Raw genomic sequence first — 57,577 nt, 5'->3', positions numbered from 1 at the left:
TACAAACTGTACTCGTGATCACGCTGACTGGACTGGATTAATCAAAACAAACTGGGACTCTTTTGGGAGGGCGCTCAACAGGGGTGGAAGAAGTACTCAGATCATTTGGCTACTTAAGGAAAGGTAGCAGTACTACAGCGTAAAAATACTCTGTCACAAGTAAACGTCCTGAATTTATAAAAGTCACTTACTTATGTAAAAGCACGAAAGTATTGGCATTAAAAAATATACTTATATTTTGAAGAGCCCAATTCTGAATAATGTATATTACTGTACATTATTGATTTGTGATTATTGTTGAATGCAATGTAGGGATAATATTAATTTATTCATATATATATATATATATATATATATATATATATATATATATATATATATATATATATAACTTTATACCCTGTGGGATAATCTGTGGTTTGCCCCCTGGGGATCAGCTAAGTCCTACTGATATATCACAATTTATGATTATTATATTATATTATATTATATGATTATATTCTGTATTTATCTGAATCTAAAAAAGAACTAAATTTATGAAATAAAAGTGCAATATTTCCCTCTGAACTGAATTGGAGTACAACTACGAAGTAAGAGAAAATAGAAAAGTGTAAGTAAATACAAGTACCTCAAAACCATACTTAGTGCTTAGTTGATTTCCATCGCTGGTGCTCAGTCCGGTTTCTGTGCTCTTTTGTTAACACAGCCAGTGAGCATCATTTCAGACTGTCATTTTGAACAATAACTGATGAAGAAAATCTTTCCATACAGATATGTGACTGAATGTATGAATGAGTGTTGTTCTTATTGTTGTGCTTGCATATTAAAGGTATCACAGGATCTTAAAAACCAGATCCAGAATACTGCTTACATGTCTCAGATTTTCAGACCCTCGCAATCTGCACATCACAACCTACGTCTCGACAAGTTGTTTATAAAACATGTACTGTATAATCCTGGAGAAATTAGGATAAATACTAATGAAATAATCTCTAAGTCTTCTTCTCTCAAACCACAAACACATCAGAATCAAACAGTTACAGCGATCTGTACACCTGATTATTTCAGGGTAATTTCATGAAAAATATAAGTAATACTTTAGCACATGCTCCAGTTGTGCTTGCAGAATGATGCACTCTTTACCCTAAATTCACCAGATGCCCGTAACAGCCAGTACCAATACGTAATTTCTACTTCTAATCCACAGTGATGACCTCCTTCCTCACACTCCTGCAGACCGCAATGTTGCTTTACTGTTAGCAAAGGCAGATGATATTTTGCTGCGAGACATCAATATTTAATGAATGTATCACAGATCAATAATCATGTCCTGTTATTTGATTATACTGCAGTAGAATTGTGAAAAACATTGTGTGCGGTGTATACAAAGACTGCACTGTGTATTCAGAATGAGCTGGCTGCTCCACTGTAATGGGTTTGTGCAAAAAAGCGCGTGAGAAGCCTGCTAGCGTTGTGTAATCAAATCAGTGTGAACTGCCAGGGCAGATATGTACACAGAGGTACAGTGTGCGCATAAGAGTGTGACGCTCTCATGTTCATTCAAGTGCCTCTCTCACTTTTTACAACATATTTAAAAAAAAAAACAAAGTAAACAAACCTTTACATAAACACCTTTTTTGAAATGCTCTTTTGGATTTGCAACAGTGAGAGGTTGATGTCGTCATGCTGAGCTCCAACCTCTGTGGTATTTTGGGTGAAATAAATATCAGGACTTTGCAGTGGACTTATCTGAAATCCCACTCAGTGTCCAGTTGTGTAAATGAGCTACTCCTTAAAGAATACCAGGATCACACGCTGACCAGAGACTCTCAAAATCTATGCAGGAAAAAAAAAAAACAGAAAACAAGTCACAGTGTCGTATTATCTAACTGGCCCATTGATCCGTGCCTTGGAAAGCTCCTCGTCAGCACTCTGATGGGACGCTATGATAACAGCTAGAGTTTCCTCCGGTGGTATAAAAAGACTGTGCTGTTGGTGTAAGATGTGTCAAGCCTTTGGGCTGAAACAGAAGCCTCAAGGCCAAATGACGTTCAGCATCATGCCTGTGGATCCAGATCCAACATAAGGGAGCCAAACATCACAGTTTCTTGTATCATTCACTCTTTCTAGCCACGCTGTAGTTGCAGTAAGATAAATGAGTGCCATACACAAATGAGAACTTCTCCTTTCAGACACCACACTTCCTGTCACATGACCGAGGCCTTGCTGTCCTGTTGCGGACACAGACCGAGTCCCGGCTGGCGTCGGTTCCCGGCAAATCAATGAGGGGACCTGAAAGAGGACACCTCTGCTGGGGGGGAAAAATGCACCGCATTGATTAGAAAGGAACCTATAGTCCTCTACAGATTCAGCGGGAGATGAATGTGCGTGTTTGTGTGAGGGTCATGTTGTTACATAGCAGGGCTGCAGCACTGTACAGCGAAATCAACAAAAATCCAAATCACAAACCTCTTTTTACCTGTGTTAACTTCTGCGGCCATTTAAATATTTAAGACTCTCCCCCTTTTTCCTCTCATGCCTCTTTCTGTTCCTCTCTTTGGCTTCCCCACCTCCATTCGTCCTGTGTTCACTCCTACTGGCATCCCTCCCTTCTCTTCTCTGCTCCCTGTATCCCTCCTCCTCCTCCTCTGCCACATCCCCCTGTCCTCCCCTGCCCCAGGCCTGCACCCACAGGATATCATCTAACTTGGCAGTGTGTCCTTGGGTCCATACAGTGGCAAAGGCATATTGCTCTCCTTTCTTTGTACACTGTATCTTTGTCCTGAAACCTCCACACCCTCATTTTTCTGTAAAATGATATTTTATTTCCTTGCAGAAGCATGCGATTGTATTATAATGTCCCCATGGGATGCATTGCTATTGCAAGATTAATTACGTAGCTACTCCAAAACTTCTTTCATTCTTGTCTAGCTCTATTACAGCATTTCCTTTGTGCAATATTGTCTATAGCTAAAGTAGCCCAGTAAGTCAAGTGCAGATATTGCATTGGAGGAGAGCCCTAGTTACACTGCAGACACTGCAGTGCAGCCTTCTCACTGTAATTTCTACCTTCTTCACCTATTTCTGGAGTCACTGGCAAGCTTGTGAGAAGTTTGTGGAACTTGTCCAGATGCCAATAGCAACACCTAGTGCCATCAATACTGTCCAGCTCCTGTCCAAGGCTTCCACTACTTTCTCTATGGTTTTAATGAAAACAAACTTTGGTGTGCTAACCAAATGTTTTTAATAATTAAGGGAGTCATCAATTTTGATTTTACTAATATTTTGACTTGTGTTTTCTATTAACACCGTTAGTAAGTGCTCTCACTTTCTGGTATTTTTATTCTCTCCTGTGTGCAAAGCTTTCACATTAATTTTTTTTTTCTATTTTCTGTCATTTTGGAAATCAATCCGTATTGAATGAGTATAGGCCTCTTTGGTTCTTTAACTTACATAATAGTAGCAGTACATCAGTGGCAAAACACAAATAAAAGTCATGCATTAAAATTTGACTAAAGTACAAAACATATTAAAAGCAAAGTGTACACAAGGTATTCATTCTGCAGGACCCTTTCTGTCATATACTAATAACATTACCGATGGCTCTGTTGTATTTAAGTGTCACAGTAAGTCATGACAGGCTCAATGGAAACAAATGGAACTCAGCTTTGATTCATTTTATTATTTATGCCTGTGCTTTGTGTCAAAAGGTGTACTGTCTTCCACTGAGATTTATTTTAAAAGAAATATAAAATGGTACAAAACTGGGAGGCCAAAACTTCAATTAATACCATCACTTGAGTAAATGTTGTTTATTTAGTTACTTGCCACTACTGTGACTTAATTTGCTAAACCTCCCGCACCTGACAAATCTGTACTTTAACACGCCACTAGAGGGAAGTGAAGTGCTGCCAATGGGGAAACATTAAGACGTTGGTATCTGGACGCCTACACCTTCTGCTGCATTCAGGTTTTCCCAGCTATTTTTTTCAAAATGAGAATCATCTTTATGTTTTGGCATACAGGAAATTCGGCGCTTTGGTTTCCAATTGTTCTGAGTGTAGCCTGCTTGCACCCAGCAGACAATCCATTTTCTGGGCTGTGTTACACGGACAGTAATGTATAGACGTAGATAGTCTACACATTACATTTTTACCGTTTACTGAGTACATATTACTACTACACTGAACTACACTGAAGGTCTGTATATATAGACCTATGATGTATAGTAGCGTATGTACCACCTGCTTAGACAATAAATGGATAATGTAATGTTACAGTTACAGTCAGTTATTTCTGTTTGCTGTTCTTTGGCTTTACACCAACTTTATAAAGAAAGTTGTAAAGAAAGAGCTGAAAACTGAAAATAAAATAAAATAGCTTACCAGAGAACACAACATCGAGACAGTAATCCGCTTCCCCAACTTTCGATCTTTTATGAAAATGTGATGTCATTTCATTTATTTAAAAAAAAGAATAATTTGATAACAATATAATTCAGTTCAATTCAGAGTTCAAAATACAAACAACCCCGTGCCTGTTCACAGCTTCAAAAAACGGAATATTTGTTACATCAAGATCTCTTGAGTGTAGGTCAAATGTCGGAGCTATTAGACGAGTCAGTGAACGCAGCGGTAGCTCCGGTCTGGCAGTGGGACGAGCCTCGCTAAGAGGTCATAACAAACATGGCGTGGAGAGGATGTGTAATGAAATGGACCAAAACAGAGTTCATGAGATCCTCCACTCGTACCTCACGAAGCTCTAGGTGAGCAAACACGAGACAGCCGAGGTCGCAGGGTCTGTTTAGGCAAGGAAAACCGTCACACGACCCGTGTGTGTGTGATTAGCTAACTGTTCCGACTGTCATTGTCAAACGATCCACGGGGCTTATGACAAAAACTGTAACCGTTTGTGACATGTGCGTGTTAAGGTTTTAATGACCCGGAGTCGATCAAACAGTATATTTAATGTCTCGCTTATCCTACTTGCCTATTATTCGTTACCAAATCAACTGTATCTTAAGGGATAGCCGTTGTCTTAACTAGTAACGTAGCCGTCAATGTAACGTTAGGTCATGAGGCCTAATTTCCTGTAAACTATTCACCTAGGACAGCTACAATAGAGTAATCGGTTAGTCAGTTGGTAGAAGAGTAATGGACAGGTATTTTGGTAATCGTTTGGTCATTTTTGTCCTTACAAAATAGTGGTTGGTCAGTGGTTCCAGCCTCTCATGTGTAATAGTTTGATGCTTTTCTCTGTCAACACGTGATATTTAGCTGAATGTTTTTAGGTTTTAGGCTACAAGTCAGCCCTACAAACAACGGTACACAACAGCAAGTTAATCATCATGGCGTTGAATCAACACCTAAAGAAAATAGATCAACATGAGCTCCACAGTTTTCACTGCAGGGCTGTTATAAGTAACATAAGTCATCCATGTTATTCTGTATAATGTAACTAAAGGATCAATACTTTCTCTTTTGTTTACACATTTTTTAACAGACTTAACCCCTGCAACCAACAGAGGTGTGGTTTCCGTCGGGAAGCCAAAAGGCCGGATACAAAGAAACAAAATGTCACCCAAGAAACCAACTCTTCACCCTCTGAGGCTGGCACACCAGGTCTCCCGCCTCCTCCCAAAGCCCCCACGCCAACACTTTTCAGACCACTCATGTTCACAGTAGGGGTATGTCTTCCTGTTTTTCTAATGCAAAAGGTTTGGATCGGAATGATGGCATTGGTTGTTGTCTGACTCCATGTCAGTTTACAGGCTGCTCCTTCGGTGCGGCGGCCATTATGCAGTATGAGACCCTGAAGTCGAGAGTTCAGTCTGCAAAAGATAAAGAGGATGCAGAAAAAATCTTACAGGTGTGCTTTTAATGATCTGTGGTGCCGCTTCTCTCCTCTGCTGCTGTCAAACAATGTAACTACTAGCTTGCTTAGTCTTTCATATATTCAATCGTATATTACCAGGGTTCCCAGGACATGGTGTACTGGCATGACTGGTGGAGGCAGCTGTCTGCCTTCCAGCGACAGCTCATCATTGTGATGTCCATGGTGGATGACTTCTGGAGTAGCCTCACAGAAGGACAGAGGACTGTCACTGGTAGCTTATGTTGCAGACACGCACTCATTTTGTCCCTGTGCTTCTTCAGCTTTATCGGCTAGCATCAACATCTCTACATGTGTTTAATACGAGCCCACGTTTCTTCATAGTCAGGGGCTGTTCATCTTACTGTTTTCCAGGTATCATTGCAGTAAATGCCGCAGTCTTGTGTTGCTGGCGGATCCCTTCAATGCAAAGACGTATGATTAAGTACTTCACATCCAATCCAGCCTCCAGTGAGTATTAAAGTGCTTATACAAGGACAGAAAAGGCATTCGTTTTGTGTGTGTTTCAAGCATGTGTTTGACGCCATCTTTCTATCCCCTCCACCAGAAACACGGTGCCTTCCCATGGTCCTGTCCTCCTTTAGCCATTACTCCATTATCCACATGATGGCCAACATGTATGTCCTGTGGACATTTTCTTCAGGAATAGTCTCTCTCTTAGGGAAGGAGCAGTTTCTTGCAGTCTACCTGTCTGCTGGTGAGTCAAAAAAAAGAATAGGACTGAGGTCTGATAACATTTAACTTAGCATATTAAATCTGTCAAGCCAAAATCTTTTTAAGAATTTATTTAGGTCTCTATCTTTTAAGTGACACTAGTTATAAAATAACTTGATCTTTAAGATATAAAAATCAAATGACTGGCATTTACAAAACCAAAATGACATCCTATACATATTCAGCTATTCAGAAAAATGGCTCTCTGAAATTCCAATTCATTAGAGCTGGACAGATTGGGGTATTTTAACATTTGGAACCAGCTGGTAAAATATACGCTCATTATGACTGAGAAAATGGGGAAAAGGGATGAATTGAGTTTTTTGGTAGAAGAGTGATATCTCTAACATAATATATATTTTCAGGAGTGATATCCAATATGGTTAGCTACTTGTGTAAAACAGCCACTGGACGTTTCTATCCATCACTAGGAGCGGTAAGATATTTGCTAAAAATCATCATACAGTTAAACACCAAAGCAACACAGTAGTTTTGACTGTCTTTTGTTTGCTCCATAGTCAGGTGCCGTCATGGCAGTGCTGGCTGCAGTCTGTGTAAAAGTGCCAGAGGCCAAACTAGGCATAATTTTCCTCCCCATGGTCACTTTGACAGCAGGAAATGTAAGTTACACAGGGCGTGCGTGTGTGTGTGTGAGAGAGAGAGTACATCGGGCTGTATTTGTGTGTTGTCTGTGTACTGCAGTGGCTGTACTCTCATGTAAGGTGTGTAAAAACTTTTGCCATTCATTTCCCTTTTAAAGGGGGTTATTGACATTCACATGTTGTGTTTTTGCTGCAGGCAAGAGATGTAAATCTGTGCATGAATGAAACCGACAAAGTCTAGTATGTGTGAGAAAATGTGTAAGTATGCATGTCTGAATGCCTGGAAGGGAGATGGATGTTGTTGATTTAGTGAAGTACATTGTGTGTTCGTATCACTTGTCTGTCTTTAGGCTCTGAAAGCACTCATCGCCATAGATACAGCAGGGCTTTTTCTAGGATGGAGACTGTTTGACCATGCAGCTCATCTGGGTGGAGCCCTCTTTGGAATGTGAGTGGCCAGTGTTCCTCTGGCAGTGAAAAGGATAATTGAGTGTATTTTTTGTGTGTGTGTGTGTGTGTGTGTATTTATAGGTGTTGTTTTGAATTTGTTCATAAGCTCTACGGATGATGTAGAAATGATGGGCCAAGGCCAACAACACAAAAATGTTTTACACTGGAGAAGAATGTCCTGAAGTCTTAATTTTATTCTTAAAATACATTCTGTGTTTGGCCCAAATTGTAAGAAATGTAGAGCAACCTTGTAGCTCAGGTCAGGAGTTCATCATCTCCATCGATCTTGTCTTACAGATGGTATGTGGCTTATGGTCACAAGCTGATTTGGAGGAAGAGGGAGCCTCTTGTGAAGCTGTGGCACAACATGCGGTCTCCAGGTGACGGGGGATCCAGGCCAACAGGTGGGCCTGGCGTCAGTGGTAGTGGTGGTGGACGACCTGGCTCACAATGAGACTCTCGGACCCTTACTGAAAGAACTGAAGTCCAGAGTTACCTCTGAATATGCAAAGACACGTTAATCCACTAGGAAGGAGTCGGATGTTACTGTTAAATAGTTTTTTCATTCAAGGTTAGTAATGAGCAGAAACTGTTTTAATGGTATGCATAGACCTGAAATTTGAAAAACAGGTCGGACCTCACACCCGGTGTTGCAATCCAAATGTTTTCCTGTGTAGACTGATGACAGCTACAGGTGACACCTTCATCACTCTCCTACCTCTTAATAATATAAAGGTGTTTAGCCTTCAGCCTCCTTGTCAACTTTTTCCTGTACATGTTATTGAAAGAAATTGTATAAACTTGGACACAAAAACCAGAGTGCTGATATAATTCAATGAGTATATCATTTACTGAAATCAGTGTCATATACAGTCCTGTGGACTGATCTCATGGCGCTAGTAAAACAAGTTTCACCAATCATTGGCACAATTTTACCGTTACCATTACTACAGATGGGTTAGTCCTGAATCAAATAAAAATGAACTAGATAATATTTACTCCTTATGTCAGAATTAAGATGTTTAAATATCTCAGATATTGTGCTTGGAAGCCCTGAAAACAAAATTTATGTTAACCTACTTCAAGAATTAACTTTGATTAACTAATATCATAATTATGAATTCATCCCCAAGTTGTGTTCAGAGAAAAAGCATTGGCTTTGGTAACCTAAAATTACACGATATGGTCCTGCAAAACTGACACAGATGCACACATTAAAAAACATGATGCTGAACATTTATATAGTACTTGCATAAATTCTGTTTTATTCTCTGATGCTGACTTTGGTGTCTTTTTTTTAACAAACCTGAAGGGACCGTTAACAAGGTCACTGGAATTCACATTCCATATACAATTATAAATATGGCAAATGAAAAATTGAATGGGACAACATTAGTGCTGTAAATCATGGTTACAAACAAAGCAAAATGTCAAAGCAGATCTAAGACTGACACCTGCTGGCTATAAAATAACTGCACTACAATCCACTGCTGGGGTAAAGGCAGCTTTGGCTACAATACACATTATTATAATAATAATTATTATTGTTAATATTATTATTATTGACATATCATCAGACTGGTCCATGTGTAGAAAATCCTTTATCAATCCTTGCTGTTGTCCAAAGGATGAAAGTCCATGATTCTGCTGAAGACACAATGAAACTGCTCAGTATCATGGCATAAAAACAAAAGAGTGAAACACTGAGCAGGTAAGCAACAACCTATTTTATCCTGTACTACACGTTGCTGAAATGCTGCCATATCATAACTGTTTTTCTACAACTATTTTTGTAAGTGTCTGAATATTAAATACTAATTTTACACATCTTAAGCTGTAAAACGTTTGCTTGCATTGATGTTTCTGAATACGCATAGTCAGTAAATGTTTGTTTCCAGCCACAGGTCATGTGAACATGAGATTATCATCTGCAGAACAGGTTAATAACCAAATTGTGGACTTGCGGCGTGTTATTAAACAAACATAGCTTACCAGACTGCTTCTTGAGTCTGTCTTCTTTCCGTCCAAAACAGTCAGCCATGTGGCAGGTCCTCAGCCTCTACTCTTGTGGTTGGCATAGCTGGGGAAACCAAACTGGGACACCATCAGGTTGGAGAAGCAGAGTGGCATAAAGCCATAGATCTGTGTTAGCCTGTTCAGACAGTAGGATCTCTGAAGAAGGTGCTCAGGACGATGCCACATGCCCTGGTACCCACTTCTGGCATCCTTTTCCAGGTTGCGGAGATCCACGGGTTTGACAAAGACCCCAGAGGGTTTGTTAATGCCGCCTATAGACTTTGAGTGCTTCCTTAAATACAGCGCTACAGCAAAGTTCATGGCAATGTCATCACAGTTCTGCGTTTCATCCACCAGCGCGTGCACTACTTGAGGTTGGTCCTGGAAGAGCTGCAGGTATCGGCAGTGGAAGAAGGCAGCGCCAATTAACACCATGGAGTATCTGCAGGGAGTGGATCAGGATTTAAGAATAAAAAAAACAACATAACCAACCAACATAAGTGGACAGTAAGATGCAGTATATGTGCTTCATGAAACTATGAGAAAAGAGAAGCACGACTTACTTGTCGCCTCCAGCTGTTTCTGGGTCCTGCAGTTCAAAACTACCATAACTGTACACTCCTCCTGGTGCTGCGACATGTTTCCGTGGGACAAACCCAACAATCTGGTCAGGAAATTGCTGTGGGACGAAAAGATGAAACAACTTCAATCAATCACATTGATTACAATGTAGATAAAAGTACCATTTAAGCATTTTTAAGCATTTTCCTTCTTCACATAATAATGCAATCTCATTTACATTTTCGTTAAAGTTATTACCTTCCAGACAGAGAAAGCAAAACTGATGTCAGGAACGCTGAGCAGGGTATCATCATCCAGCATCAGCACAGCTAAGGGTCAAAGTAAAAATCAAACAAATGCCACTGAGGAAATCAGACATATGCAATATGAAAGCTTTTAGGTAAACTGACCGTCAGTATCAATCTCAGGGAATAGTTGCAGCCTGTTGCGCATTCTATTGCTGGTCTGCTCCTTGAAGACCACAGGAACTGGATGAGGTCCCAAAGAGTTCCATAACTTGAGGGGTGTCTGCTCCCCAATGTTATTCCAGACAATGATAATCTGCCGAAGATGAGGCACTGCCTGGTAATGGTTTAGGAGTTTGAGCAAAATGTCTGTGCGGTTGTAACTTTGGATGATTATGGTAAACCTCTGCTCCTCCTCTGTGCTGTCACCGTGTAGTCCCTGTGCAGGATTCTCCTTTTGCGGTTCTGACCGGCGTGGGACTTCCAGGACACCAAGGCCTCCTTGGTTCTCAGCAGGGGGCAACAGGGTAGTTAAGGCAGCACCAACCAGGAGTAGCAGCAGGATTGGACAAACCAAATAGGTTCGCCTGAGCCCCTTGCAGCAACGAGGCATCCTGCATCACAGGAGGTGTGCAGACATTGCAGGGCACAATATTAAAACACCCAGAAAATTCATTTTTTGTAGAAACTCTTTCACTAGATTCATCGAGGCTTGCATGACAACATGAGGATTTCAGAACACACTTGGTCTAACAGAAATGAAGTAGCCTGTTGCACAGAAAGAATGCCTGTGAGGGGAAAAGCGGTTTTTAATAACACAGTAATGCCAGGTTTATTGTCTTAACAAAACAGAGCAGAACAGTTTTCCTTGAGGTGTCTAGAATGATTACACTGTCACATGCAACTTGGGGAACTTGTTCTGTGACTAATTCAAATTAAATATTAACATGAATACATCCTTGATGTGAACAAATTCTGTTATGCTTAACTCCAGTACTGTTTCCTTAAATATAAATGTTGCAACACGACAGAGCTACATCTTTGTATTTAGAACAGTAGAAGAGATGTGTTTTGTTTTTTTTGTTTCTTACTCAACCTCATAATTACGTGTTTATTATTACTCAGTGTCAGTGGGGGAAGAAGTATTCAGACGATTCGCGTAAAGGAACAGCTCAACATTTAGGGAAATATCTGTTTCCTGTTTTTGCTGAGATTTAGATGAAAAAAGAGATGCCGCTCTCTTATTTGTACAATACATATATTAGCTTAGCTTAGCATAAACAGTGGAAGCTGCAGGAAACAGCTGACCTGGCTTTACAGTGCAGACCTGAGAGCAGTGTGACTCTTCTCATCTAACTTTTCCCAAATACTGAACAATTCTTTTAAGTAAAAGTAGTAATAGTGCAGTCATTATAAATAAAATAAAAGTGCAGTAAAGAAGCAGAGTTTCTAACTTGGCTGCTCCAACTGACCTGGAAGCATTTGAGACCAAGAGGAAGTTGGTTCCATCTCTGTGTAGCATAGTAACTAAAAGCAGTTCTAGTCTGTTTGGTAATGGCTCAATGTATTACCAGCTGATCCCTAAAGATCTGAGGGCCTTGCTTGGTTTATATTCCTCTGGGAGATCAGACATGTCTGAGATTATTGAATTACAAGTTTGACAGCAGCTCTCTGAGTTACATAACCGTCTTTTTCACAAGACCAGACAAGAGACCATTACAGGCGTCCACGTCGCTGGAAGATGAGAGCATGAATGAATTCCGATACGTCTTGCCTGGAGACACAACTCTTGTCCATTTATTTGAGATAATAAATTACTGATTAGCTTTTAATGTGGCTGCTGAATATCAGCTCTGAGTAATAGCAAGATTTCTACTCTCCTCCCAGGTAAGACGTGTCACAACACCAGCCTTTAAAACAGACAACTTAAATTAAATACAACACATGCTATGAGAGAAAAGCACGACTTTACACCCAGATAACCATTATTCGGGGTTTTTTTTTTGGTACACATTCTTCCACTACATTCACCAGGGCTTGCATGGCGACGTTATGATTTCTGAACACGCCTGGTCTATCGGAAAGTAAGTAGCTTAAACGATACTTGTGAGGTGAAAAGTGGTCTTTGTAAGAGGTTCAGTAGAAATTCAGAAACACCAGGTTTGTTTTCTTAACAAAACAGGGTCCTGAATAGTTTTCCTTGACGTGTCTGTAACCGCTATACCGCCGCACTGTGAGCAAATCACATTAAATAACAACCTGCACGAAAACATCTTTATGCACGCTATGAAGCAGTTGTTATGCTTAATCCCAGTACTTTTTCCTAACTATATAATATGCCGCGACGCGACAGAGCTACTTCTTTGCATCAAGAACAGTGGAAGATATTTTCATTACCTCATTTTGTTGGCAAAGTAAACAAACCATTTGCTCTACAAGGGCGCCATGTTGACTGACTCTAACCAAAGAGCATAAAAGCAAAGAGATCAGGCTATGTGGTATGACTGGATGTCACAACTAAAGAAAAATATAGGGATATATTGATGGAAACTGACCAAACTCCTTCAACTGCAGAATCTTATGTAAGTCTTTAAACTTAAAACTATTTTTTTTTTTTTACGTGCCAGTGACGTACGTCGGTTTTCACCCTCTTGGACGTATTTTTCGCCGTATTCCACAGCTACGCGTGCTTACAAGTCACGTCAGTTGATTTTCTGTTGGAGGCACATCTCCCCCCGCCTCAGAGAACCTAATCCGGTCCGACTGGGAAAAATCTGCAACACGCTGCCGTGGTAACTATCAGTGGCGTTCAAATCTGAAACTTAGAAGTTCACACTGCATAAAGCGTAGCTCAGTTTCGTGTCGTTAGTGGACTGAACTCTTTGTATCGTGGATGTACGGTGGTGGTCCTATAACGTGTAGCAGATGTGTAATGATGTTCGATGTTTGAAATGTGAACCAAGCAAAAAGACAATGAAAACTAAGTATAACACTTTTTTTTGTAATTCAGATCGCACAGCGCTGCCATGTCTTCCACACCGGTGTCGACTTGTCCTACAGTCCCACTTTCCAATGGTCTGCAGATGCCAATATTTGGATTAGGTGGGGTTTTTTTTTAATTTACTTGGGTAAATCAACAATGTGTCTCATGCCACTTACCCAAATACAAAACTTAACAGACTGCACGACTTTAACAGTTATAACTAGTTCAATGAGTGCAAATTAATTTGTCTTTAATGTGATGTGTCCCTTGGGTGGTCTTCAAGATGAACAAACAATCCTACAGTTATTTTTAATTTGCTGTGATTCTTCAGTTTACATCAATTGTTTTCCAATTATATGTTATCTACAAAGTAAAGTCTGTCTTTCCGTTTCTGAACATGTTGCTCACGTTTACAAAGTACAAGTAAGAAGTAAAATCTGCTTTGACTGTCCTTTCCTCACTTTTGTTACAGAAGTGTTGAACATCAGGTTACACACCTTCTTTTCTTTCTCAACAACAGCACAAAAAAACCCCCAAAACATTTTAAATTTAGATGACCTGTATGTTTTGTCTAATATTTTCTCTCTGTTCCAGGCACGTCACATTATGGCGGATACTGTCACGATGCCATTGTGTATGCGCTCACTGAGTGTGGTGTCCGCCACATTGACACAGCAACGCGGTACGGCTGTGAGGAGAAACTGGGTCAAGCCATCAGAGAAAGTGGGATACCGCGAAGTGATCTGTGGCTCACCAATAAACTGTGGCCTGTGGACTATGGATACAAAGCTGCAAAGAAGGCCTGCCTTGAATCATGCTCAAAGATGGGGGTGGAATATTTCGGTATGGGTTGCGACTGATAAAGCCACAGTTAGACTACAGTTTTGTGTGTTATCATTGCAGTACCACCAATCTTCTTTTGTACACAGCAAATTTTGTAGTGTTAAATCAACTCTGAGAGAGTCAGTTCAAACACCATGCTGGTGTTCATTTTGTCACAGTCTTTGCAGAGTTAATTAACACTTCCTGAAACGTTAAGAATTACACCCCAAATCCAGTGTTAAAATAACTGTCCAGAATTTACAATGAACCCTGTGTAACACTAGAGATAGAAATCTATGAGGAAGTGTTAGGAGAGGCTCTGGTTTCATAACTCTGTGGGAGATAAGTCTCAAACACCACCCTGTGCCATGTTAAATTAACGTTTAACAGCGTCATTTCAACTATATTTTAACACTTTTGCTTAACACCAGAAAATTAACTCTGACAATTTTTCTGGTTGTCATGTGCTTCTTTATTGTCATCTTCATTCCACGACTGTGTACATTGTTTGTTACCTTCTTGACTTCTGTAGTCTTTCATCAAATCATTTTGCAGATCTGTACTTGATGCACTGGCCCGGGTCATTACGCCAGGGTTGCTCCAACAGGGAGCTCAGAGCTGAGACCTGGAGAGCTTTGGAGGAACTTTATAAAGAAGGTACAGAACATGGGAGATCATGTCACAAAACAGAGAGAAAGTATGCAAAATTGACTACATCAAGTATCACTGTGATATAGCAGTGGCAGAGTGAGCTGTATCACAGAGCTTGAGTATCCCTGTTTGTCTCTTTAGGGGTGTGTCGGGCTATTGGAGTGAGCAACTTTCTGGTCCACCACCTGGAACAGTTAAAGGAAGATTGTAGTATTGTTCCTCATGTTAACCAGGTATTTTTTTTCATGAAAACCCCCATTAGGTTAAATGTGTTTGTTTTGCTAGGTTTATTAAAGAATTAGCTTGTCTCAGAGATGAGCCTTCATAAGTATACACACCTGAAGTATTTTTAAGTAATTTTTATCCTGCTTATATACTGCTTCTCTAGCATTAGTTTGCCTTTTGAGTGCTGCCTTGCCACATAAACCACCAATAAAACTGTATGAAAATTATCTGGGTTGGGGGTCACAAAAGAAGGGTAGTATAAGGTGAATGTTGAGCTGCCTACATGTAGCAACTTGCCTATAATGCCTGTGAAAAATGTTACAACCCTTCAGGTGGAGTACCATCCTTTCCAGCAGCCCAATAGTCTGATAGAGTACTGTCGTCAGGAGGGAATTGTGTTTGAAGGGTTCAGTCCTTTGGCCAAGGGTCAAGCCCTCAGCAACCCCGCTGTTCTCCAGATAGCAGAAAATTACAACCGCACGCCTGCTCAGATCTGCATCCGCTGGAGTATTCAGGTTGTAATATTGTTCAGAAATAGCCTGCCTTAAGTTGAATTGGCCTAACACACATGTCTGTATGTGGTGTGCGTGTGTGTATGTTTTATCTGTAATGCTGTGTTTTCCCCATTTTTCCTTAGAACGGAGTTGTCACGATACCAAAATCCACCAAAAAGCAGAGGATACAAGAAAACTGTCAAGTGAGTTGGAAATACATTGCAGTCTTTTTCGTCATTGCACTGTGACCATAATAATAACAGTTAGGAATCAAAAAAGGTTGAGAAACATTCATTATGTTCTGATGGACCAATCAAGTGTGCATGGTGACATGACAACATTAAAAAGACAACAGGAGTATGTCATCAAGTCAAAAGAAAAGTCGCTAAGAAAAGATGCTTTAATTTCCACTGCAATTTTATTGTAAAATAGTTAGTAATAATCCAATAAGTTGTTCAGATAGGTTATTAGAGAAGTGAAATGGTCTGTGATATGATCATTTGTATAAAAGTATAAAATGATTTAAATAGTTTTTTTTGTGAACTTTAGTTGCGATAACCAATTCTCAGTCACTAATCGCTGATGATGCCGCCATACATTTTTCTGCTTACACCATCTTCCTCTGATTCTACCTGTGCTCTCTCTCTCACACACACACACACACACACACACACATAGGTGTTTGAGTTCCAGCTGGAGGAGTCGGACATGGCCACTTTGGGAGGACTGCACGATGAAAGACATGTAACTTGGGATCCAAAAGATGTGGAGTAGTGATATGTGAAAAAATACAGAGCGTGTTTGTCTTAGAACCGGTTTTACCATTAACTGTTATCTAAAGAATGTTGAGATTGTATTATCACTTCACCTGGCAGAAACCTGGAAGAAGATGTGGTGCGACGTTGTGAAGCCCATTCATCTCTGCTCTGACACACAGATGACACACAGACATTTTTTCTAATGCAAGAACAGCTAAACATTAGAATAGAATATAGAATAAAATTAAGACCAAAATGAAGTCTGTACAAATATTTCAAATAAATGATTACCTGTGCTGAAATAAAGCTGTCACACTGATGAGCTAAGTTTGTGTTGACAAAGTCGTTGATTTTTTTGCAGATTTTCAAGATTTCCTAAATCTTCCAAGCTTTATCAGAGACTTGCATTAGGTAAGATAAAATGGAGGGAGGACTTTAAACATACACATTCTTCCTTTCATGTATTGATATTCTAAGAGAAATTAGCAGGCCCAAGCAGATTTTCTGGTTTTAGCAGGCTCTGGACGGTCACAGTTTCTCAGAGGAACACAATTTGCCAAAGGCAGAACTACAGTTTCTCAGTCTGATTCTGGTTCACTGATACCGCTGAAAAACATTTCGCACCTTTAATGAACGTGTCTTCATAAAGTAGAAAAACGTTAATATTAAATGTTAAGATGCTTGTTCTAAATACATTGCGCTAATGGTTTTGAGTTTGAGTCACTGAATCAAATGAAGACAATGCTAAATTTGACCCACGTACGATAACATCTTGACAATTTAAAGTCACCGCAAAATGTTAAAAACTGATTTTCTACCAAATATTTATATAAAATAGTTCTTTGACAATAAATCAGCTCTGTAGTGTGAGAGTGTCGTGTGAGATTTTTGTTTTTGCAAGATCTTAATTAAAGAAAAGAAGATGTGTAGGTTAAGGAAGACAGAATACCAGAAAAACTTGATCGGTGGAATGATAAGAAGCTTTAATCGTACTCCATTGGGCCCCTTTTGCTAACTGCAGAGCTTCTTGACCTGATTGCCCAGAGGCTATATGCTTTTACATATACATAATGACAATAATGTCAGTTTAAGTTGGGAGGCACCTAATATAAGTGTGGGAGGGATTTAGATGCTCCTGGTAGAATCAGTCTTTCAGGAGAACTGGTTACATGGTTTTTGGCAGTCTTCTTTGTTGCTGTCTGTTAGTCACACTGATACTGTTTCCAAGAGATCATGTCTTCTGCACAAAGTTGGACTTGTCCCACAGTTAAGCTCTCAAATGGGGTGCAAATGCCAATACTTGGAATAGGTAAGTTACATTTTAATATTTTTAAACCTGTCGAAGTAGAAATGCAACCAGTCGGATGTGTGTTCCATTAAAATAGTTGTGGATTTCGCAACATCAGTATGTCACCGGTGCAGAACTTAACACAGACCACCTTCCGTGTTGCTTGCTAAGGCACATCCCAGGTTGGAGGATTCTGTCAAGATACTGTTCTGTCTGCAGTCCGAGATTGTGGCATACGTCTCATTGACACATCCAAGTATAATGGCTTTGAGGTACAACTGGCTGAAGTTATCAGAGATAGTGGGGTACCTCGAGGTGACCTGTGGATCACCAATAAACTCTGGCCGGAGGACTATGAATATGAAGCTGCCAAGAAGGCCTTTCAGAAATCCTGCTCCCTGATGGGTGTGGAATATCTTGGTAAGGAGTGCGAGTGAGAGGAATACACCTATTTTTTATATTCCAAAGATTTAGTATCATTTGAAATTATTATTAGAATTTTCTTCCAATTCATTATCTGTTAATTTCCCTGCTTCTGCCACCATTTGTCTCATCAGACATCTACATGTTGCACTGGCCTGGCTCCATGCTGCCTGGTCGCAGCGGCAGAGAGCTGAGAGCTGAGGCCTGGAGAGCTTTGGAAGAACTTTATGAAAAGGGTAAAAGTGCAACGAAATAACATAATAGTTGAGCTATTTACTAGATGTGCTAATTTTACTTTTATTAGGATACAGTGGTAATCTCTGTCTATTAAATTACCCAAAAGGTCACCCATCAGTGTATTATTTGTATGTGTAAGACATTTCATTCATTTTTAACATTTCCCTCTCTCTTTGTTCTGACAGGGTTATGTCGTAGTATTGGGGTTAGCAACTTTATGATTCACCATCTGGAACAGTTAAAGCAGGACTGTACTGTGGTGCCACATGTTAATCAAGTAAGTATTTCACAAAAGACCAGGTGGGCAACAAAGTTTATCCAGACAGAGACACGGCCCTTATCTGAAAGGGGGGGAGACTAGAACTTGCCAGTTGCTGCCATAAGCATTGTAATATAAACTAACAGTATCATCCAAAATCAGGTGGAATACCATCCATTCCAGCAGCCCAATAAGCTGATTGAGTACTGCCGTCAGGAGGGTATTGCATTTCAGGGGTACTGCCCTCTGGCCAAGGGTCAAGTCCTAAGCAACCCCACTATTATCCAGTTGGCGCAGAAATACGGACGCACACCTGCTCAGATCTGCATTCGCTGGAGTATTCAGGTAATATAAATGAAAATGAAAAACAATTTCAATATATTGTCACATTATTATTATTATTGTTGTTATTATTATACCATTTAAGAGTGAAATGCTAACAGCAGAATCAACAGCCTTTTTCAAAATGATCAGTCTCACCATTTAAAAACCTTGTTGTCTAACTTCTGTTGTTATTAATTTTTGTCATCTTCTTAGAATGGAGTCATTACAATACCGAAGTCAACAAAAAAGGAACGTGTTCTAGAAAATTGTCAGGTGAGTTGTAAAAAAACAACAACTTAAAGTCAATTCTGAAATTGGAATTATCAATCAGTTGGTTATTTTTCCTTTTTTAATGCCACCTCATAATGTTAGGTGTTTGGATTCCAACTGGAGGAGGAGGACATGGAGACAATAAACAAGTTGCACGATGGGAGACACGTGTCCTGGGATCCAACTAATGTGGAGTAGCACAAGGTCCATTTGCTGTAGAAATCATTCACTCATGTCTGCAAATCAATAAGCCTTCTTTGTTTTGTAGTCCCTCACTTTTATCGTGAAAGAAAATAAAATAATTCTGACCGAGATGATTCGTGTGTGTTTTTTGGCATGACTGCCGCTGAGCCTTATAACAACATGTTGATTATTACTCAGTGTCAGTGGGGGAAGGAATATTCAGAGGATTCACTTAAAGGAATAGTTCAACATTTCGGGAAATATATGTTGCCTGTTCTTGCAAGAGACCATTACACTTTGCTAGAAAATGAGAGCATGAGTTCCTCTACATCTTACAGCCTGGATTCTTGTCCATTTATTTGAGATGATAAAACACTGATTAGCTTTGGCCTTGATGTGGCTGCTGAATATCAGCTCTGAATCTACTTAAACACCAAGGTTCCTAACTTGGGTTCTCACAGGTCTCAGCACATCTAACTGCTATTATGAATAAAACCTGTTCAGCAGGTTTTGGAAACCAGGTATCAAATTTACCAATGTTAATTCTTTTACTAATGGTGTGTTAATGTGGTGCGTGTTAGCTGCGGGCGGAGAGAACAGCAAACAGCTTGCGCCCAACACCTTTCAGGTCAAGATGAAAAACATGTTAGATCAGAGTCACACACATTCCACAGTTTCTTCAACACTGCTAGAAAGGGACGATGGGGGGGGGTGTACTTGTACTCTGCAGCAGTATTTGGGTGGTACGTGTCAAAGTAACATCCTCATGAAAGCCGGGACCCAGGGTTTCCCAGCAGAACTTTGCATTGTAAAGAGATAACCAATGTTAATCACTTCACCAGACAGTTTTTTGATGTTGTAGCTGGTGGGTGGAAGTGTTCAGTGATGTTTAGAACCACTGATTGGGAGAGTCGCATGAAATCATTCTGGTATTTCATCTGTTTAGTGGCGGGCGCCTCATATTCTGAGGCTGCAATAACACTATGCATAGCAATCATCAAATATCATAACTGCAATATATCGGTGCAACCTAACAGTTTGGAGAAAATTAAGTTTTCCCCTAGCAGGTCCAGGTTTTGAGGTAAGACAAATGTGTATTTTTATCCTTGTATCCAGGCACTGCTGTCACAGTAATTGCGCAAAGTGGATCTTGAGCTGAAATTGTTTAATCGGCTGCTGTTTCAGTTTTGCTGTCAATGAGTTACACTGACAGCAAAACTGTGCTAATTCAGTTCTGTAGTACTAAGTGCTTTTCCCACCAACTTCATGTAAAGTGATTATGTGCGTTATGTTCTTCATTTCATGCTGATGTGGTAAAAATACAAACGAAAATTATTCATCAACCAGATGCTTAATATCAGAAAGGCAGTGACTTCTTCTGTTGCACATTTGAACGCACCCAACACTGGTATCAATGTGTACCGACCACACCCTGAACAACAGCTGAAGTTTCTTCTTAGCTCATTGGAATATTAAAAATAAAACAACCAGACACAATCATTCTGAGTTAGCAATATCATTTAATCTTTCCCCCTCATCTTAAAATCACTGTTGTACATAAGTTACACTTTGTTTTCTCAATTTCACAGGTTCATTTTTTTTTTCCTCTCTTCAAACTTCCAGTTTGACCTCCCTCTCGTATCAAACGAAAAAAAAGCAGATTGTATTATACAAAAATGCAAACCAATTTTCACACAGTGAATTCTCTTACAAAGTCATAAAATGGCGTAATAATGGCTACATCCACATTGGAGGAAGATAATTCTAGACATTCCTTAATGGAGTATAATATACATATAAAAACTTCTTTTTTCTTGCTGAAATCAAACCTGTACCTTAATTTAAGAGATATTTTACAAGGGAGTAATCATATAAAATAGCCATTTGCGAATTTCCCCAAAAAGTCAGGGAATAAAACGTGAGCCTCAAACAGCAGTAACAGAGTTCAGTGGTCAAATGTGGGCGCTGGGGGGGGGGGGATTAACTGGTTGTGTATATGAGGGGCAGAGGCAGCAGTTCCACTCAGAAACAAAAACACACAGGAGATTGAAATGAACATCTTTTGCTATTTACTATATAGTAAACCACCCCATACGTCACTGTATATCAGATCTGCTAAGCTAAAGGCATTTTAGGCTCATTCACACCTGCAGGGACTTATCAGGTAGAATCAGCACTGTGACAGTTTTGCTTGCCTTGCACTCAAGAGAAATTGAGAAACAACAGACTGAATTAACGTCATTAAATGTTGCCAATTCATGGAATTATTACCACAGAATTAAGCAGGCAGGCCAACTTCTTGTAAGCAGCTGTCAAAGAGGAACAAAACTACTGTGTGAATGTCACTCAGATACTCTTATAGCTGTTGACTACACATCAGGTCAGGTGATGCATTAAAGACTGTAAGACTTGCAGGTCAGTAAATTCACTCAGCTATTGCAGAAACAAAAACAAGAGAAAGAAAAAAAAAATAACCCTTTTAGGTAAATAACGATTCCATAAAAAAAATAATAAAAATACAGATGTTGCTTCAAATCTTGAGATTTGCATTATCGCAGTTTTGTATGACATTTTCAAAAACAGGGAGGAGAATCTACTGGAGTCAATATGTGTGACTCAAAGTCTTTCCAATTCAGTGTTAATTACTTTTTTTGTTTAGATCACCTCATGCTCCTGAAGCAGACAACATAAAGGAGCATTACAAGAGGATTTAAGGAAAACCTTTCAACAGAGACTTCCTGAATATCCTCTTGTGGTTCAGGGGTGGGGGGAGGGACCCCAAGAATTCTCTAAAACCGCAACACTATCACCCAGTACAGCACACTTTGAGAAAAAAAAAAAATTAGGGTACATTTTCTACAATACAATCTAGCACACACAAAACGTCTCCATAAATTTTCCAAAGTTACAGATTTTCGTCTTCTTCGGAAGCATAGTCTAGAAAGAACATCTTTGTTTGAACACAAAAGATTAAGTGAACACACATCAATGCGCACAGAAGTCCTTCGTCTGGGAAAGGATAAAGTCTGTGTTGGCAACCAGTGGACATAGAACAAATCCAAAAAAAAAAAGAAAAAAAAAAAAAGAAAAAAAAATGCTGATTCTAAGTAGAGATCATTTAATATAAATGCTGAGCGAGTAAAATAAGAGGTGGCACAGTAATAGTGCTTTAGTATATTAATGTATGTATACATACTTATATGTATAAGTGAATTGTGTACCTAAATAATAAATGTAGCGAGAGGCAGCCACAGGCTTGAAGTGTGGTAGGAAAATTTGGAAAAAAAAAAAAAACCCCAACAAAAAACAATCACATCCACTATCATGGCGCTGACAAATTGGAAGAGATGCTCATCAAACAACCCAGATGAGGAAGTAGACACAAAAACATTTGTGCCTTTTACTTGACTTATCAGTTATCAGGGAGTTGTCAAACTCTGTCAGTTTCTCAGTGCCCCTCGTCCGACCAAAACGAAGGCTCAGCGTTAAACTAAAATGACACGACCCAGAGCATCCCCCTCTATCCTTCAACCGTTCAAACGCAAGGACTCACTCGCTCTCAGCAGAGCCGTAAAACTGAAACCCGTCGTGCTAATTGTTTACGAAAGGCAAAGAGCTCTGTGTTGAGCATCAGTGGTAAACAATTCACATGATGGAGAAAGAGCAATAACAGTAACAATGGTGGTGATGATGACATCAAGGTGTGAAGAGTGAACAGAATACTGTACTACTCGTAAATAATAATCTGCAACTTGTGGACAGCTGTTTATGTTGTGTTTACCCCTCAGTAACCGATATAATATCCTCAGCTGTGAAAATGATTCAAGAAGTAGTGTGTAGCTAAAAATGCTACTACAGCTTCCTTCCTGAGAGTAAAAATAATGAAGATGGGTTTTGCTTGGAATTCAACATTTTATAACGCAGGAGAACACACGATCAAATGAGCTCTATAAAGCTTTCACTAGATGAGCCACACCCCCAAATCGTAACAACACAAAGCATGAAAAATAAAACAAACAAAAAAACAAAACAAGGGAAGGCAACTTCATAGAAGTTAGGAGAGCAAATGACAAGATAATCCCAATGGGGAGACCTTTCAGTGGCCAGATGAGAAGCTCTGAGGAGGGAAATCCTTACTTACCCTGAAATTATACAGTCAAGTTTGTACTCATTCACCTGACTCCTGAGGCAGAAAGTTGTACTCTCTCTCAGACACATCATGTGTATTCACCCAAACCAAACAAAGAAACCCCCCGAAAACTATTTCTGAGCGTGCCGCGAAGAACTTCATAACATGATCGGCTAGGACTGAACGCAGCCCCGCGAAGCACAGGCGAAAAGGCGTTGTGACGGAACCACATCAGGTCACACCACAACCCAGAGAAGCACACAGTAGATTCCCTTATAGAAAACATGTGGAAAGTTCATTATCAAAAAGACCTGTTGCAATCTTTAAAACAGAATGCTTCAATTAAATATATAACAAACTGCTTTTCAAGTATGAAACAGACATATGATGTGTTCATAAAATGCACTAATAAAAATCATACTTCTCATGGCAAGTGAGGACACGCAGGTGGTGCAAAAGTGATTTCTAAAACACCTTGCATCTCCATTTCAGCTGAATACTGGTGGAATACTGTAATGCTTTTCCCTCCTCAGACCATCTAAATCTGGGCGACCACTTTTTTTTTTCTTTTCATTTTTACGATTCTGGGGGTGAATGCCAAGCGCCACACTTGTGCTGTTTCCTACAATACCTTTTATAGATCATCAGATTACAACAAGAGACTGCATGTGACAAGATAGTGCTTATTAATCTGCTACTCTGTATCTAACCGTTCATCAACTTGTACCCCGCTCACAAAAAAAAACTAAATGGGGCGGACCAATCAAATACTTGACTATGTTTCTACAGGCCTATGATTAATGAATGAAATTATAATACCACTGTCAACATCACCACCATTTTCTCTTCTTCTTGAGATCTCTATTGTGAGCCTTGTTAATCTATAATCCATGTACAAAAAAAAAAAAAAAAAAAAAAAAAATTAACACACATGAGAAATGTTATCATATGCCCTGGTTTCCAGGCAAGGAAAGTCATTAAAAAAAGCTCATTCACAGAACAAAAAGAAAGAAAATTCATATCACGGCAGATACTGCTCATCTTCTAAATAGAATGGGTGTATGTGTGCCTGTGCATGCTTTTCAACTGAGCATCTTGAGTGTATGCGTGTATGTATGTGTGTAAGTGTGTACTGCCTAAGAGCAAGAATGGACAACCCCATTCTTCTGCATCTCTGAACCAGCGGCGCCTGGATCAGAGCACAGGCTCAACGCAGACGTCTTATTGGTCAGTGACAGCATGGACCCGCCCACTGCACTTTCTTGCATACTGCTGGATCCGTTTGACACCTCACTGAATTCAGGGATGGAGAAAAAGACCAGAGTGAGAACAAGGAATACTGGGAAGAGGTAAAGCTAAAGGATGAAATACATGCAAATTGGAAAAAAAATATCTATCTATATCTATCTGCCTCTATATATAGAGATAGGCAGGTATGTTCACATATGTGTACACGCACCCAAGAGCCAGGGAGATTTCTTCCAGCTGAGTCTTGTGTTCTGGTTGTCCATTCTCTGCAGGTTTCAACTTGTACTGCTGTACATCATGGGCTACTTGGTTTTCCTAGTTTGGACAACACATGCTTAGTTGCTAGCAAGACCCCCGGCTGCATATTTTCTTTTTATCATATTGTGCTTATCTGCAACTGAACCCCATTCAGAGACATGAACTCATCCTGGTGTGCCATAAGAAGTATAACACAGTGATTCTCAAAGAATTTTCATGCATTTTCTCCAGGAATTATGTAATATTCCCAGTTGGATGTTCTTAATTGTTAACTCTGCCAATCATCATCATCATCATCGTCAGACCATTTTAACAATAATTCCACCCTTACACCAACTTCTCTCAGCATAAACACTCAGAGTGCTGCATTCCTTATTCTTACCAAAGCCATCTCTCGGGTCCTCTTGCCAATCTCTCTCTCCACTTGGTGGAGCTCCAAGCTTAGCTGCTCACTGGAGACAGCTGCAGTACTTGCTCCCCCTGCTGGCCACTTGGGCTGTTGCTGCTGCTGGGCTGCTGCCGCCTTGCTCTGACCAGGCTGCACAGGCTGTCCTGCCAAAGCACTGGCTTCCCTCTGTAGCAGCAAAGAGTTACTGGCAGCCTGTAATAATGAGACAGGAAGTGAAGATGATGAATGCGCAATTTGAATATTTCTGGGAATAATCAGAAGACACACAGCACAAAATGGAACATTTGATTTTTGAGAGTGGTGTTGACTGTAACTGGATAGTGACAAGGCATCACGACTGCCAAATACTTTTAGCATTTTAAGAGAATGTCGCAAATGTGAATCAACTGAAATCAATTTCAACAGTTTCCAGACCTTCACAGGTTCTCTTTTTAGTTAGAGAGCATACAAACCTCCATGCTTCGCATCTGGGTCTGCTGGTTGATCTGGTGGTTGACCTGCTGCAGCTCAATCTTCAACTGTTCTCTGTCGGGGGCTGCCATAGGCAGGCTGTGAGGGTGTAATACAGTGAGAAACTTCTTTACAATCATCTCAGGACAAACACATTCGCTTTTATACATGTATTTCTGATATTTTACCCAAAGTCTGGCTAATATCATCACGAGGAAAAATAAACTTAGGCCTCACCGCTCACTGAAGTGTCCCTGAGAGGAGGAGGCAGCCTGGTGGGAGGGGTATGAGGTTCCACCCCATCCTACATGGCTTCCATATGTGTACTCTGCTGTGGGCGAGGCAGTAAAATGGTTGTCAGAAATGTTTTCAATTACAAATTGTGATGATTAAACATCATTATTATGTGAAATGACCATACTGCAAAAATTCCGTGTAAGACGTAGATGTGGTCGATGTGGACAAAAATAGCAAAGCACTACAATATACAAACATCACATGTCACCAATATGTATTTGCATCCATCCAATTAAATGCATGTTGTTTTAATCATTTTTCATATTTGTCAGCATTTTGTGTTTTGGTCTCAAGTCACCTTTGACAGAAAAACAAAACTACAGTCATGAATACAGCAAGACAAATACCCCTGTACTAACTGACTTTCAGAAATCACTATGGATTACCAACTTAAAGCATAAATAAGACTGTAATGCTCACTGACATTTAAGAGTTTTTAGCAGTCATTAATAAGTTGCTGTTGGGCATGCAGTCTCTTACCTGGCATGGCCATATGTTTGGAGTTTGGGTTCTGGGGAGTGGAGGCCATAGCTTGCACAGGGCCAGTGGTCTGATAGCCTGTCTTTGAGGTGCGGGAGATGGCTCCGAAGCGTGACACAGTGGGCTGGGGGCCAAAAGGGATAATAGGGTCATCGTCCTTGACTTCTGTTCCCCTTCGAGGAGCCTCCAGTGATGGTTCCCTCAGATCCTTAGCTTCCGCATTCTGACAGTGAGGGGGAGAGAGAAGTTAGAGAGACTGAAAAGGCAACATGTTCCTATCCTCACTCGATACACTGTGGTGTTTTTGTCATAAAGATGCGTTTAACAGAAAAAGCATTTTTATCAGGGCTGTTTAATGACATTTGGCCAACAAACAAACATCACACATTCCCTAAAAGTTTTGATCACTGGCGAATCATTTAGCACAGCATCACAACTCATTATTCTTTCACCTCTAATTGGAAAATACTGGCATGCTAGTCACAGTTATAAATCTGAACTCACCATCATTTCCATGGCACCAGGAACCATAACATCTTTGGGTTTGGCATCCTTTGTGCCAATGTAGGAGCCAATGGTTTCACAAGACCAGGGAGAGTATTGTCCTGCGTAGTCAGACTCTCTGCATTTCATAATGGCTTTGGAGCTCTCATCACCATACTGCAGACACAGAACACACACAGGGCAAGTGCTGTCAATAAGATTTCCATGTACTCACAGTCAACCAACACCTCTTTTTAACTATTACACCACAATGTCACTTACTGTTCTTCAATCTTGAAAATCAACGTGTCAAATCTGTCACTTTAATACCTGCGTACAATGTGAAATTCACATAAGGCTCACCTCTGGGGGGTAGTCGCTGGGGAAGGGATGAGACAGAGTGGGGGAGGCAGCAAATGGTGGTGGGGAGATGACTTTCCTTTCCTCCAGCTGGGATAACAGCTCCTGCCGGCGCCGGTGCAAGTAGTCCAGGCTAGGCTGCGAACCACTATATGATGGTCCCTAACACACACAAGAATAGAAATATTGCCACTGATCTGCTAGCATTGATTGCAGTCTTTTGTGACTAGTATTGCCACACAAAGACTTAAAGGCAAACCACTAAAATGACTCACCCTGACATAAGCCCTCATGGGTGGAGGTTGGGCACCCGGTGGATAGTAGCCATCTGGAGGGTATCTATCGCGAGCACTCGGCTCTGGGTGGTAAAGTGAGTTAGCCTGCCCTGCTGATGGTGGGGGAACATCTAGAGGGGCAGGGCTCATTCTGACCAGGCCATCCCTCTGTGATGGGTAAGGCTGTGGAGGGGGTGGTGGGCCAGCATAGGTCCCAGGGCGACCTCGGTCATGGTGTGTAGGGTGTGGGTAGGAGAAGGGTGGACCAGAGTGAGGAGCCTGGTAGGGGCGCTCTGGAGGGCCATAGCCAGAGTAGGGGTCCTGGTAAGGGGGTCCTGACTCACTGGGTGGAGGAGGATTACGCATGTAATCCCGAGGAACATACTGTGGCGGCTGTTGGTAGGGGTACCCTGAAAAATAAATGCCAGACTCTTATTAACCTCACTTTCTTTAATGAATTACAAGTTAATAACAACACCAAATTTTCATCGGTTTCACAGAAAGGCACTGTGTATTATTATGTTTATTTGACCCATACCTGTGGAGTACTGCGGGGGCTCATACTGAGAAGCCGAAGGCGGTAGGCGAGTATCATAACACATTTCAGGAAGCTGTGGCTGAGGGTACACTGGCGAACCTCTGGCTACCACAGGCATGTGCTTCACCCCAGAGAGGTGGTCCGCTGGCATCCTTGGGTGGGCCATAGCATGAGGTGGTAGAGGCATACCGGGTTTGGCCACAGGGTCCAGGCTACAGCAGATAATGTCAAGTGAAAAGAAAAAAATAATATGCTGATATCTGATGAGCCACACACACGTATGTCAATTAATTACAACTAAATGCCACTGAGTGCCAAGAGACTGTCGGTTTCCAATTCAACTAAAGACTAACTCTGCTAGAAAGACAGCTTTACACATAAGTGAAGTATTTCACATGTGACTAACTGTGTAGTCATCAACTTGCAGACAGTTTTGTCTTATTATTATTATTAAAATATTACTTGAAAATATTACTACAGATAGTATATAACAACAAAACAGTAGGCTACCCAATACAAATACAAACATACTGATCATTTAATTTCAAGCATTTAATTTTCACTTAGATTATAGAGAAGGAATGATCAAATTTCTCAAATGCTTGGGTTTACCAGTCCAAACAGAGCTGGCTGTCTATCAAGAAAAAAAAAATCACGTCATGTGGTTGCCCGTTCTTTGGCTGCCAAATAACTTAATGCACGCAGACTGCTATACTCACACATCAGGTGGTGATCCTGGGGCACTGGGACTCCCTCCATCCATCTTCATGGGTTTACGCAACAGTTCATACGGGACTGTATCGGTGCCACGGGCAATGAGCTGGGGCAAAGAGGGTGCTCCACTGCCATTGGTGAGGGGTGAAGGCTTCCGGGTCACTGCTACATCAAGAGAAAGGCCATCATCTGGCATGAGCCCTCCCGAGCCAGAGATACGAGCCGCCAGGCGCTTGTTCATCTTACGATACCTGATGAGCACAAAATGCCATACAAAATGTATAAGACAAGCTGGATGATGTGAAAATGTATTTGTTTTCACTGCAAGGCCCAATTTAAAAAAAGTAAATACTAGGGGTGGGTATTGGCAAGGAATTCATGATAAGATACATACATTTGTCACGATACGATACTATCACGATATATTGCGATATTCAACATAGTTCAGTGAAAATGTAAAAATAGAGCTTAATTACCAGTTGCTGTGTACGATCTGGATAGTCTTTCATCTTATCAAAACTGAATTACATCAACATAACTCAATTTATTTTAATATGATATTGAAAAAACGTGGGAAAAAAATATCACTCTTAAACAAACTGAACCAGTGGACACACCATCTACAAAGTTTCACCTGTTGCTTTACCTCCTCATACATTTGAGGCACAGCTACCTCTGTGCTTTCGTGTTGGGATGACATACCGCGGTTCCAGTGTGTTGACCATATTCCGGAAACCAGTGTTTTCCACCACACTATAAGGACTCGAATCTTGGCAAATAAACTGCACTATAGCCTCAGAAAATTTTTTTAGAACGTGAAGATGAAAGTTTGTTGAGGATATCAAGAGTCGTTTGTCCTCTGTCCACGGGTTGCTGCTGTTGTAGTTGTGTATCTGGACAGCGCCTGTTCAGCTGAGTTCGCAAATTCGTCGTGTTCCCACAATATTTAATACAAGTGTGACAAAGCTTGCAAATGGCATTTCCCATGTCCATATCTCTGGTACCTGGTTTGCTGTAGAATCCGAAGTGTGCCCACACAACTGCTTTAAAATATGAGACACCCGCTCTTAACTTTTCTGCTGTCTCAGCCATGTTGGACTTTCTCTAAAGCTCGCCCTTAGTGACCGCTGGAATGCCACTACCCATCAAGGCAGTGAGCCATGTGGCGACATCTACAGGACTGGAGGTTGTATTTGTTTTTGGCTGATGTTTGCGAACCGTGTAAACAATGTTTTTTTTTTTTATTAATTTCAGTATATTAAAAATCAATTTTTGCAGTCAGAAAGCGAAGTAGTATATTGTGAAAAGAAGTACCGTGATACATTGCCATAACGATATTTTGCACACCCCTAGTAAATACAGAATTTCCATGTTAATATTTGTCAGACTCACTTCTCCAGTTCTTCCTGAGAGTGAGCAAAGGTGCAGCTGGCTCCACGTGGACAGCCTCCCTTCTGCTTCATGTCACGACACATGTAAGTCTTGTATTTGCTGTGTTGAGGAGGCTAAAGAGAGACATCAAGTATTACTGAAATAGAGAGCATATATCTTTCCGTATCATTATGGTTAACCTTGATTTAGAGGTATACTGTGCAGAATAGTCTTTCAAAAAAAACAACAAAAAAAATGTATAGACTCATACAAAAATTCTTCCTCTCAATCATCACTGATAACCTCTTAGACTTTTGAGGCAGTGTCTGTATCTACAGAAACTGTGCACCCTGCTTATATCTTCTAATTACATTGCTGTGTTCAGGACGTTTCTGGGCATTAGTGATTCTTCACAAACATAGTTGATTGTTGAGTCTCATTCCCAGGTTGTTAAATATTGACGCTTTGGGTTGGGGTTCGCCAACCCAAAGCTACAATGTTTAACAACCTGGCAGTGAGTGGTTATTCCTTACTGCACCTTTAAGGTTGTTGCCTAGCACAACAAACAGAGCTGAACAATGAATAGTGCTGATACCAAACACTACAGTTAGAGCTTGGTGATAATGAAATAATCAACTGTCACAATATTTTTCTTACATGACTAAGAGTGGATATACAGGTGCACTGCAAATAAAAGAAAAAAATAACACTGCAGGTCTAAGGCCACCACAAGCCTTAAGAACAGCTTCAATGTCTCATCATTGACATTAACAGGCTGGCTGGACTATGATGTCCCTGAATGGATAGACTGACCTGTTGAGGGTCAGCTCCTTTCTTGCTGTGGTTCTGGATGAAGTCCACAAGGCCATGCACCACTGTTTTCACTGCAACCAACCCCTTCTCAAGCTGTTCCCATGTGGGAGGGGGGGCATCTGAGGAAGGTAAATCAAATGGAAATATGCAAAAAGCCTTTTATGTGAATATTTTCAATTGATGCAGCTCATTTCTCTCAGAAGTGAGGTGTATGTGTGTGTGTGTGGGCTGGGGGCAACCCCTTAACTGACACCACAACCAACTTCGTTGGAATTACAAAAAGTGCCTTGCTCAAAAGTCCCTTGCCTGGCTGGCCTTTCAACTGAATGACAAGTGACAATATTAAGTTCGAAAAATCTGTTTGAATTCTTATGTGACAGTCAAAAAATTAAAAAATACAACATTTGAGAGCCACTAGATCACTTCTGATAAAGAGAGCATACAGGCGCCCAATAATGTGCCCAAGACAGTTTAAAAACTACATTTCTATCTCTTTGAGGACATTTAAAGAAATCAATAAATTAAATACAGTATATCATAAGCTATTTTTTGAGGGTGAGTTAAACTGTAAAGTAAGAGCTGGGATACAGCCAAGGTACTGTTTGTTTTAAGCCAGGACAGATGTTAGGATACAAATGTTAAGATACAAAGGTCATTATGTGGATTCCAACTTGTGACATTACCTGTAATTGATTTATTCCATATGTCAACAGAAAACCAAGACTCCCAAAGTGGTTTCTTACCAGGACTGGGATCAATGTTGGCCAGTAGTTCCAGGTGGGGCCGCAGCCTGTTAAGGTTGGCTGGATCTCCGGTCCTCTGCAGCGCAATCGTCAGCTCCTGTACACTCTGAGCAAACGATGCAGGAGTCTGCAGCTATGCCAGGGTCAAAAGAAGACAGGGAATAAATGCTTTGGTAAGTTTATGTCAGACGACACGTCTTATGTAGGAACGTGCTTTGATTTAGAGAGCAATATTTAGCAGAACACACAAATCCATGAAATAAACACATAATTACTTCTCTTACATACCTTATCTATGATAGACTGCATGTGGGACTTGTGAGACTGATCTCCGTATAACAGAGAAGACCACTGGTCAGGTGCAATGCGCAGCCCACCCTCCATGGCAATCTGAACTATCTGGGAGTCATGCTCGCGCCGCAGAGCCTCGTAAGTACGAAACTCCTCTTTCAACTGCATCAGGGATGAGTCTTCATCACGTTTGGTCACCTAGGTAACCACAGAGGAAACAGGACAGGCAATATAAAATCACCACTGGTTAACTAAACCAAATACTTGTGTTGTGTAAGTAGTAATTATGGTTAGGGTCACTTCAATATTGAGGCAATGGGCCCTGGTGTGGGGCAGCACCACATGATGTATTTTATTATTATTGCAAAATGTAAATAATTTTTCTTCGTGTTCTCATTCAGTAACATACCTTGAAGCAGGAGGCCCTGTAAAGGAGTTGCACCACATGGCCTATGCTTGTCTTAGAGGCCTGTGGGAACCGTGGCTCAAGCCTCTGGACTACAAAGAGAACCAACACCTTTCTGGAGAGAGCAGAGCCATCCTCTAGAGCAAGGAGGACCAACTTTAGAGCTTCCTCCTGCATGGCTGCGACAGGGGGGAAAAGAAAAAAAACACAAACATAAAAACCACGAATGACAGCTGACAGCCATAAGCGAACACTTACAGGGGCTGCATGGAATTCTTCTTTATCTCACTTGGCAGTTAAGGGAAAACTACCTACCTGGGCCGAGAAACTGACATCCTCGTGCACGGACAGCGGCCCACAGATTGGAGGAGAGTTGCTGTGGGTTCTGATGCTGTAAGATGAGTTCTGTGACAGTTCGCTCACCCAGAGAGCGGGCAGCTCTCATGGCTCTAACGCGACCCTCCTCCTCCACCAGCTGGCAGTGGACCAGAGTTACCAGTTTCCTCTGCATGGGTCGACTCAGGATGCTCTGGGCTGTGCTGCTCAGACCCACCCCTGGCAAGAAAATAGACAGGACAGCATACACATGCATTGAATAAACTTAACAGCCTTAATAATAATGTGTCAGGCTTTGTTTCATGTACCCTACATGTCTCACCAGATGTTTTCTGTCCATGAAGCCTGCAGGTTCCAAATAATTACTGTGCTAAATTTTGCCTCTGAATTATGACAGGTGGCGTGAGAAACAGCAGAAATTATTTTGTTTCATCCAATTCATAATTCAAACAAATCCCTTGTGCTTAAATAAAATCAGAATTTATTCAAGCTATGCTGAGCAAAGAGCCAATTTTAATTGTTTTAATGAGGAATACACTTTGTTACAAGAGTTTAATGGTGAAGCAACTACAGTCCACCATTTTTTTGAATAAATCAATCAATTATATATTTACATGGACAATTACTGATTCATATGAATGTGCATTTTCAAAAACATGGCAAGAGATTATACGTTTCCAACAAGTTTACTCATGTAACAAAAAGGCATGCTAAATGATGAATCAATTTACAAGAAACAAGAAATTTTCTTTGAAAATATAAACATCATAACATATTTCTGAGATGTTGCATATGAACACCATAACACTATCACAGTCATTAAACACACATCTTTAAATTTCAGTATGTAGGTGTGAAATATAACTGATGTTAATGAAAAATGCATCATGTAATTCTAATTATATTTAAACAGTCATTGTATGTGTTTGGGAAAATGTAGTTACGCTTTTATTTTTAAAGACATTTCATGTTAAAAAGTTAACTGGCAAGATCATCATTATTATTGCTATACATGATGTATCTGCGATGTTTGTGTGTATATGTGAAGTACCTCGGGTGTTGCTGAGAGGCTTGAGGTAGAGGGCCAGCTCCTCCACACACTGTCTGGCCTCCTCATAATGCTGTGAGTCCTCTGGACTGGTAATCAAGGCAACTGGCTGAGCCTTTGGAACCTGCAGCAGGACACAGAGGGGGAAATAATTAGGACAACTCATAGCTATAGCTGAAGCCTTCAGCACAAGTATATCACAATGATGATGGAGTGCAGTGGAACACAGACATCATTTTCCTTCTGTTGTGTAATGTACTGAAACAAACTAGTGTACCAATAGATATCATAATACATCTTTGTGTGTGTGTGTGTGTCTATGCAAATATGGCATGAGAGTATAAACAGTATAATAAAATGTATATAACATTTTCATCTGAATTTTGTTTGTGGTGCTACAACACTGAAACAAAAGCTAACGCTGAGAATAAAGGTAATCATCATTTGGACTGGTCTGTCGAGTACAACGTCATTCAACATTGCTGTTTCCAAAGAAGCTCCTTTGTTGGAGAATAATTTGGTGATGCTTGTTTGGTGTTAACCAGAGTATGCTCCATTTATTATTTAGTCTTCCTGGGCCTTACTTAGGCGACGATCAGGGCTAAGAAATACAACTCAGCATAAATTAATATTTGACAAGGACATTCAACTACTGCATTGTACTGAATACTTATGCTCCATTCTTTGCATGTCTTCCTGAAATGCAGCTGTCTCAGCTGACAATGATAATAAGCAGAATTTACAGTTGAGCAAATACACCAGTGAGAAGCATTTCTCATGCTTGCATTTTCACACTCCATCATCACTTTAAACCTTTCGCTTTAATACTACTTAAAAACAACTTGCTGCTCTAGGGTATCTTCTGTGATAAATGATCATTTTTATGAACAAAAACAATACCAAACTATCAAAACAACTTCCATTTCTATCAAGTTAGATTCATTTGACAGGGTGTTGTAAACTATGAGGCAGCTTTATTAGCGCAATTCACACACAAGGCAATTCAAAGTGTTTTACAGAATTAAAGGAAACATTGTATTTACAATACAAGACAAGGATAAAAGATAGATCTAAAAATTAAAATTCATCATTAAAACATAAAATTTTACAGTACTTTTTAATTTGGACTTAAACATAGTCAGATTGTCTAGCATCATCGGGAAGGTTATTCCAAGTTTTTGCTGCATGAAAACGAAATGCTGCTTCACCATGTTAAGTTTAACTCTTAGAGTCTGGGAAGGTTCACATGGTGCAAGCATATCAGAGATGTACTGGGATGCTAATCCATTAAGAGATTTATACACAAGCAGCAATGTTTCTCTGAGTAACGGGCAGCCAGTGTAGAGATTTTAAAACTGGAGTAATGTGGTCATACTCCCTCATTTTGGTCAAGACCCAAGCTGCAGCATATTGAATATACTGATGTTGTCATACAGATTGTTTTGAGAGGCCAATGAGCAGACCATTACAGTAATCTATTCTGCTGGAAATGGATGTGCGAATGAGTTTTTCTAGAACCTGTGGCAATGTCTTTCAGATGGTAAAAATCTGATGAGGTGACAGATTTGACGTGGCTGTGGAAATTTAAGTCCACGATGATGAGTGTAACCTGTGTGAAGCTGATATGCAAGGTACTCACCTAAGTTACTCAACCGTGGCTATATATGACAATGAGCAAGCTCATGGTCAATACAGTGACGCTATCCATTATTATACAGTGTTTAACTGGAAACTTGGGCAACAAGGCCGAACACCATTAGGTCTGCCTCGCCCTGTTGGTCAAATACCGCCTCAAAGAAATACAGCTTTACTGATTTGCCAACACTCAGCAAACCAACAGAATTAAAGTCATTGCTCAATCTGACTAGAGTGTGACTCATGAAGGTATCTCCAAGCTATGTGCATCACGTAATACCCTGTGCATGACACACTAATAGAGTCCATTAACAGTAATTACAGAAAATACACAGTCAAGAGGTTTCTTAAAATGGTACACCACCCAACAACAACCACGAGCTATTATCCTTCACCACAAGCTAGCATCAACAAGGGGATTCACATAAATGTTGTGTGTACGAATACACAAAAACATAAGTCTTACCTGGCCGCCCACAAGTTGCAACAGGGCTGTGTTGACAGGTAGCTGCTCGATGTCCGTGCTGATGGCCGTCTGGTCAAAGGGACAGGCCTTACGGTGCAACTTGTTCAGGCACATCTTGCAGACAGTATGTCCACAGCCCAAGCTGATGGGCCGACGAACAGTCTCCTCAAATGTCTGTGTGCAGATTGGGCACAGCAGGAACTCTGTCCATTGTGGTGCTTGCACAGGCATGGTTATATGTTGATGGGACAAGTGTGTGTATAAATGTATGTAAGCTTTAACACAAAGAAAAAATATCAAATAATATATATATATATATGGAAGATTCCACTGGAATCAAGAAATTTTCTTCCGAACTCAATCGTTCTTAAATGTTCTCACACATTGTGGATTTTGGATCACATCGCGTGATGAATACTGAAAAAGAGACAGAGAACGTGAATTTAGAATTGAAAAAATATTCAATTATTTTAACAGTTTTTCATGTCATATTGAAGCCTTACAATGCTTATTATCTCATATTACAACAGTGTTTTTAAGAAATATAGCAGTTTTGTGTATCAGCACCTCTGCAACTGAGAAATGCTGTAAAGGCAGTGGAAGAAGAAGAGAGAGAGTGGGTTTTATTGTGGGACCACTGATACTTTCCTACATTAAAAATCCAAAATCTATCACTTGAAATCTATTTGGCTTTGACTACACGTCGGTATGCGTTGTACGATCGGAACACGCGACATAATAAAGAAATCCGATGTGACACGGGACATATTTGTAGAATACGGTGGAAACAAGCGACGGAGAGGAATCAAAACAACTAATGTGTGGCCTACTTAGAAGAGCTGGTTACCACTATGACTATGGACAAAGGGTCCCGTAGAGGCTAACAACTAAGTCCATCTGCGCTATCTCACTTGTCATGAAGCTAACGTTTGCTAACAGTTGGGTAACGTTATGCTACAAACATTAAACTTATTTCTGGTCAACGAGTTTGCTATCTTGACAGCAAACGTCTTGACGTTTGAATATATACCAATTAACGTTTTATCTACTATAAGGTAATGCGTTGCCTAACTAATTATAGGTAATGTTAGCTTACTTTAGAAAGCTAAGCTATGGGTGGCTAGTTTGCTCGGTTGGCTAGCGAGAAACGTCGCCTGATTAAAAAAATATAAAAACTGAATGATCAAAAATTTAACCAATTGGTCGGTCATGGTACAGTAACTATTCTGAATGTAGCTGTGATTAAGATTCAGTAAGAGTGCCAAGAACAATAGATACTATCCCGAGTATTGGTCAAGGAAACGATAGCTACAGAAGCAGTAGTGACACTGGAAAGTGGAGCCATTTGACTCTCAACAACGAGATTATGTAACGCTAGCATCCGAAACTGCCCAGGAAGCTAAACGCCTTGAAATGCCTTCATTTTCACCAGTCGCACCAATTTACTTGTGTTCAAAATGTCGGAACTCATAGCAGGATTGTGTTTAGGTCACATTTTCAGAAGCAAACCTCTTCTCGTCGGACTAAGCACAGAAGGCTAACAGCCTAGCGAACAATCCCTGCTCCTCCCTCTAACAGCAACTAGCTTGCTAGCTAGCTACCTTTCGTGTTAGCAACAACTAACCACAGCTATGCGTCATTAATAAGACTTAAACCAAATTTGCAACTTCTCTTCGTCCCCATTAGAACAAACAGATCATGACTGTCAATCCTACTCACTCATTCCAAAAGACTTGGAAGATTTTCATCTTTCTTTAGGAAATTGCTGCGATATTTTCTTGCCATGTCGACTGAGCAGCTTAGCTGCTGCCGAGGTTTGGGGAGGGTGTCAACTCGACAACAGACTCGCTAGCCGGTTAGAGCTAGCTGGGGAGGGTGTATGCGTATGTGCGTGCATGTGTGTGTGTGTGTGTTTGCCTGCGGGTGCGTGTATGTACCAATTGCGCCCTCTAGTGACATTGCAGCGCATTCACAACCAAAACACAAAACTTGAGCAGCATCTGACAGTATCTGATCACATCTGGGGATTGTGACAACTGGCAAGCAGAACATTGTCCCAGTTAGGCTGACTTGCACGACAGCACATGTGTGTGTTTCTGTAAACAGAGAGAGACAGAAAGAGAGAGGGAGAGAGGAGGGGGAACAGAGTGAGCTGGGTTGAATTGAGATAGAGGGAGGGATCAGCTGTATTGACAAATAAGAATCAGCCTACAGTTGTTTTCCGATGCAAAATCTGGCCTATATTCTCTAAAACATGTCATTGCCGGTATTCTTATCCCAGAGTCACCGGAATATCCCAGGAATAGCAAAAATTAGGAGTATCTCATTTAGGCTGAAACCCATTAAGCCATTTTAGTTTTTTTCTCCTCTTTTTTATTATGTGCGAGTGCTCGCGCGCTCTGTAGGCCTACTTACGCAACAGACAGCCTCACTCGGTAACGGGTTCGCGAGGGAAGGACGAAATTAAAGCAGGCATTTTTTTTGTATTCCATTTTTGTCTAATCCCACTGATTTCTGAAGGGATTACCGGACCAATCATGATTGAGAGGCTCTCCTGACGCTGCCTAGACCGTGAGCCGTTTAGACAGTGAATGGAAGCACAGCACAAGGATCTGGAGCTACACTGAGAAATGCTATTTGGCTTCCTTTTAAATCCGCAGGGGAAAGTTGCTCCTTCTTCTTGCCTTTGTTTGCGACCGACCTGGGGATGCGCGCTGCAGCAGCTACACGTTTTCGCGCAGGTTTTAGAATGAATTGTAACTTACATCCGCGCGTTTGCACCTGAATTTATGGTAACTTTCTCATGATGGTCAACGCTCGAATTGTGTTTTAAAGAACACCGTCTTCACTAAATATCCAGGTACAATATTCATTGTGTGTGTGTTTTTTATGTAACTTAAGTGAATTATTGTGAAGCTTACTTTGTTTATAATATTAATTATATTTTCTTAAGCTGGCTTTTAGCAAGGTGCTGTGCAAATGTTCTACAGAAACAGAATTTCAAGATGCTTCAGTTTCTTCTGGTTGAATATTTAATTTTCTAAGCTTTTTTTTTAATTGAATATGACAGTCATGTAGAATATTGTTTATTTGTGCAGGGGCTCAGTTGCAGGCAGCAGTTGCTTATTCTCATTCTGAAGGATTATCCTGTGCACTGCAAAGTAATCAGTGGATAAGGCAACGTGACTGAATCCATATTACATATCTCCTCACTAGGCAGATCACGTAGTTAGCAAACGGTAACAAATATATGGGACAGTGGCCACGGTTTTGTCTGCATGCATTTAAGAAAACTTCTGTTTTTGACTCTATAGGATCTGTTGGGACCTTTCTGTCCATGACGAGCCAATGGAGGAAGAGAGGGTGGTTGATGATAACCAAACACAATCCAGTTCTCCTGTACCTGTCGGGCTTCCCATTAACTGGGGACTCATCACTGGCCCTGTTCAGCCTGTTTTCCCTGCACCCTCTTTGAGCACCCAAGTCCTTCCTCCTCAGAGTTCAGCTGTGCACGCCCTCCAGACCAAGGTGAAGTCACTCACACAAAGGAGGACAAGAGGCAGAGACAGAGAGAAAGAAAGAGAAAGGCCAGACACGGATGTCTTAATGAGCAGTCCGGCTGGCCAGCTTTCATCTGAAGTATTTCTCAGACAGAGGCAGAGAGGAAAGGGTCAGGTATCCCTGTCTGCCCCCTCCTGGCAAACAGGTGCTGCAAAGATCCTGAGCAGTAGTGATGAAGAGGAGGAGGTAGAGGTGCAAGTCAGGTTAGAGATCCACAACCCTCCAGCTGAATCACAAGGAGAGCAGGTGCTCCAGGGGACAGAGGAGACTGAAGAAGAGAGGTCAGAAAGAAATGAGGGCCAGCCTTGTGGACTCAGGGAGGGTACCAGTCTGGAGAGTCCTCTGTCTGATAACTCCAGCAGCAGTAAAGAGGACCCATCCACTCCTCCTCCTCTGCCTGTATTCTCCTGTTCTCCCTCCACCATCCCTGCTTCTGCATCATCCACCAATTCCTCTTCTGCATCTTCCACATCAGCCAGACACTGGGCACCCCCCAGGGGCTTCTGGAGAGTGGCACGTCCTGAAACATTGCTTCTCAATGCTGTCGGCACCAACAGCATTCCCTCCACTTTACCTCTGAAGGACTATACTCGGACAGGGTCACTCGCAGCTCCTCAGAGGAAGTCTAAACCAGCAGAAACAGGCAGCGGGAGCGATGTGGGAAGCGGAGGGGACAACAGCAATGTGTCCTCAGAATTAAAACCCACAGACATTGTGGAGTGCTGCCTGGACATTTTTGAGCAGAAGGAGACAGACAGCAAAGAATTGTGCAGTTCAGACAGCTGGGAGAGCATGTCTTCACAAAGTGGGGTACTATCTGCTGATGAGAAGCTGAAGGTGAAGCAGAGGGCTTATGCAAAGCTCAGGGAAAGACAGCCTAACTGCAGGGAGGAGAGAGAGCAGAGTGGAGGAGAAAGTGCCGGCGATCCTGAAGATGTGACGTACAAAGTGGACTGTAAAGGTATGTTTCCTGTGGAAAATGTATCCAGTAACTAATTGGCAGAGCCATAAATAAGGCAAAAGCTTGACTTAAGGGTTTGGGAGATCAACTTGTGACTGAGTCACAGATAAGTTCCCTCCTCTCCATCTTGAGATGGTTGTGTTTTTAGTTTGTTGATTCAGGGATGGTATTGCATACAAAGCCTCTATCTGTGACATTAACCTCACAGAGTCTTGTGCATTCTGTTGTGTGAGTTCAAAATAAGTGGAAACAGATATTTGTTGCTATAGTTCAGATAACAGTCCATACAGGTTGAATGGGAGCATGGGGCTGTAACTGCTGGGAATACAGTACATTGGGCAGTTTCAAAGTTGAGGTGGTCTTTTGCCCCTCTGGGTTGAGACAGAAAATTCACGTCAGCGCCTCAGAAATAGCATTTAAACATTATAAAGCATTAAATAATTATAATATTTTGTCTGCTTAGAATACTCTCCATTCAAAATTCCTTAAACAATCCTTTGTATGTCTCCCAATGATGTTGTATAGAAATGCAGTATGTAACCTGGCTGATTCCCAGTGTTGAACAGATGTCAGATGTGCAGATGTGCATGGGGATGTTGCTATTATTAGCAGTCAGAGCGGTGGGGGAAGTGTCCCTGCTTTTGTATCTCTGTCTGTGTGTTAATGGATGTTTTTGTATTCATGGATGGTGACAGATTAAGTATTTTTTCCCATACTATATATTGCTGTTCAAGTGTCCTGTGTCTGTGTGTGTGTGTGTGTGTGTGTGTGTGTGTGTCAATAGCAATACAGTTAGTACAAGGCATATGGCTAAATCCATGATGATCAGGTGATGTTTTCCTTTTTATCTCCTGTAAATCTGCGTGTATCTCAATAGTTGCATAACCTTTTGTCTGACAGACATTAAGGATCTGTCAGGTGTAAACCGTGAGACTGTCACTGAATCTAATGGTATGAAGGTTTATGAAAATCCCTATGATCGCAGAAATAGTGAAAAAAGATGAGAAAAAGAAACTGTAAAAATATTTTAATACTGTCCTTGTAGGACACATTCTGGCTGATTGCTCTCTTGGCAGTGATGTTTGCCCCAAGCACCGTGTAAGTCACTGAACAAGAGGGATATAAATACAGGAAATCTTGGTTTTGCGAGGACTTTTCAAAGTTTTTACATCCTGGTTATATTCATATCAAATGTGCTGATATTTGTGCTTTTCCTGTTTTGTGCCAGTTGAAGGTGCCCAGGGAGTTTCAGACCGGTCAGACTCAGCCAGTCTTGCTCAGGAGCTTGAACCCTATCTGAGGTGAGTAATGCAATCCTTCTTTATGTTCTTGGCAGAGGTGGTGACATACATCTCCTATGCACTATTTATACCTTGGGCTCATAAATTCCATTCTGACAGTCCCACTGATGGGAATTTAGAGTCAAGCTTTTTCCCCGCAATGACTTTTTAAGAGGTGACGCAGACATGAAATGCAATAAATTCGTAACAGAATATCAAGCAGTCCACATTAGGTGGTTGGGGCAAATCTGAGCCCCCTCCTACCCTGCAGTAAAAAATTTTCAAACATTCAAACATTCCAAAATATTTAAAAATTCACTAGCAGCTGGAAACAACTTCTTATTTATTTTTATTATTATGATAAATAATTATTTTAGTTGTTAATGTATTTATTGATGACATGATAATAAGATAATATGTAGACAATACAATGTCTATATGTAAAAATCCTCCCTACAAAACCTTTCTTAAGAACAATTATGTAAGTATTATCAAAACAAAAGTGACTTAAAGTATAAGTGCTATTATATATGCTGTTCTCGAATTAATATTACTGCTATGTTGATGTGTGTGTTACATTGTACTGCTGTAGATGTTTGAGGTTGCGGTAATTTCAACTACTTTATAAACTGTTGGGTAGTTCAGTCTACAGTGATGCATCATGTGCTATGAGAAGTGCGTATCTCTAAAAAGTCAACTTTTCAGGATCTCGGAAAATCTGTCTGTTTTCAGAAGTGTGATGACACATTTTCCAGCTAATCCAAGAAGGTTTTTAACCAGTTTAGTTTAGTAAGTGAGAGAATCATCTGAGTGACAGAACACTTAATCCGTCAGTTTATCAGAAAGGTCACTGTATTGGGAGATACCTGGTGTCTCACTGGACAGGAAGGGTTGGACAAATTGTAATCTGGAACTTGTAGCTATGACTGTCAGACAAAAGTAGTGGAGTAAAAACTACAGTATTTGCTTCTGAGGTGTAGTGGAGTTTATATAAAAATAAAGTACAGTAAATGTACTTAATAATTTTCCACAAGTGATTATAGAGTACATTCTGGTTATCATCCTTATAAACTGCAGAATAAAACAGCTGCATATGGGATACCAAAACAGGTTGCTAATTAATGTTGTTTGTCAGTATTGGGATAAAACAATGATATGATAGACTGTAATCTATTGAAACACAATATGTTTTCCTCTTTACACCCAGGAGAGAATGACTCACACTCAGTCCATTACAAGGATAATCCACATGGCTGGTGTATCATGCTATCTTTATCACTGGGCCAGGGGATAAAGACAAGTACAGACGATGAAGCACAATGCAGAGCAGCTTAGCTGCTGGCCGTGAGGATAGATGGATGGATGACGTTTCTCTCTGCTGCTCACCACTACTGAGTTGTTCCAGTGTATCTATCTGACATTACATAAGGCAGCTTAGGAAGACGCAGCTTGATTCACTCTACGTTAACTCAATCTGTGGGGAATATGATGTTGCTGGATATGTCGCAACAAGCTTTGCACATTTAAAGACTTCATGTGCTATTAAATTTTGTTCAAACAGATGGCAATATTGCCTAGTCTCATCAGTGCTATTCATACCATTTATGTTTTCACCACCAAAATGCTTTATTTTTCTGCTTTCCTTTATTATCAGGTCACTTCTTGTAATAAATGATGAGCTTCCTCTGAGCCCAAGACATGAGCAAGCCAAGCTTCTCCTGGAGCGAGCACGACTCAAGGCTCGCTCCAATCACATCAAAGGCGATCGTCCTTGCAGACGCTCCCATTCTGATCAGAGAGTCACTGTGTAAGTTGGCTGCATCTATTTCTATTATTATTTCTATGGCACTTTTGTTATCTTCACAAGTTAGATTCTAGAGGCTGTGAGCTAACCTGTTATGAAACATACATCACCAAAAATCTGTTGAAAATGAACATGTGAACATGCCCACATCAGCATACTCAGTTTCAATAGGCTCTTTTATCTGGCTGATTCGTTACTGAGAGATGGCTGACATTCAGTTTCACCTTCATGCTCATTTTTGCTTTCATTTTGCCTTACTTTCATGAGGTGCAAACTTGCAGATGAGTTCAGCACAAGTTTAACTCTCTTAGACAAAATAAAGTGTCTGTAATGTGCACTTCTGTTTTATTTCTTGCAGAACGAAGCAGCAGGTGGAGGCTCCCATTCCAACACCAGTGCAGAAAGCTGTTCAAACCAAAGAGGATCCTACAGCTCAAATGGTATCTGGTCCCCTCCTTGTGCCCGACCAAAGAGACACTTCACCCGGTCAATCTCGACGCTATGGTTGTTCACCCACACGGGTGCGCTTTGAGGATGAATCAGAGAAAGAGGCAGAGTCACGGTACTTGGATAGAGTGAGACAGCGTGGCAGGCCTGGGATACCAAAGTCTAAGAGTAAAGAAACTAACACAAATTCTAGCTGTAATAGTACAGACACTAGGAGCAGAAGTCATAGAAGTGTCTCAGTGCCACCTTCACAGAAGCAAGAAGACGTGGGTGTCGATGGTGAACCCACAACAGTGATTAAAGAGATAATAGTGCTGGTGAAGAAATGTGAAGCATGTGGCTCTGTAGTCAGGGAACCTCAGCCAGTTTCATCACCATCAGATCCACAGAACATTGAGCCACAGAATCCGGGCAACCCTGAGGAACCACGGGGAAAAGCGGTTCCTCACTGGGTGCCTCCAAACAAGCCAGAGGCAAGCACTCGTCCCAAAGCTCCTTTAACTGTTACTTTTGCTGGAGCTTATGTGCTGGGAGAAAATAAAGAGAGTAGCACAGGGTGGAAATCATCAGGGTTTGGGAAACTTAGAAGAAGGAGCAGGAAGGGAGAAAGTCGACTGGAGTCTGGCCATGGCCCTTATGGTCCATCTTGGGCTCAGCGACGTAACTCAAATCCCAGGAACAGGGTCAACTTGAGCAGAGCTGTTTCCTTCGACCCAGGCAGCCCCATCGCTCTGGAGCCCTGTTTGCTGGAGGCATCTGGGGGACTAAGGGAATCACCGGGCCCAGTGCTGCCTATAAAGTCAGCCCTGAAGTCAAGTTCAAGAAATCGCTCTGCTGCAGGACAGTCCACAGTTCAGTTCCAGGTGACCTCAAATCAGGGAGGTGAAGGAGGATCCCAGCACTCTGTCCTCCTGGACTCTCCAGAGGCAAGACGTGAGTCTCCTCCAGTGGCTTCGACCCAAGGGACCCCTGCAACGAGCAGCCCAGTGCCCTGTATCAGGCCTTCCACCTTGAGGTACTGCCCACCCCGGCTCACCACAGAGCTGCCAGCAGCTGAACTCTGGGATGCTACTCCAGATGGAGCAGGTGAGTGGTCATCAGGGGCAAGCAGACCCATGAATAGATCTCATTTCCTCTAAAATATCACATAGAGGGTTCACTGAATGTAATGTTTGACATTTATTATGACGGAAAAACACCAGTGGAAGAAGTACTCAGAATCCTTTTCTCAAGTACTGATACTGCTGTGTGCTAATAATCTAAATAGTTCTGAATGTAATTAAGTAAAGTATTTTCAGAAAAATGTACTTAAATATCAAAATTAAAAGTACTTATTATGCAAATTGGAAAACACAGTTGAATTTTATTAAACATATTATATAATATAATTATACTATTATTCCTGATAAATTACATAGATGTCTACATATAAAGTAGTATTTTGTGTTACTTAATGGTCATCAAGTAAAGCACAGGTACCTTAAAGTTCTACCTACATTCAGTACTTTGTAGTTTATTTGTTACTCAGAACAGAAGAGAATATTTTATGGTTCCTCAGTACACTCAGTACATCTTTTTCTGCCAGCAGGTCTGAGTGGGGACCCTGGTTCTGGTTCAGAGTGTCGTCCTGCTCTGCGTGGCTTGGCCATGTCTCGGGCTGAGGACCTCAGAGCAGAGCTATTGAGAGCAGAACATCTAAAAGCTGAGGCCCTATGGGAGGAAAACTCTGATGGGTCCAGGTAAGCCAAGATAACAACACCCTTGTCATAGCTTAGACTTTAAATCCCTCGCCCCCACTGATGCTGTTCCCAAAGCTTGAAAACTTGAACGTGCTAGACTGATAACGGTTAGGAGATTAAAACCCTGACCTACAGTCCACAGGATGCTATTGTTAAAAATATTCTGTGAACATCAAGACAATCCTGCCCTCTTCTGGCAATCAAAAGCCTTACTCATCAAGGCCATTTACAGTAGAGTGAGCAAAATAATTTTACCAGTTCCTTTTAAAAGACTCTCTATTGCCGGTGTAGTTTAGTTGAGGATGTAATTTTTTCTATATTAATACATTCTGAGTCTGTATTACTATCTAGTAAAAAATTTTTTATAACTTTCTCTTTACAGAAAGCTGGATGGGCGACCAAAGCTCTTCCTGCGTCGCTTCTTTTCCTCCATTGGTCTGAACAGTGTTGGTAGACTTGTGAAAGGAGGCCGCTCCAGCAGCATGGAACAGCTCAGTATACCCACTACAACCCGGGTCAGCTCTGCTTCGCCGAGCCCCACGCGGAGACCGCAGCCTGCCAGCCGCATTCAGAGGACACCCTCGCTGCAATCCCTGCACACGGTGAGCAAGTGCCGCAAACGTTTCTCATGCCATGTCGTGTTGTGTTCAGGATTCCTGTGCTGCTCTGCCTTTGTCTTTTGTTTCCTTTCACCCCATCTAATAGATGCGACTTTTAGTTCAATAAGGCAGACCATAGGGAGAAAAAATTTTATTTATATGTATATTTCCAGTTTGGCTTCGCAGTACCTTTCTTTATTCATCATCCTGGACCAACCAAGGCTTTGCAGTCTGCCTGACACTGGGAACACAAACTATGCTTTCCATGTTGTCCTTACACTTTCTGTGGAAGCCAACCTCGTTGTCCTCTTGGCAGCTGTAGGAGTACACTAAACAGGTGTAAACAACTTTCTGCTCCAGCCAGCCATGGCCTCTATTAGCATAATTTGTATGTGTGAGATGCCAAACTCACACTTGATGGTTTCAAAGAGGTGCTGGATACAGACAGTTGTAGTTCCAAAAGCTGATCTGGTAAATTTAGTCAATGTGGAAAACACAGTTTGTTACAGTGCCACTTATTTGCCACTAGGTGCTGCCACTGGCCCAACTGCGCAAAGCCTCCTCTGTGCAGAGTTTAGAGAGGAGAACAGAGCGTTCAACAATACTGGGAGAGGTGCAGATACCATATGGCTTGGCACCCAGGTAAGTGTCAAAGAAAAATAAAGAAGAGAGATAAACAGTTTGTTTTTACTTCACCTGTTTACTATGACTTGAGCTGAATTTCTGCTGTTGCAGCCCTGACAGCCCTCAGCTCGAGCTTCACCGGGCCCTGAGTGTTGAAGATGTACTTGCCTCCAGAATTGTGCGTCCAGTTGGCCGGGTCACTCAGGCTTTCTCTGACGGGACCCTCCTCCTGGAATTGGTCCGACCCCCAAATGGCCCATTTGGTTTCGTCATCTCAAGGGGCAAAGGTCGACCAGACACCGGTGACTCTTTTAAATCCACATTGAGATACATCATCAAATATATCAGAATTATAGGGCCAGTTTAGCGGAAATTCCATGATATATTTAAGTACATATCGATAATATGCTTTACCAATTATACTGATTGCAGTTTTGCGTACATCTATTTTTTTTTTCTCCCCCTTCCCCTCTTATTTTTTCCTCTCCAGGTGTATATGTTGAGAAAGTGGGTGACGGCAGTGGCGAAGGCCCCTTCAAAGGTCTCCTTGGCATTGGTGATGAAATTCTACAAGTGAACGGAGAGGCAGTGGCTGGCCTAAGTTTGGACCAAGTGACGCGGCTCATGACCCGAGAAAGCACTGCTTCTCTTCGGATCATGCCAGCCCGACGCATACAGCGCTGACTGGGAAGACAAGCGTGGCACAGAGCCATTTCTGGATTATAATTCACCACCGCAAACACTGCAAACACTGCAAACACTGGTATACGTGAGATAGTGTATATTTCAGGGCAGTTTCACATATTGAAATGGCTACATAGGAAAACAGGGTTAGAGATCAGTTTCCTATTAGTGCAAAACCATATTTAACAGTAGGACACTGCATTGAGAAATCAATAAAATAACCGCATGCCAATTCTAAAACCAGACGAATCCAGTGGCAGAGAGGACTGGATATATACTGATTCTAATACAAAGTTAATATTGGGAATACTGACTCAAATCCAGCATGACTGAATGTGCTTGTTTTATATTGTCACATTTGGATGAATTCATTCATGAAGTAGCTGAATTTTAAGCTCTTTTAAAATAAAACTGAATTCAATTTGACTTCAGTGTTTGTGACAATCCCCCACCCCCGCCCCAATGCTCCACTTTTCTCATGTTTGAAATGTAATTTTTTTTTTTTTTTTTTTTTTTAGAGTAGAGAGTATGACACTCCTGATGTTTAATGAATGGAGCTGTATTTTGTCACATGTTTAAAACGTTGCACAGATCTGGTCCCATTAATCTTGTTGATTATTTCGGATGATTGACATGTTTAATCTTGAGCCCAACAGAGCCTCACACTGAGGAGCACTCTGCACACGCACAAAAGAATTTATTTATTTATTTGGTGTATTTTTATGTTTTTTAAGAGGTGCCCTCCACTGGATTGCAACTTCGTCACAAATTATATCTAATCCAAAAAAAAACAAACAAAAAACAACCATCAATTATCTCTCTCTGTTTATGTTTTCTTTTGGTGGATCATACTTCCCTGATGCTCTGCATGACTCCTTCATTTTACTTGTGTTGTGTCACCTATTGGCTTCATGAGACTGATACCGGTTTGCTTCTAAATAAAAATGTTTTACTTTGTAAAACTTTTTGCGTTTATTGTAACACACATTCAGCGTGTCACAGAAATGGCCACACAGCCTGACAAACATTTAATTGTATTTGCACTATAAATTTTATCACAATGTGTAAACGAGTGAACACACTTGAAATATTTTAGAATATAATCTGCAGTGATGATACTTTCGAATTTCGTGTGTGTGTGTGTGTAAATATCCGTTCAGCCCCGAGTTTCTCTCAGGCATGGCCAATTACGTCTATTTGCAAATGTACGATCATTAATTTGGACCTGAGCGCTCACTACCACTAATGATAATAAAGAAAATCGTGGTACAGCTGCTGTTTCCTTGAGACGCTGACAAAAAAAAAAAGCGTTTAAAGGGATTATGGCAGGCTCTGCTGTTAAATACAGGATGTAGGAAGATAGTCGTGACTGCTGCTTCAACAAGTCTGTTTAGACGCCGTGACGAATCGTTGGGCCCGCTACTTTTTTAAGGATTAAATTAAATATCAGGATTAAATGATCCATCTATCTATCTATCTATCTAATAACGCATTCTGTACACTACAATTTGTCATGTCAGTTTATTTGACTCAGTTTACGTCATTTTTCAAATTCAGAAACTTGCTTGACTAAAAGAAAAAAAGTAAAAGCTGTGTGCAGAGTCCGTTATTAGGATGTACCTGCCTCCATTTAGGCGGTCCTGGACGTGCTCTGATAGCGTGCGGCTCCTTTATCTGATGGGACCAGGAGCCGATACGCTTCTATCTCCTCCAGCCACGACTCCCTGTGCGCCCCTGGGGAACCGCCGTCCGAAGCCCCCACCCCCTCACCCCCCAAACACAAAACAATGACACGCAACAGCCCATTTATTTGTTTGATCAAATATTTATCTGTCAATAAATACTTATGTCTCATTAAATTAAGGCATCGTTATCACAGCTTAGACCCTCGTCATTTTAACAATCTGTTGTATCAGTAGCTGACGCCCTGCCTCAAGGAGCAGAAGTGGATATGGAGGAATGGATATACTTTTTAAAAACAAATGAAAATGATGATCCTCTGCTATCATGCGTCATCTTACGGCTCGATAAATTGGCTTAGGAAAAACAAAAAAAATAAGAAAATATTAACAGGTCAAAAGCTTAACCTGAGCTTTTGTTTCTTTCATCAAAAAAAAAAAAAAAATAGAACAGCTCAACTATAGCTCAGGCTACAATACTTGGACTACCTCACGTTGTTACAGGCCGTTGCGCTGTGCCTGTTTTCTTTTTCTTTTTTTTAAGCTTTGCCCTCCACAAGCCTATATAGCCCACGACAGCCAAATAATAATGAATCATTTCATAAATAATGGGTTTAGGGGCTTATCGGGAATGAAGAGGCCGCTGCCGTGCGCTTATCTCTCTCGGCCACATTGCGGCCTGTGTTCCGCTCCCCATACTGAGGGAGCGCACTGGATGCGGCGAGGAATAACTCAGCTATACACACACACACACACACACACACACACACACACACACACACACACACACACACTGCTCCACAACTGGCAGGGAAAAAAAAGAGAAACCTCAGACATGGATGACCCACTCACAAAATGGCTCCACTTACACAGTAACATCAACAACACGGCTGGAACGGTAAGCGCAAAAGAATACATCTTTTTATTTAAACCACCATATCCGCTGTTTCAAAACGCTGCGATTGGAATTATATCGTCCTTATTTCATTGCTCTTATATGCGAAATATTTAGCCTATATTTTCTGCTATTGTGCGATCGAATGGTTGAAGGCTGTGCGGGATGTAATAACGGATGCGAGGCCTATTGGAGAATTCCCAGAAATTAAAGTGCGCATTTTTCTAATTGGAGATCCGTTATTCGTTTACAATAATATTTCTAGGACATTTGTAGAACTCAATTACCCCGGCTGCTAAAACATCCAACAACTGGTGTGTGGTGTAATCAATATGACAAGCCTTTGATGTTCGTCTTTAAACAACAACACCACTGTGGCCTATAGCTACACCACGATACAACAACAAAAAACAAGAATTACACAACCTACTCTGTGGCGATGAAAACCATCAGGTCCAAGTGTGTTTTGTGGAGCTTCTGGAGGTTATTTCTGGTTTGCTGAAGTCAGAAAAAAAGAAGGGATTTTATTTCGATGAAGCATGGATACTAAGCTTCCTTCGTGGTCCTGACAGCCACATTTTTCCCACAATAAGTCGATCATTTTATCTCTGAACAGCCGGAATTCGCTTTCAATGTTCAAATGTGACTTCATGCAGAGCTCGAATGTTGGTTTGTACACATTTAGATATGCGTTTACCGGCATAAACTGTGCTAGAGGCCAAGCAAGCTTTAGATAACAAATTCATAGACCTGCACGCAGAAACAACACGATGAAGCTTTGTAAACGGCAAGTCAGCTTTTGAAAAATACCAGTCTCCAAATTTCTAATGAAAATGTTTAGCTGAGGCAAATTAATAAATGCACAATCATACTATAAGGAATGTATCCTCATCCAGCCAATGTAACTTTAATAAAAGCTCTCAAGCCTTTATTTGCTCACAAAAATATAACAGAATTGAGAAACATTTAGAAAAAGTTAATCGCATTATCGTCTCTTGTGTTAAAACATCAGCATTTTCATCTTTTTAAAATAAAAACAATTCATCTCTCCAGTGAGCAGCTAATATGAAAATAGTCTGCTGCCTTTCCTTGTAGCCTATGTTTTGTTTGACATGTTAAGTCTGCAACTGATGAAAATAATTCTAACAATCATAGTTAAAGAAGGATTTCATTTTAATACCAGTAATAATAATGGACTCTTAATTCCCCACATGCTTGGTTATTTATTAAAACTGTCATATTTTTTGTCCTGATCAATAAATTAATCGAGGAAAATCTTATTTAGGACGTAGTGGACTCGAGCGGGTGACGATATAAAAATGATGGAAAAACGGCAGCCGGAGCTTCGTCCTGGAAGTCCTGATGCACAGTCCGGTCCTGGAAAGCGAGAGGACTCCTCCATCATCTCCAGACAGAACGGATGCAAGGAGGACGAGGAACCGAGGAGAGAGGAGGGGGAAAAGAAGAGGGGAGGGTGTTTCAAGGGGGTTGAGGAGACGGATGACGTTCCTCTGCAGAACTCGAGCAACGGGACCAGCATCAGCATCATCATCAACGGCGTTGCCAGGGAAACTGCCTCTCACAACGCCCTTGACCTGAAAAGGGAAGTGCCGGTGATCGAGCTCTCCAGGAGGGACGCTATAAAAGCAGTGGAGCAGAGAACTGAAAGCCATTTGGTGCCGATCACGGAACTTCGCAGACCTCCACCGCTGCCGCTGCCACCGCCGCAACGAGACGACGCTCGAATGGTCCAGCTGAGCCCAAACGCGTTCCCTGTCCCGGCCCGGGCGATGCTCTACAACCTGGCGCAGCCTCTCGCCGCCATCAACAGGTAAAGGTGCAAACAGAAAACGAAAAATCGTGGAGTTTCATAAATGTACGTTTCATTTGATCACTGTGAGTGATCACTATAGAAAGTTTGATGACTGTTATATGCTGCCCCATTATGGCCCTGCAGGAATAGGTTGCTGTAGGATGCTTGAAGTGTAACTGATTCTACATTATGTTGACATTATTTATCAAGTATGTGCATATGAGTGTGTGTGTGTGTGTGTGTGTGTGTGCTCCTGGTCCAACAACCACAGGGCATTCAGGGTTGTATGAAGAAAATATGATGAATGCTGAAATGTTTTCTCATATACCTGTGCACCTTTTGTCTGCTTTCTGATGCTGAAGTCTCGGAGGGGAGTCGGAGCAGTACAGCATGTACCCCAGCAACAGGGTAAAGCGCCGTCCGGCGCCTTATGAGGTTGAACTCGACGAGGGTAGGCGCATTTTAGATCTTTATAAGTATGGTAAGATGTACTTCTGCTGTGTCCTCCTTCTGCCAGTATAGTTCCCCAAACGTCCCTCCTCATCTCCATTGTCATTCATCCACTGACATGGATCTGTCTAATCTGAATGTTGCAAAATTCAGTTTAAGCATTTAACCTACAGGAATAAATGCAACATAAATCACGGCATAAATGAATGCTGCTAATCAGAATGTCAAATACATATACCTGCATGCCATTAAAGTAAGCTCTTTTCAGGCAGATTTGGAGTTTATTTCATTTGAAACATCCTTTCCACCACTGCCCACTCATTGCCATATACCGGGGGTGGAGGATGGGGGTGCTGCTGCCTCCATGCCAAGGTTTTACTGCAGAGTGGGCTGAAGGATTAAGATAGACTGGGTGTGTTCCAAGGGCGACAATAGCCTGGAAGACACCATTGTAGGGGGTGTGAGGATGTGACTACCTGCAGTGGGGCATTTTATCATACCAAACTAAATGAAAAGTACATAAAATATGGAATAGGGAGCACACCGTCTCCCCCAACAGCATATCCTGGAGTTTGGCATGCCATACCAAGCATTTTTCTTGTACCACATATACACAGTATTTGGCACACAGCATATTGTATTAAGCTTCTGCTCCATTATCTAAAAATTCATGTTTGTACGGAGGACAATTTTGGAACTAAATTCTTTTTAACTGATAAACATCTTTGTTGTGCCTATGAGCAAATATTTCTTAAAACCTCAATATGTGCACCTGCTCTCTGGTTATTGTTTAGACCATTTTTATTATTGTAGCCTACTTGTATTGCTTTACTGCATTATCTGTTTCAGCTCTGCATTTCGCGTTATTTGTGTTACTATCTCCTTTAAATGCCTCCTCTCCTTACTCTCTCTATGTCTGTCTTTTATCCTCGCTCTTTCCCTGCTAGCTGGCCAGCCAAAGATTGTACGCCGTATCTTCACCAACAGTCGTGAACGCTGGCGGCAGCAGAACGTAAATGGGGCGTTTGCCGAGCTTCGCAAACTCATCCCCACTCACCCCCCAGACAAGAAGCTGAGCAAGAATGAGATCCTGCGGCTTGCTATGAAGTACATCAGCTTCCTCTCCAACCTCCTGGAGGACCAGGACGGAGGGAGGAATGTTGGCAGCACAACTGATGGGGAAACGGGGCTGCTGGTTGGGGCCCATGAGGCTGGCTCGCAGGGTGGACCACATCAGAACACAGTGGTGGGTTTGGCCAGGGACGATCTTCTAGAGACAATGTCGCCAGGCTCCAGCTGTGGAAGCCTGCCTGATGGCGATGCTGAGGGCAGTCCTGAGAGCTTCATGGAGGACCAGGACTCACCTCCAGCTCCAAGGACTCTAACAGCTTCACGTGGGCCCCCGCTTCATCTAGCTGCTAGGGATCTGAGGCGCAATGGACGCCCTTTAGATGGCTCCAGCCGCCGATGATGCTTATGCCATTAGACCACGGACATGACACCTGAGACTGAAAGAGAAAATGAAAGGGACTAAAAAAGAGATGGATTTGCTCAGGAACTTTTAGCTTTGAGTTGCCAGAGTAGGAGAGGGAATCAAGCTCCGTGTAGTGAGAGAGTGGGGATACTGGATCATTACTACGTCTCCTGCACCTGAGGCAGCACTGATGAATAGCTTGGCACGATTGTTGATCGGTTGAATTTAATCCGACAAAAGACTTGTAAATTCTGCATGTCTCATGTCTTTGACTGACCTGCGGATTATAACTTTGTGTGTTTTCAAAGCCCAAAGAGCGGATATTCTAAAAAATAAAACTCAAATTAAACACTAGAAAAAAGAAATAAAAAACAAGCAAACAAAATGAGACAAAACCAAACAAAAAATCAATCAAAAGACACTTTTTTTTCAATGTGTATTATTGAAGTTTTACAATATGGTGCAGCCAGGATAGATCTAAGGTGCTTGCAGAGTGCTGCAAGTAAATGGTTCTAAAGCATCAGTGATTAAACCCTTGAGATTTGTGCCCAACAAATTTAATGTGTTAGAATAATAACACAAAATAAGTTTGCCTCAGTTGGAGGCCTCTATTGTACCCATGCAATTGCGTATGTATTGTAAATAGCATTGTATTTCCACTGCACAATGTAACAACAGTGACTCGAGTTCAAGTAAGTAATGTGGTTTAAGATGTCCTGTAGTGTGTTTGTCAGTGGGTTTACTAGCAAAATGGTCTTTTAAGGAGAACGAGAGGAGACAAGAGAGGAGATGAACTCAAAGGGTAAAGCAAGGAACTGAACATTGGACATCAAATGTGGTACCATTTACTTCTGTTACACTTTGGTGATGAGGAAACTGACACCAAATATGGCAACAGACAGTTAAACGATTTCACTGCCTGGAATGAATATATCTATTTGAAATTGCTGTGGAGGTACAAGACATGCAGTGTTTCTTAAAGTGTACAAAATATGGGTCGTATGTTAACATGACATGACTCATGCAGTCCTTTTTGATATGAATGTGTTGGTGTTTTTTTTAACTGTAATGCAGTTGTAGTTTAGTAAGGTACACAAATAAATTCCTTCATTGCCACACTTCACATAAACGCATATAGACACGCGTGCGCATGCACGCATGCTTGCACGCACACACACACACACACACACTCACACACACAAACATACACAGTGTTAATATCATAACAACACCAGCAGTTTTCCGATGAATGCAGTTTAGTGTTGCTCACTGTTGTTGGTTATTCTGCTTTTTCAGCAGGACCTCGTAGCCTATATTGGTACCTTTGGTAACTATGGTATTTTATGAACTGCAGTAAAGGGACATTGTATGTTTGGTAATGACATATTTGTTGTATGATAGCTGTATCTATAAATATATCCAATGTTAAATTGATGAATTTTATACAAAACCCCTGAATAAAACAAGCAGAGGAAAAGCTCACTCAAGCATGTTGTTATTGATATTAGTAATTCAGTTCAATTCTATTCAGTCCATCTCATTCCTTCATTGTACAAGAAACCGAAAATATGATACTCTTTGCCGCATTTAATCACATACGTCTGCTTTTATACCTTTGACATAATTATCCAGAATTGCATGACTTCATTGACAAATTCCTCGAGGCATAAAGCTGTTTCCTACTTTGTCTATACAGAGTGTATAGTTGAAACCACAACCTCCTCATGAAACTCCTCCAATGAGCGCTGGAATCCTCACTTCCTTCCAACAAGTGACAACTTCCTGTAGATTTTAACATGGCTCAGTGACCTGCAGGATATCCTGCCATTGTGAGAATGGTTGTGACAGCCTCGGTTGCACTCGTTTGTATGCTGTTGTGTCTGAACATACTGTGAAAACAGCCATGGTCGAGACTCCCACTATCCTGAAGTTATTCACTTCTGAAATCGAAAAGTTATGTTCGCCAGATTGGTGGTCGTTAATGAGAAATCTGCAGAGCAGTTGTAGTTTTGCCATATGCATGCTACTTTTCTGAAGTCTGCTACTCCCCATATTCTGTAACTCTACACAGCAGGCTTTGCCACCAGTACCACTGCTACAACAGCTCTTAGACATTTATTAAAAACTATAATTGCTTCCAGAGAGCATCAGAGACATCCAGGTGTTTGGAGACCTCTCCTGTGCTCTGCTCTGGCTGTGCTGGGACTGACTGAGGCGCTCTCTGGGTTAATGCCTGCCAAACATGTACCGGCTCCAGTGTTCCTGACTCTCCAAAACACACATCCTCACAAAAAGAGAGGGATACAGGGAGTGTATATGAGGGACTGAAAGGGCGGGAGTGAGAGGAGACTTGTGCCTGTGTGTGTGTGTGTGTGTGTGTGTGTGTGTGTGTGTACAGGCCTATGTGTATGCGCTTGCTCTGCATAGATCTGTGCGCGCGTGAGCTGGCCTGCGTGTGTTTATCAGCTCAGTGCAGATGGGTGGCAGAGTGGCTCTTGCAGCCAAATGATTCAGTATGCTAATGAGTTGTTATCTGTGGTGCTGCAGGAACAATATACTGTCTTTCTCACAGTGGGAATCCAGCCTGCTGGGAACAGATTACACTGCACACACCGCCAAGGTAGTTATTTATATTTTCACACAGAGTAGTAGAAAATACATAAATGCACACACACATCCACAGATAGGCCTATAAACAAACAAGCCAAATAACATTTTAACACACACACACACACACACACACACACACACACACACACACACACACACACCACCTGCAGCAGCAGCAGTAGCAGCACTAGCAGTAGCATAAATAAGCTTCAACTCTGACGTAAATTTAAGTACTTCAACCAGTAGATGGAGATGCTGTTCTGGACTTTCATCTCTAACAGGTTTCACTGTTAGGTTTCTCTTCATCGTTCTTCATAAACTACTACTACACGTACCCCTAATTAAACTTTCTATATGTCCAGAAACAATGTTGCTCCTCCAGTTTAATTTTTAGCTTAAAAAACCCCAAACTCAAAATGATGAAATCAGTCGGAAACGTGATCACGATCCAACTCATTACAGAATGTCACTTTGAATTCCAAGCAAAATGAAATTTAATTACATTTAGAAACTTGGTTAAAAGACTTTCTAACTTACACTGTATGCGTTCTGGTGTTGGATTTGTAAGAAAGAACTAACTCCTGCTTTTTAAATAATATAGACACAAATGAAAAAAAGAAAAAATCTTTGATGATGTGTATTTGGAAATGATTAAAATTCCCCAGTGTTTATTATGTCACAGTGTTTCATGGTACAGCAACTATTTGTCCACTTTGCACCACAACTACAATCTGGGTCAATACTCTACAGGAAAACAGAGAAAATGTGTTCTGTAGACCAAATTAGACAGAGAAAAACTGAAAGTCTTGC

At 41.2% G+C, this 57,577-nt stretch overlaps 7 protein-coding genes across 18 annotated transcripts; 5 read left to right on the top strand and 2 right to left on the bottom strand.

Moving 5' to 3' along the window:
* The first annotated feature begins 4,608 nt into the window (after positions 1–4,608).
* Positions 4,609–8,577, top strand: parla (presenilin associated, rhomboid-like a). 2 transcript variants are annotated; one of them, XR_006844987.1, is made up of 11 exons: positions 4,609–4,765; positions 5,503–5,686; positions 5,764–5,868; positions 5,974–6,106; positions 6,247–6,342; positions 6,440–6,589; positions 6,972–7,042; positions 7,125–7,226; positions 7,405–7,466; positions 7,559–7,656; positions 7,956–7,988. XR_006844987.1 is itself a non-coding variant. In XM_046407370.1 (10 exons), exons 1-10 carry the CDS (start codon positions 4,686–4,688, stop codon positions 8,110–8,112), a joined length of 1,176 nt encoding a protein of 391 aa, XP_046263326.1. In that variant the 5' UTR covers positions 4,609–4,685; the 3' UTR covers positions 8,113–8,577. The 2 variants fall into 2 exon arrangements, 1 of the variants encoding a protein (XP_046263326.1); XM_046407370.1 differs by lacking the exon at positions 7,405–7,466 and having other exon boundaries at positions 7,956–8,577.
* Positions 8,578–9,002: 425 nt separating this feature from the next.
* Positions 9,003–13,268, bottom strand: extl2 (exostosin-like glycosyltransferase 2). Of its 3 annotated transcripts, none has more exons than XM_046407374.1 (6): positions 13,116–13,268; positions 10,646–11,094; positions 10,494–10,564; positions 10,238–10,353; positions 9,651–10,116; positions 9,003–9,305 (listed from the first exon to the last, which is right to left on the bottom strand). In XM_046407374.1, exons 2-5 carry the CDS (start codon positions 11,091–11,093, stop codon positions 9,711–9,713), a joined length of 1,041 nt encoding a protein of 346 aa, XP_046263330.1. In that variant the 5' UTR covers position 11,094; positions 13,116–13,268; the 3' UTR covers positions 9,003–9,305; positions 9,651–9,710. The 3 variants fall into 3 exon arrangements, with proteins under 3 accessions (XP_046263330.1, XP_046263329.1, XP_046263328.1); XM_046407373.1 differs by lacking the exon at positions 13,116–13,268 and adding an exon at positions 12,878–13,011; XM_046407372.1 differs by lacking the exon at positions 13,116–13,268 and adding an exon at positions 11,953–12,084.
* On the top strand, positions 12,128–17,156 carry LOC124068867 (glyoxal reductase-like). 8 transcript variants are annotated; one of them, XM_046407378.1, is made up of 10 exons: positions 12,228–12,367; positions 12,515–12,564; positions 13,491–13,582; positions 14,058–14,306; positions 14,841–14,942; positions 15,078–15,169; positions 15,494–15,676; positions 15,799–15,858; positions 16,334–16,399; positions 16,775–17,156. In XM_046407378.1, the coding sequence occupies exons 2-10, from the start codon at positions 12,533–12,535 to the stop codon at positions 16,790–16,792; spliced, it is 894 nt and encodes a 297-aa protein (XP_046263334.1). In that variant the 5' UTR covers positions 12,228–12,367; positions 12,515–12,532; the 3' UTR covers positions 16,793–17,156. The 8 variants fall into 8 exon arrangements, with proteins under 8 accessions (XP_046263335.1, XP_046263334.1, XP_046263332.1 ...); XM_046407376.1 differs by lacking the exon at positions 16,775–17,156 and having other exon boundaries at positions 16,334–16,740; XM_046407382.1 differs by lacking the exons at positions 12,228–12,367; positions 12,515–12,564; positions 16,775–17,156 and adding exons at positions 12,925–13,062; positions 13,161–13,272 and having other exon boundaries at positions 16,334–16,740.
* A 330-nt stretch (positions 17,157–17,486) lies between these two features.
* LOC124068869 (glyoxal reductase-like) lies at positions 17,487–19,528 on the top strand. The gene is made up of 7 exons (XM_046407385.1): positions 17,487–17,722; positions 17,873–18,121; positions 18,259–18,360; positions 18,547–18,638; positions 18,783–18,965; positions 19,158–19,217; positions 19,317–19,528. The coding sequence occupies exons 1-7, from the start codon at positions 17,647–17,649 to the stop codon at positions 19,410–19,412; spliced, it is 858 nt and encodes a 285-aa protein (XP_046263341.1). The 5' UTR covers positions 17,487–17,646; the 3' UTR covers positions 19,413–19,528.
* Positions 19,529–20,897: 1,369 nt separating this feature from the next.
* On the bottom strand, positions 20,898–38,020 carry rc3h1b (ring finger and CCCH-type domains 1b). Of its 2 annotated transcripts, none has more exons than XM_046407353.1 (20): positions 37,867–38,020; positions 36,148–36,564; positions 34,050–34,170; positions 32,978–33,217; positions 32,666–32,841; positions 32,254–32,454; positions 31,966–32,098; positions 31,223–31,341; positions 30,431–30,543; positions 29,044–29,289; positions 28,325–28,536; positions 27,787–28,196; positions 27,515–27,673; positions 27,173–27,328; positions 26,669–26,891; positions 26,129–26,222; positions 25,894–25,990; positions 25,415–25,633; positions 24,986–25,089; positions 20,898–24,819 (listed from the first exon to the last, which is right to left on the bottom strand). In XM_046407353.1, exons 2-20 carry the CDS (start codon positions 36,376–36,378, stop codon positions 24,663–24,665), a joined length of 3,411 nt encoding a protein of 1,136 aa, XP_046263309.1. In that variant the 5' UTR covers positions 36,379–36,564; positions 37,867–38,020; the 3' UTR covers positions 20,898–24,662. The 2 variants fall into 2 exon arrangements, with proteins under 2 accessions (XP_046263309.1, XP_046263310.1); XM_046407354.1 differs by having other exon boundaries at positions 26,129–26,219.
* A 316-nt stretch (positions 38,021–38,336) lies between these two features.
* si:ch211-13f8.1 lies at positions 38,337–48,883 on the top strand. The gene is made up of 10 exons (XM_046407352.1): positions 38,337–39,007; positions 39,462–40,669; positions 41,898–41,970; positions 43,604–43,756; positions 44,112–45,286; positions 45,789–45,939; positions 46,322–46,541; positions 47,068–47,180; positions 47,274–47,464; positions 47,653–48,883. Exons 2-10 carry the CDS (start codon positions 39,496–39,498, stop codon positions 47,844–47,846), a joined length of 3,444 nt encoding a protein of 1,147 aa, XP_046263308.1. The 5' UTR covers positions 38,337–39,007; positions 39,462–39,495; the 3' UTR covers positions 47,847–48,883.
* Positions 48,884–49,984: 1,101 nt separating this feature from the next.
* On the top strand, positions 49,985–56,247 carry tal1 (T-cell acute lymphocytic leukemia 1). Its single transcript, XM_046407371.1, has 4 exons — positions 49,985–50,423; positions 51,706–52,251; positions 52,596–52,714; positions 53,631–56,247. The coding sequence occupies exons 2-4, from the start codon at positions 51,740–51,742 to the stop codon at positions 54,152–54,154; spliced, it is 1,155 nt and encodes a 384-aa protein (XP_046263327.1). The 5' UTR covers positions 49,985–50,423; positions 51,706–51,739; the 3' UTR covers positions 54,155–56,247.
* The last annotated feature ends 1,330 nt before the right edge of the window (positions 56,248–57,577 follow it).

The sequence above is a fragment of the Scatophagus argus genome, chromosome 13, assembly GCF_020382885.2.
Source record: "Scatophagus argus isolate fScaArg1 chromosome 13, fScaArg1.pri, whole genome shotgun sequence".
In the NCBI taxonomy this organism is placed as follows: domain Eukaryota; kingdom Metazoa; phylum Chordata; class Actinopteri; family Scatophagidae; genus Scatophagus; species Scatophagus argus.
This window is presented reverse-complemented; position numbering and strand designations above follow the sequence as displayed.

Coding starts and splice junctions, on each gene's coding strand:
- LOC124068867 (XM_046407376.1), top strand. CDS start 12,533: ATGATTTCTGAACACGCCTGGTCTATCGGAAA. Junction 12,565..13,490: donor CACGCCTGGTCTATCGGAAA/GTAAGTAGCTTA, acceptor TTTGTAATTCAG/ATCGCACAGCGCTGCCATGT. Junction 15,170..15,493: donor TTGTTCCTCATGTTAACCAG/GTATTTTTTTTC, acceptor ACAACCCTTCAG/GTGGAGTACCATCCTTTCCA.
- LOC124068869 (XM_046407385.1), top strand. CDS start 17,647: ATGTCTTCTGCACAAAGTTGGACTTGTCCCACAGTTAAGCTCTCAAAT. Junction 18,361..18,546: donor GGAAGAACTTTATGAAAAGG/GTAAAAGTGCAA, acceptor TTGTTCTGACAG/GGTTATGTCGTAGTATTGGG. Junction 19,218..19,316: donor GTGTTCTAGAAAATTGTCAG/GTGAGTTGTAAA, acceptor TCATAATGTTAG/GTGTTTGGATTCCAACTGGA.
- rc3h1b (XM_046407353.1), bottom strand. CDS start 36,378: ATGCCTGTGCAAGCACCACAATGGACAGAGTTCCTGCTGTGCCCAATC. Junction 30,544..31,222: donor AAGGAGCTGACCCTCAACAG/GTCAGTCTATCC, acceptor GTCTCTCTTTAG/CCTCCTCAACACAGCAAATA. Junction 27,674..27,786: donor CCATGAGGGCTTATGTCAGG/GTGAGTCATTTT, acceptor TGTGTGTGTTAG/GGACCATCATATAGTGGTTC.
- parla (XM_046407370.1), top strand. CDS start 4,686: ATGGCGTGGAGAGGATGTGTAATGAAATGGACCAAAACAGAGTTCATG. Junction 4,766..5,502: donor CGTACCTCACGAAGCTCTAG/GTGAGCAAACAC, acceptor ATTTTTTAACAG/ACTTAACCCCTGCAACCAAC. Junction 6,590..6,971: donor TGCAGTCTACCTGTCTGCTG/GTGAGTCAAAAA, acceptor ATATATTTTCAG/GAGTGATATCCAATATGGTT.
- extl2 (XM_046407372.1), bottom strand. CDS start 12,002: ATGCTACACAGAGATGGAACCAACTTCCTCTTGGTCTCAAATGCTTCC. Junction 11,095..11,952: donor TTGGTCTCAAATGCTTCCAG/GTCAGTTGGAGC, acceptor CCTGTGATGCAG/GATGCCTCGTTGCTGCAAGG. Junction 10,117..10,237: donor GAAACAGCTGGAGGCGACAA/GTAAGTCGTGCT, acceptor CACTCCCTGCAG/ATACTCCATGGTGTTAATTG.
- si:ch211-13f8.1 (XM_046407352.1), top strand. CDS start 39,496: ATGGAGGAAGAGAGGGTGGTTGATGATAACCAAACACAATCCAGTTCT. Junction 40,670..41,897: donor GTACAAAGTGGACTGTAAAG/GTATGTTTCCTG, acceptor GTTTTGTGCCAG/TTGAAGGTGCCCAGGGAGTT. Junction 43,757..44,111: donor TCTGATCAGAGAGTCACTGT/GTAAGTTGGCTG, acceptor TATTTCTTGCAG/AACGAAGCAGCAGGTGGAGG.
- tal1 (XM_046407371.1), top strand. CDS start 51,740: ATGATGGAAAAACGGCAGCCGGAGCTTCGTCCTGGAAGTCCTGATGCA. Junction 52,252..52,595: donor CCTCTCGCCGCCATCAACAG/GTAAAGGTGCAA, acceptor CTGATGCTGAAG/TCTCGGAGGGGAGTCGGAGC. Junction 52,715..53,630: donor TTTAGATCTTTATAAGTATG/GTAAGATGTACT, acceptor TTTCCCTGCTAG/CTGGCCAGCCAAAGATTGTA.